At 37.7% G+C, this 60,948-nt stretch overlaps 2 protein-coding genes and 1 long non-coding RNA gene across 16 annotated transcripts in view; 2 read left to right on the plus strand and 1 right to left on the minus strand.

Moving 5' to 3' along the window:
* LOC113119909 (retinoic acid receptor RXR-beta-A-like) overlaps positions 1–12,094 on the plus strand; it is an 18,699-nt gene extending 6,605 nt beyond the window's left edge. For 4 of the 7 annotated variants that reach the window (XM_026289627.1, XM_026289626.1, XM_026289628.1 and 1 more), the window contains 7 exons: positions 2,322–2,482; positions 3,125–3,254; positions 3,366–3,498; positions 6,127–6,168; positions 6,566–6,657; positions 7,465–7,570; positions 7,719–12,094. In XM_026289627.1, coding sequence (XP_026145412.1) covers positions 2,322–2,482; positions 3,125–3,254; positions 3,366–3,498; positions 6,127–6,168; positions 6,566–6,657; positions 7,465–7,570; positions 7,719–7,866 — 812 coding nt within the window. In that variant the 3' untranslated portion in view covers positions 7,867–12,094. The remainder of the gene's footprint in view (positions 1–2,321; positions 2,483–3,124; positions 3,255–3,365; positions 3,499–6,126; positions 6,169–6,565; positions 6,658–7,464; positions 7,571–7,718) is intronic. The other 3 variants (XM_026289631.1, XM_026289629.1, XM_026289632.1) reach the window with 1 other exon arrangement.
* A 9,554-nt stretch (positions 12,095–21,648) lies between these two features.
* Positions 21,649–56,890, plus strand: LOC113119910 (collagen alpha-1(XI) chain-like). 8 transcript variants are annotated; one of them, XM_026289633.1, is made up of 66 exons: positions 21,649–22,094; positions 22,191–22,297; positions 28,714–28,875; positions 29,584–29,794; positions 30,070–30,232; positions 31,158–31,280; positions 34,923–35,696; positions 36,926–37,054; positions 38,448–38,669; positions 40,285–40,338; positions 40,520–40,561; positions 40,806–40,868; positions 41,511–41,585; positions 41,786–41,872; positions 41,970–42,026; positions 42,132–42,185; positions 42,352–42,405; positions 42,611–42,664; positions 42,839–42,892; positions 43,065–43,118; positions 43,276–43,320; positions 43,453–43,506; positions 43,680–43,724; positions 43,888–43,941; positions 44,029–44,073; positions 44,240–44,293; positions 44,481–44,525; positions 44,765–44,818; positions 45,368–45,412; positions 45,522–45,575; positions 45,732–45,839; positions 46,043–46,096; positions 46,201–46,254; positions 46,476–46,520; positions 46,710–46,763; positions 46,938–46,982; positions 47,083–47,136; positions 47,224–47,277; positions 47,369–47,422; positions 47,561–47,758; positions 47,883–47,936; positions 48,703–48,810; positions 48,895–49,002; positions 49,091–49,144; positions 49,336–49,389; positions 49,476–49,583; positions 49,676–49,729; positions 49,837–49,890; positions 50,067–50,120; positions 50,224–50,277; positions 50,404–50,511; positions 50,596–50,649; positions 50,798–50,851; positions 50,946–50,999; positions 51,176–51,229; positions 51,315–51,422; positions 51,513–51,566; positions 51,731–51,892; positions 52,095–52,148; positions 52,357–52,392; positions 52,547–52,600; positions 52,738–53,017; positions 53,109–53,221; positions 53,332–53,400; positions 53,878–54,114; positions 54,972–55,118. In XM_026289633.1, the coding sequence occupies exons 2-66, from the start codon at positions 22,216–22,218 to the stop codon at positions 55,116–55,118; spliced, it is 6,069 nt and encodes a 2,022-aa protein (XP_026145418.1). In that variant the 5' UTR covers positions 21,649–22,094; positions 22,191–22,215. The 8 variants fall into 8 exon arrangements, with proteins under 8 accessions (XP_026145418.1, XP_026145419.1, XP_026145421.1 ...); XM_026289634.1 differs by having other exon boundaries at positions 21,649–22,297; positions 54,972–56,890; XM_026289638.1 differs by lacking the exon at positions 34,923–35,696 and adding an exon at positions 32,723–32,821 and having other exon boundaries at positions 21,653–22,297.
* LOC113119911 (uncharacterized) lies at positions 53,997–57,803 on the minus strand. The gene is made up of 3 exons (XR_003294535.1): positions 57,600–57,803; positions 57,194–57,267; positions 53,997–54,127 (listed from the first exon to the last, which is right to left on the minus strand). It is a non-coding gene; the product is annotated as an uncharacterized LOC113119911 (long non-coding RNA).
* Between the last annotated feature and the right edge of the window lie 3,145 nt (positions 57,804–60,948).

Here is a 60,948-nt window from a genome sequence, read left to right on the forward strand (position 1 = left end):
ACACCACTTTTTGATTTTGAAACGTGCAGTTATTTAGGTTTATTCAGCGAAGTCAAAGCCTTTTGGAAAATCTGTTTGTGGTGGTCAGTTTTGATATTGTGGCGGTCGAATAAATTAATGTATGGGAAACACCGATGGTTCTTTGGAAATATATTTTTACAGTGATATGTTATCATTAGGGCTGTGAATCCTTGTGGAGACCGTTAATCGATTCAATTCACAATTCATAGTTTTCAATTCAGGAATGATTTTTGCAAAATCAGAACGATTTGATTCAAGACAATTCACAACTAAATTAGATTAACAATTTGATTGATGTGAGCTTTATCTTATTTTCATAAAATAAAATGTTACAACATTCAACTTTTCCTTCCTGCAGGGTTCCTATGGGGTTTGGTAAAGTATGGAGAAATATTTGCATTTCCAGACTCTTGCCCCTAGTTGGGTTTTTTTTGTAATAGAACTTTAAGAATTTAATGAAAATAAGTTTGTCACAAGAAGTGTCATCTGTTTAGTGATTGTCAAGCACGACTTGTGTGCTTGGTGCAAGGTGCACTTTTTTTTTTGCATTTTGGGTTTCTTCTCACAATACTCTTAGCACCATATTACATAGGCTCAAGGACCTTTGCAAAAAGAAAAGAATATACAGACTTTGTGCTCATGAGAAACCATTACACTTCTCATATAGGGTCATGCACACTGAGCCACCTATTGTGCCATCAGCCCATTTCACAGTGTGGTTTTTTGGGTGCCGTAGAATATGCATTAATGAAACCTAAGGCCTTGAAATGACATACTACCCTAAGCCACATTTCAACACTTTTTTTTTTTTTTTTTTTTTTTTTTTTTTTTTTTTTACAAAACCAGCCGTTTCTTTTTTTAATCAACACTTTAACTTGGTAAATAGGACAATGCACAGCGCCATGTTAAGCCATCAGACCATTATGTGTCATGGTTTTTCCTCCACTGCAGATGCTAAATTGGACATTAGGCCTTGATGTTACAGGCACTACTATAAGGAAAACCAAATTTTGAGCTAGTAGATCTATGTTAAATCATGCTCTTGCTTTATTCATAGCAAGATCTTTGAATGTTCACTTGTATGTTTCTATTACTTCAACAATAATGATGAAAATACAAAATGTATAGATGACTGTAATATATATCAAATATAAAGCTGAAAATAGTTCTATATGAACCATTTATGTTAAATATGGGCCAGAAATCTACTGAGAAAGAAAAAAGTCTGGAAAAGTATGGAGTTTTGAAATTGAAAATGTGTAGGAACCCTGTTCCTGTCACAAATTATGATTGGTTCTAAAAGAAAACATGCCCGATGTCTGTTTGCTATAGTAACAAATGCAACTTTAATGAATCTGATTGACAGATGAACCTCGCTCTCTTATAGCTTGTGTTGTTAATGCTGTGCTTATTTAAATCTTGTGCTTATTTTCGCTTTAATAACATTGTTAAAAGTAATTAATCATTCAATGGAATATGCTTTTAGACACTTACCTTATTGGCTGCTCAAAATATGTCCATGTGAGCTACGATCAGACTTGAAGCGTAATCCTGTGACAAACGGTAAAGTGGAGCACATGAAAGAAAGATGTGAGGGCACAAACAATGTTCCTCTGATTATCATTTTTTTCACACTCAAGCTTAAAGTCAGATTGAAATGTTCCTAAACATGTTGAGAAGGACATGCAGAATGTAGGTGCTACACTGCCAGGTGTTTTTTGTTGTGTGAAGTAATTGTATCCATCCAGCTTTTTCTTAAATACTTGATTATGACTGGGCCGACCAAGTTTCTATTAACCAATAGACATTGTGTAAACATGCATCTGATGTGGCATGCAGAAGTTCAACTCATTTTGCAGATTAGTTCAATAAGTATTTTTTATAACTATGAACTGAATTTACAGTGTTTTCAAACTGTGATCCGAGGTCAAGGAAGATTTGATTCTGCATGATATGACCCCTTTAAATGACATTGTGCAGCAAAAAATAGTAATCATGTGAGAATGTTGTTTTGAATGTGTAATAAGGGATCTTTGTAGCTTTTACTGGGTCATTGAAGAAGGAATGTCACTGGAGGACTTCAGGGTGTGAATGAATGTTGAAAACTAACCAGGAACTACATGTATCTGTACATCTCTGTGTCTCTCTACTCCTGCTTTCATCTTTACCACTTTCCCTGTTCACTACCCCTTCTCTCTGTTCATTTCCCTTTCCCGTCATGTGAATCTGTCCTCCGTCCTGTCCTTCATCTCTATTTCCCCGTCTTGTTCCTCTTCCTCATTTCCCTGTGTGCGATGCAGCCGTTCAAGAGGAGCGTCAGAGGAACAAGGAGCGAGAGGGAGAGGTGGAGTCCACCAGCGCAGCGAATGAAGAGATGCCCGTGGAGAAGATTCTGGAAGCAGAGATGGCTGTGGAGCAGAAGACTGAGCTGCATGCAGACGGCAGCTCAGGAGGAAGCTCAGTAAGTTACAGATACAGCACCATAAAGAGGATTTCTGATCTTCAGTGGCAGGATTATTTGTTACATGATGAAGAACTTCAAGGTGCTTCGGCTCTTAATAGTAGCAGCCCAGTGACAGTAAGCTGGTGGTCTGATTAAGGACAGGAAGCTGAATATTGGAGCTTTTAGCTTTGAAAATGCTTTTTGTCTTGTCTATCTAGCATCGTCTCCAGAGAAAGTTTAGCAGATATGGCCAAAAATATCATCCATGACAAACAATAACAATATTTTTTCCCCATTTATTACAATATTAATTTATTCACAATCATACTACACAGAGTAACTACTTTTTAATTAAGGGCCACATTATGTTCTGTGTTTTATAATTTCATACAAATTTATTATTTAAAAATATGTAATGAAATGAATCAAGAAAACTTAACATTTTCGTCAATCATTGAAAATGTAATCAACTGAAAATTAATAGCAATTGACCACAAAGCATTACATTTTTATTTTTGTCAAAAGATTATGCACAACAGAACTGTAAAAAAAAAACATGGATGAAAATTCAACAAAAAGACTTTGTTTTTGTTTTTAGTTTTGTTTCCCTCTTATTAACATTATTAACATAATACTGTTTTGTTTTTCCCCTCTCCTCAGCCAAATGACCCCGTCACAAATATCTGCCAGGCGGCTGACAAACAGCTGTTCACTTTGGTGGAGTGGGCAAAGCGGATCCCTCACTTCAGTGAGCTGTCTCTGGATGACCAGGTCATCCTGCTGCGAGCTGGTAAACCTGTTTGCCTCCGTCTTTCACACTCTGAATAACTTGATTGCATGTTTTTAAAATCATGTATAAAGCTGCAGTAATGATCTTTTGCTGCTTTCATCTGTCCATCAGGCTGGAATGAGCTGCTGATCGCGTCTTTCTCTCATCGCTCTATCGCGGTGAAGGATGGCATTCTGCTGGCCACCGGCCTCCACGTGCACAGGAACAGTGCTCACAGCGCTGGGGTGGGAGCCATCTTTGACAGGTAATAGTCACGTCACATGATTAGAGACATGATAGTCTTGTATTGAGTTCTATTTGATTCACTTGCTATAGGTTTCAAAAAGCAGTTCAAAGATTTGGGGTCAGTAATACGTGTTTTAAAGAAGTCTCTTGTGCTCACCAAAGCAGCATTTATTTGTTCCAGTGTTATTTTATCATCATTGGAATGTGGTTATAGTTTTTTATTAATGTTTTTATTTAATTATAGTATTTAGTTTTAGTTTTATCCTGTTTTTTTTTTTTTTTAGAGAGAGAATACATCAGTTTAAACTAAAAAATAGATATTGCCTTGACGGTTAGCTTAAAATTAGTTTTTTTTGTATCAAAATATAGTAAAAAGCATTAATATTGTGAAAAAGAAAAATATAAGTTTTCCATTTGAATATATTTTAAAATGTAATTTATTCCTGTGATGTCAAAGCTTCATTTTCAGTGGCCATTCAATCTCGCATGATTGTTTAGAAATCATTATGCAGATTTGATGCTCCTGATTTCTTGTTATAAATGTTGAAAATCATTGTTTTATATTGAAAACATGACAACTTTCTTTCTTCCACAATTCTTTGATAAATGCAAGTTCAAAAGAAAATAATTGATTTTAAATTGAAATATTTTATAACACAATAGATGTCTTTACTGTCACTTTTGATCAGTTTAACGCTCCCTTGCTCAGTAAGTATTATTTTTTTCAAACAAATCTTACTGACCCTGAACTTTTGAACAGCAGTGTATATTCACATTGATAGTTTAAGTTATGTGGCACTTACATTTTGTAGGGATCAGGCTTAAAGTTATTAAGACTTGACAGAAGTCTGCGTAATTACACATTTGTTTATATTACTCTCTTCAGTGTACTTAAAGTTATGCATTTGAACTGCTATGCTTTTGTGGAAAAAAAATTAGGCAAGAATTTTTTCACTGTATTATGATTTGTAGTGAACGTGTGCTCATGAAACTTAACCGCTTTGCTTCTTATGACATATGTACGGCTGCAAGGGTGGTTGGGTTTTCCTGTGTCATGACAAAGAAAACTAGCTCTTACCTTCTGACAGCCTGCCGCCTTGACGCTGCTGTATATAGTGTGCTTTTGTAGACTGACACTGCACGAACAGACAGGGCATACACAGACATGCAGACATCTATATGTGCACCAACGCTCTCCTCTGCTTATAGTCTCAACACACTCCCGTTTATATAAATAATACAGCGCACATGTATGAAGTGTGCCAATCTGCTGGCTATTACAGTAGTTATTACAATGAGCAAATTTAGCACATTTCTCCCTATAACTTCTCAAGACTCCATACTTTGTCTATCTAAATCCAGGAATAATGAGCTACAGGCTGTTGTTTTAACCAAGCTCATTCTAGATGTTCTGTGCCACAGTTTGTGAGGTTCATATGAAATTGTATTTGTTGCCATTCTTCTTGTCATAATGTCTCTGCTTCAGAAATGAGCCCCCTGTCCTTGTGCTTCACTGTCCATCTCGCCTGATTTTTGCAGCTCTTCATTGTGTCCTGTTGGTGCTGTGTGATGTGTGCACATGCTTCCCGCTTTGCTTGATTGGCTTATGCTTTAGATGCTATTTAACCCTCTGTGCAAAATCTGATGTGTGTTCATCATTTTATGTGCATTTTATGCAGTTAAGACTTGCTGAGTATTACATGATACCATAACTAAAAGAATAAGCAGTTGTATTCCACAGCAGTAAAAATAATATTTTTTTCTTCAGGGCTCAATAATAATGGGTTTGTTCAAAGTTGAGTTTTATATTTTCACTGGCTGCACTTGCAAAAATCTGAAATTAAAATGAATACAGCCAATATATTTGTTTATATTTTCATAGATTTAAGTGTAATAATTTTTTTTCACTAAACCGTTGCATAATGCATTGTAAAATACATTATCCACCTTATGTATCATATGCCCTCATGAATAATTGTAGCCATATTTATAATAAATTATAAAACTTATCTAGTCATTTTCACACTTTTAGAAAGTGTAATGCATCAAAACACTTGACACTCAAATATTATAATGCATTTTCAGTTTGATCAGGATCTATTTATTAAACGATATGAATGCAAATTATGCATATATTTGTAAAGCTTTATACAAATAGGCTTTAAATTCTTTTTTTTTTTTTTTAAATCTGCATTAGCTATAAATTTAGTGTGAATAGCACATTACCGGTAATTATATTTTATCCTATTTTAAGTGATGCCCACCAGTTTTGGAAGAACCTTCAACAGATTTGCAAACGGTGTGAAAATCAAAGTTTGCATGACTTAAATGTACATGTGCATAAATAAGTTAATGTATATGTTTATTGTTGAGCCCTGGGTTTATCCTGTGAAATTTTTCTTTGTTCATGTCATATTGTGTTTGTTGTATGCTGGGAATTGTCATTTCAAGCTTGCTGCCGCCAACTCATGATCCGCCGCCTTCCTTTCAACAAGAGCCTGTAGCTTGTTACTCTTTGAACTGGGCCTACCGCCATCATATGTGGAGTCTTAACGTCTCTGCCTGGGCCTTTCTGGAGCGGGGAGACATTATATAACAATGAAATGTGAAATGACATTTTAATAACACATTGTGATTGAACACACAGGGAGAGTGCGCACAATGCAGAGGTTGGGGCCATATTCGACAGGTAATGACACTCCGCCACACGCCATAAACACACAGCAGCAGTCAGGGAAGCCTGTAGCTTGAGACAGTTTATGTTGGATTAAATTATGTCTGGGGCTGTTTGGGGCAGGTAAAGACCAAACTGGTCTTGTGTATGTGTGTGTCTCTGTGATTGAATGTGTTGCTTGAACTCACAGGTTAACAAGAGTGACTGATGTTTTATGTAGCATGCTATGATTTTTAAATAATTTTGTTTTTGTGATGTGTTTTGAATATATTTTGAAGAGGCTATGAAAACAGCTCCATAGAGCTTTTTTTCTGTTGCCTCATTGTGATTTCTTGTATTTCGGATATTAACCTGAATCTTCATTTTCCTCCTCATCCCCCGCTCCTTCCTGCCCTCATTTTAATGGCATCAGGGTGCTGACGGAGCTGGTGAGCAAGATGAGGGACATGCAGATGGATAAAACCGAGTTGGGCTGCCTGAGAGCCATCATCCTCTTCAACCCAGGTCAGACCGCACACTCAGAACAACGTTCAGTTCACATTTGTTCATACTAGTGATGTTCTAAACATAGTTGTTTTTTCTCAGAATGAATACACTACAGGTACTATAATTGGAACTTGCAGATATTTATTTGATGAAACACATACAAAAGACCTAAACTGGAAGTGTTGCAACCTGTTTTTTAGAAAACAAAAAGAAATCAACTTCAGTTATACATTAATTTTAGTCATGTTCATGGTTAATTATGCCTTTTAAAATCTACAAATTTCTGTTGATTTCACTCTTCATTTTATCATTGTTATATTTTATCTTTCAATTAATGGCAGAGCAAATTTAGTGCTGCTCAGTGTAACATTTAGCATTTTTAATTATCTAAATAAATTGTATGTGCTGAGTAAACTTATCATTTGCATGCAACCGAGCTACTGTTTTTCTTTTTCCTACCATCAAGTAATGTATGTGAATTTTTTTCTGCTTTTTTTTTTTTTTTTGCCATTGAAACATCTGACTGAACAGTTTAACCACAAACTTCACAGCAGCATTTGTGCGATGCAGCAATACTGTTGCATTATCAGTTCATCCCTAGTCGTACACGGACTCTATTCAACCTTAGTCCAAACTCAGACTTAGCTAAGAATATAGTTGTGCAATGCATCAAATATAAATCTAAACAAAGGATGGAAATATTGCAATGTATCACTATTTTAAATAACTACACATCCCAGAAACCAATATATTGTTACCCTGAAAGTTCCTGACGATTTCCACTGTTGAGTCATAATGGCAGCCTTTGATTTTCTGTGTGTGCAGATGCGAAGGGATTGTCAAGCCCAAGTGAAGTGGAGTTACTGAGAGAGAAGGTCTATGCATCGCTGGAGGCTTATTGTAAACACAGATATCCTGACCAGCAGGGCAGGTAGAGAATGTGTTTTTTTCTCTTCTATCTTCTAATAGATTACAACAGTGTGGTTATTGCAGTAAAAATCGCCCTAGAGGGGAAAGACAAGCAACGGCAAGTGGGTTACAGTTGACTGCAGTTTCTCTACGTCTCACTTGGCTTTCAGATTCGCCAAACTCCTCCTCCGACTGCCAGCGCTGCGCTCCATTGGTTTAAAGTGCCTGGAGCACCTGTTCTTCTTCAAGCTGATTGGAGACACCCCAATCGACACCTTCTTAATGGAAATGCTTGAAGCACCACATCAGCTCACCTAACCTGGTCTGGATCCAGTTCAAGCCGGTTTGCACCAGGGTATCGCAGTCCCTCCGGACTTTACTGTGTCTCACTTCCCATTAACACGTGCCCCACAATTCTCTTCTACACGTTCTCCCTACCGCACCTTCAAACCAGTACAGCCCTGAAAAAAGACTAAGCTGTCTGAAAAAAAAAAAGTGTTTTACCATGTAATGTTTTACACAGTATGAGCTGTCCAGAGAGAGCTTATTTTTCAAATTCCCTGGAGGTTCTAAATCCTAAGCTTCAGCTTCCAGTTTTAGAACTCTCGTATTGATTCTAGAGATCTCTGTGTGTCGTTTTGGTTTGTATGTTACTCTGAATGCACGAACTGTACTTTTTTTTTTTCGTTAGTCACTGCAGCCCGTTGGCTGAATTTACAGTGCATGTGTGACCTTGGCGAGAGTCCGCCGAGCCCTTTGGCTGGTACGAATCAAGTCACGGCAGAGCTGCCCGTTCGTTTTTGACTGTGGAATACTGCTAACATGCTATCTTTGGGATTTTTACCTTGAAATCCTACTTTGTACTGTACTCATGAAATGAGTCCAATTTATAAACGGCATTGGAAATTCTAGGCCTGCTGCATCTGGCCCTTATCAAGTGCAGGCTAGGGTTTTACAATTGTGAATAAATGTATGCAGGATTTATTGGACATGAATTTTTGATCATGTTCCAAGGAGGGCCTAAAGGCACAGATTAAATCTTGCAGGAGAATCCTGCTTTTTTTTTTTTTAGGGGCAATAGGAGGGTCAACCTTGTTTTTTTTTTTTTTCTTGATTCGTGTTGTTTTTCTTGGTTTTGGTACCTTCTAGAGGACCTTGTTCCTTTGCCATTTCTTAATTCCCCCAAGTACCTTTGATCCATTTCATCACCAGTTTGTCAAATGGGAACCAAATCTACACCATGCTCCCAAAAGACAAATAATTCATATTGTCTGTGTGTGCTGTGAAGTATGTCCAACCACTCTTGTCCTTTCCATGTGAACGGTGTTGCAGGCCTTTTTCTTTAGTGTTGATGAAATCAGCTCATCATCATGCTCCTTTGGAATTAACTGGTACTAACTTTGGCATAGTAAAAAACAACTGTGATTCTGGGCTGTTTAAAGGCTGGAATGCACTACACGATTTTTATCCCAATTGACAGTCTGGAAGAGTTGATGCTAGTTGGCCAAAGTTGGAGCCAATCAGCAGATTTTGGACATTCAGGGATTGCTTGATTGAATGATTGATTGATTTCGCCAAAGATCACATTTTGGGTTCAGACTCCAATTTTGTTGAGCTCCAGACTATGACTCCATCCACACATTTGATATTTTAAACTGATTTTAGAAATCATTTTATTTTCATTTAGCATGTCTAGTCACAAGGTTTTAAAAAAAATGTATAATGCCCAGTTTAAGTATAATGATGTCTATTGTTTTTAAATCTGTTCAGATTTAGTGTATTCCAGCCTTCACGTGTGGTAGTAGAATCACTTTCTACATTCCATCCGTACCAGTTACTTCCCTCATTGCAACTCACTAAATCGTATTGTTGAACACATCCGTCTTATTCAACAGAGACTTAGGGTTATGTAAGAATTCTGCATTCAATCTGAAAGGTCGACGTGTCAAAACCAGCATCCATCATCATCTCTATGCATTTATAGGAGAGCGATTAGGGTAGTCTTGGAGAAAGACTGAACATGCCATCAGGGAAAGAATCCAGCAAATGCACCAGTATTAATGATGGGTACCTTCTTCTCTACCAAAACCTGTAGGTCTTTGTGGCTCAAAACAAGTAATTTTAGACAGAGGCTTGAGATCAAATACGGACAGTATTTGAGGTTTTTCTATTAAAGAACAGCTGGAGATTGCAAATGGTCCCACGTTTTGGTGCTAATAATGACAAAGGTTAGACATAAATGTTGACACCAAAATAGACGCACAACAGTGGTCAAAATATGCAAGTTCTCCAACAAACTTGAATTTGATATGCCAACTTCTTGTTTAAATGCACTATCTTCTGCATAACGATTATCCACCTACTTGCAGATTCCTGTTAAAATACGTTTTGTATACATCCATGAGGTGCTTAAATTTCTGTGTGTTTTGATCTGAAATCTGAATGAGCATCGGAAACAATATTTCACAAGAACTGATGGATTGGATTGAGATTCATAATACATTAGCCATAGACGTGTTACTGAAATCAGACTTCCAGTGATATCTTTGGATCTTCTAGTTCAACTTCCCCATGTGTTTGTTTTGTTGAGGCCAGTAATAGGAAGAATCCCGTTTCGAGTCTTTTCAATGTGATCAACAACTGACTTCTGGTCCTTAAATCTGGCTTCCCAGTAGTTTAGAGTTTTCTGTGTTTTCTTGCATGTTTTGTCTACCAAGTTTCCTTTTATCCAGGAATTGGAGCTAATTGGGTTGGTGTTGATAGTCTGCTTTATATCTGAACAGTGGGAGCGAGGCTTATTTGATTGTGCACTGTATGCTTGTGTTTCACATGGGTTGTCCGTCAGCCTATGGGGTGTGTGTCTGTGTGTGTGTGTGTGTGAGCACGCAGAAATGCAGAAGTAGTCCTATGTGAAAGAAGCATACAGGAGTCGTTGCTTGAAATGGATTGTGTCTCTCATTACTTGATTGCAGTTTGCCATTATCAACCTTGGCTTGAATCCATATTAATCCAGACATACTCTGTGAGCTTGTGTGTTCATGTGGCCGATCCTCCCTGTCTTTTGGGGTCAACTTTTATTTTCTCTCCCCAAAAAATATATATATTTTTTTCATGATTTCTTCTTTTAACCGCTCTATCTAGGGATGCAAAGCATTCATAAAAATGAATAAGGCTTGCACAGGTTTTGTACCATTTGTCTCATAACCCTTGAATTACCCATGATGCACCTGAACTGATTGAGCACTGCCAAACAGGTGTGAGGGGCGTGTTTTCTTGGGTGTCCCTCCTGACTAACCCCTACTGGTTGACTGTGTACTGTGATGATCACTAAACATAGCCGCTGTTGCAACTATTTATACAGAGTCAGAGATCTGGAGGGTTTTGTTGAGTGTGTTTTTCTAAGGCCTCATTGCTGCAATTTTTGTCAGATGTGGGGAAAGCCCTCCTGTTCGTGTGTCTGAAGACAAGCAGGGGTGCTCTGAAATATGCACAGTGCAAACTTGAATTAATCTCTGCCTGAGAATGAAGTGGTTATGCACGTTTTCTGCATCTAGTACAGGGATCTTCAAATCTGTCACAAGAGATGTGCTTTCCTGCATGGTTTAGCTCTAACCCTAATCAAACACCGCTGAGCATGCTAATCAATGTCTTCAGGATCATTAGAAAATCACAGGTAGGTGAGTTTGATCAGGGTTGGAGTTAAACTCTGCAGCAGATTGGCCCTCCAGGGCAAGATTTGAGGAACCCTGCTATAGTATCTGCGTTTGTGGTGTATCGCTGAATGTTTGCTTGTTAAGAAAGAGAAATGCATTAAGATAAAGACAAAGAGTGAAGGTGAAGTCAAGAATGTGTCTGGGTCATGCTTCACCACAAAACCGTAATGTTTAGTCTATTTTAGGACATTTTTAACGCACATTAATCTTTTTCTTCACTGTAAAGTGATATTTAAATTGTGAATTATGCTGATTTAAATCAAAATCATTGACATACAATAGTGAAAATCACCATTTAGAATAATTGGAATGGTGCTTTTTTTTTAAATGTTTTTCGCTATTGATTTTGAGGTGAAATGTGACCCGGGTCTGAGATTCAGTCATTCAGGATCATGTTTGACGGATGTACAGCTGAAGGAGGGCTATCTGATGATGATTTTGTATTTGTAAATGGATGGCCGATGAAAACAGTGATTGTTCAGTGGGGGGTTTTAAGAGATTACACTTGATATGAAAGAGCTTTCTTAATTTACTCCCACCAAAAAAAAAAAAAAAAATATTGCTTCTCACTATATGTTTTCTGACTGCTCTTTTCTTTTCTCTGTGTATCCTGACGTATTAGTGCAAAACTGTTCTGTTATTTGGGCTCTTTTCCCCTCACACCCTTCCCTCTTCATTTCTCTTGTCTAGTTTTAATCTGTCTCCAGCAGTTGTGGAAATGATTGACTGTACTGAGTGTGGAGAAAGAAAATGTCTTTCTTTTTGCTTTGTCATTCATTCAGAATCTGTTTTTGTTGGATGTATCATGTGTAAGTAAAGGTTTTAATACAGCAGCACAGTTGTCAACGTTTTATCTTCTCTTCACAATCTGCCTTCCTTCTCACAAACAAGTTGAAGTATTTTGCACATCACTTACCAGACCTATCGTGTTTAATTGCTTTAGTTTTAAATAAGATACAGTGCATAGTATTCTTCCAAGCGGTATCCTGTTAGTTCATATAGGTGACTAAATCTAAAACTTTTTTTTTTTTTTTTTTACTTAGTTCTCGAAGTACTATATATTTTAATGGGCATGTGAATTTAACTTCAATCACTGTTATTTTAAAAGGATTGAGATCCTACACTCAGGTTCCAGATTTTTAAATAATTGTATTTCAGCCAAATATTGGCCTATCCGAACAAACCATAACTCAAAGGAAAGATTATTTAGCCAGCTGCCAGATGATGCATGCATCACAATTTGAAGAAAAAAAAAAGTCTGGTTTTGTGTTCCAGGGTCACATATATTCTCCTTTCGTAATAATTTGAGCGTTTTAATAATTTTATTTTTGTCAATTGTTTGTGTTTTATATGGGTAGTCCTTATTTTAATTTTCAGTTATTTCAAAAACTTTTTTATGGGTTTAGATACCTTAAACACCCTGACTCAAATTCTTTTTAAATCATATTGTTAGTTTTTAAGTGTCTTCAGTAAAGTGTCTCTCGACTGCTGTGGTTGTCTGTGGTCCCTCGGGCGGGAGGTGAGGTGCTCCTCTCTTCAGTCCAGCAGGACCCCCGGGCCTCGAGCGCTGCTGGCGCTGCAGTGTCGCTCTGCGGCCGCTAGAGGGAGGACTTCTTCAGCGTCACTCCTGGAACAAACCAACCAAACTCCTCCTCCTGCCTTCTTTTCTAAATTCTGGGCCACGCACACAGGAAAAAAAAAGATAGATAAGAGAGTCCGAATGTCCAGATCGAGGTACTTCTAACGTTACATTTTACCAGTTGTAGTAGTCAGAGAAATCTGGATATTTTAACCCATGTAATCTCACTATAAAAATTATATTAATTTATAAAGCTCTAACTTTGGTGCATTTCCTGTAGATGTGGAAGAATAAAGGGTATCAATTAAATATGTTCAGTTTCACATTGTTAGTGCAAATTGTTACTTGACCAGAGCAGTTTATTCCCTGTTTGCACCATGATAAGATGATGACTGCATCAGAGCTCCGAAATAAAAGGCTAGTAAAGTATGTTGACATAAAGATATGACAAAGATTTTTGGTCCACGTTAGCTTCAAGGTGTATATTAATAATATATGAATTCACAATTATTACGTTTTATTGAGTGATTCCATAGATATAGAATGAGAGAATATATATATATATATATTTGGGACCGACCATGAAAACTTTTTTTCAATTTTTCACACACTTTTCAAAAATAAATATTTCAAAGCTTACTAATGACATATCTGTCTGGGAAAATGTTGGGTTAAACGGATTAAGTGATCAAACAGACAAATAGGTGCCTTAACTGGACTTAATTTCCGTTTTGATAGTGTAATGTATGTATTATATATTGAAGCATCGCTCAATGAAAAGCGTGCCGTGTGTGTGTGTGTGTGTGAGAGAGAGAGAGAGAGAGAGAGAGAGAGAGAGAGAGAGAGAGATGCGCCTGCAGTCCCTCTGTCCGCCGTCAGGTGGCGCGCTCACAATGACTCCTCTGTGCTGGAATGATGAGGGCAGCATGTTTTCGAAGTTATATTTGCGCAGTAAACGTTCTGCAGATCTAGGGCTGACGCCAAAACCTAATCCTTAACAATTTTGAATTTTGTTTGCAACAGCAGCTATTTCTGTGACATTTAACGAAAAATGAGGCACGGCAAGCCTTTTTACCCCTATACCTTTCCAAAGTCATTTAATTGAAAATATGGCTTATTGCTGGGATGGTGATTTTTTTTTTTTGTCATTACCTGTTCAGCAAAAAGGACCTTTCTTTTGTTATTGCAGTTTTAATTTATAGGTTCAGCTTTACATTAGTGATGTTACAGTAGGACGTTTACAGCTCCAGTAAACTTAAGACGTACACGTTAAGTTCACTGTGGACTCCGTTATCGCTCCACCTTTCAGCCGCACCAGCAGTGGTGTGAGGTGAATGCAGGACAGAAAGCTCACTGCTCTCTGTCAGGGACCATCACTGCTCCTTAACATGCTGTTCCCCAGCAATATAGACTCTGTGATAGCCATACATTCAACATAATTAGATCTGACCTTACTGGTGTTACTAACATTCCACTTGCCTAATTTGCCAGTGCATGCAGAAACATTTGTTATATATTTTACAATATTTAATCACACTTTAATTGTATTTTATTTTATTATGTTTTAAATGACTCTTCTTTTCCAAGGAATACTGCAGCTGTTAAATATTCTACTGGCTACAAGAAGTGGATAAAATTATGTGAGTGTTATATGATGGAGGAGCTTAACTAATGAGCATTTGCTAAATTAGAGCTGCAGAGATGAGGGTTCTTGCAAATGAGCAGTATGTATCAGCCATAAGAGGTTTGCAAATTAGCACTTTGGTTTGAGAGTTTAAACAGCAATGTGAGGCCAGTGCATTGGACACAAACACAACTGAAGTAAAATCCAAAAGCATGACTTTTTATTTCTTCTTGTTTGTCCTTTAAAACTAATTATTTTTCTTGAATAGTGGTGAAGTATATTAGAATGTGAATCTGTTATGGTGGCAAAAGTCTTTGTGGACATGTTTGTTTATGTGTATCATTTAAAAATATGTATGTTTTCCCCATTTGGATCTGTGCAGAAGTTGTTGATGCTTGTGATTGGTTTGTTTCTGGTTTGGATTGTGTAAATGTAAGGAATGCATATTTTAAATTATAGAATTATAGACTAAATTCTAGAAACGCTGCAGTCTGGGGATGCAGTGTGGATGACCCAAGGCTTGTGTTCTCTTAAAATCACCACTACTTATCGTTGGTTCTTTTTTTCCTCAAATGTAAATTTTCTTTTCATCTTGTGCAAGCACACTGGAGAGCAAACAAAAACAAGTGTATGACAATATAGAAACCAGCACTATAATTTGGTGTAAAATGAGTGATGATCAACAGGTTTATTATTTCATGTGTTTGTTTATTCATGAGGTCACTCACTAAATGCTGCTGGAATGACTGGAAAAGTGAACTAAATTAAAGCAACTGACCTTTTATGCCAATTAGGTTTTCTGCTGCTAAGTTTTTTTTTTTTTAATGATTTTGTCTTGACCTGGTTACCATGTAGTTACCTTGTGTTACCAGAACTTTCTTAGATTCTCTTACACTGTAAGTACACTATAAGTACATGTTAGTACACATACTGTAAAATAAAGTGCAACCCATTTTTTTTTATCATATGTATATATTAAAGTGTTATTGGACTCTAAAGATTTCTCAATCGATTATAATTTGTTCACTTTTTTTTTAATATAGAGTTAGTCAAATTTTTGATAAATGATAACTAGGGAAATAAGCCCGAATAATCAGCAACCTAACCTAACTATCAGCAGGTTAGCAGTTAGCTTTGCAAACCATTAATTAAAACTTTACAAAAATAAAGTACACTATGCTTTTTAGTTTGGGTTCAGTAAGGTTTATTGTCTTTTTTTTATTGCATTAAACTGATCAAAAGGGACAGTGAAGACATTTATAGTGTTAATATTTTTTTTTTAATGAATTCAGTTTTTCTTGCTTTCTAGTCAAGGAATTCTGAAAATATGCTTTTCTGAAAATATACACGGTTTTCACAAAAATATGAAGCATGCTAATAATAAGAAATGTTTCTTGAGCATCAAATCATCATATCAGAATGATTCCTGAAGATCATGTGACACTGGAGTACTTTGCTGAGAATGGAGTAATGATGCTGACAATTCAGCTTTGCATCACAGAAATAAATTACATTTCTACATTTTTAAATTACATAATTTTATTTCACAATATTCATGAAATAATCATCTAAACTATCTAAAGAACATGACAACATATGTATCATACTTATAACACATTTAGTTGTAACACAGCCAACCCTTTAGGTCAATTTTGTGAAAATTTGTGAGTTCAACGCAACAAACCATATTTGGTTTGTTTGGTATAACCTATATCGTAGGACCTAACTGTCCAGGTTTGGTTGTTTTGTGTGTGCCTCACTCCCTCCTCACATCTCTCTCTGCCTCTCAATCTGTGCTTCTGTCCTCTCCCATCAGACTTGTACTGTACCTACAGCTCTCTGTCTCTCTCTTCCTGCCTCACAAAAGACCCCTCTGTTCTCTGTGCTTTACCCCGGCCCCCCACCCCCTTCCTCAACACCCAAGTGGTACATTCCCTGTCCTCCTCATCCTCCCCCTGCAGCGCGTCTCATTGTGAGGCTCTTCTCCTCACCTTCAGCTGTAGTCCTGCCACAAAGCGGCATTATTACGGTACAGTGCCGCAGACACCTGAAGCTGATGTGTGAGATCAGGCTCCACAAACAGAACTGTTGTCTCACACATGCTCCAGAGCGCAGCGTAACGCTAAGACGCTTGTCTGCTCCAGCTCTGCAGATACAGAAACACTGAGAATCAGTCATTACTAACTTAGCTTGGTATGATATACACTGCTTTTAAAAAACGTTGGAGCTGGTATTCCTTTTTTTAAATGATTTTGAAAGGATATTTTATGCTTAATAATGCAGTTATTTATCAAAAATGAAATATAGGGAATTAAAATATATATTACTATATGAAATCATAAATCTTTTTTTTATATATTTTGAAATGTAGTTCTTTCCTGAAATGAAAAAGCTTGAATTTTTTTTCCTTCATTCCTTTTTTGTTTATATGTCGTGTTTTTGACATTTTTTATAGTTTTTAAAATATGTCTTTTATGTGTGTTTGTGTGTTTATACTCTACATATTTGTACATTATATATATGTTATATTTCTTTACTGCCACTTTTGATCAATTTACTTGATCCTTGCTGAATGACAATATTAATAAATAATAAAAATACCCCCCAACTTCCTGAAGGGGAAAAAGGTAGTAAATACACAAAACAGAGTTTGAAGTTTGATCATCACATTCATCATTGTGCTTGACTGACGCATGCAGCTCTAGGTTGATTCAGGAGGGCTTTTCCTGCAATTAGTGTTCTGGAAATTGCATGTTGTTTTTGTAGAACTTTCTGCTAAATGACATGTAAGCTCTGTTCCAAACTCCTGCCAGCTGCCTTGCTGTCTACTCCCTAAATCAGCCAACTTCTAAGGCGGCATCCCAACCACAATAAAACCCAATAAGAAGATCTGACCCAGACATATCTGACCCAACAAAACCATACTGATTTCTGGTTAATTAGAATATTAATCATTCACAAAAGTCCTAAATAAACAAATCCATCATTAAGACATTTTAACTTTGAACAGTCACTTCTAGCCAAAATATGAGTCCATAATAACGTTTCCTCCAGTGAAACAATCACATCAAAATCCACCCACATATTGGTTTACACTTGTTGAATTTGTGCTTGATCTGTGCATATTTCTCTCCTGATAAAGATAATTTGGAGAAAGCAATGTTTTATGAACTATCCCTTTAAAATTGTGTTTCTGTGGCTCAAGTGGTAAAGTATTGCATTAGCAACGCAATGTTGTGGGTTCGATTCCCAGGGAGCATGTTAGGTAAAAAATGTTAGCCTGAATGCACTGTAAATCGCTTTGGATAAAAGCATTGTCTAAATGCATGAATTTAATTTAATTTTTTAAAATGTAAAATTCATTTAATATTTTTAATATACAAAGGTGGCTATTTCTCTTTTACTACCATGTTTCAAATGAAATTTTGAAAGGGTACTGCATCCATTAAATTTTCATGATCTCTCTCTCTCTCTGTCCTCTCCATCAGCGTCTCCTCCTTTGACTCATCAGTATGTCCCCACATTTCCACTTCAGTCAGTGGGTCACATGAACCAACCTCCTCCCTTCTGCTCAGGACTCTCTCCCATACCACCCCTCTCTCTCTCTCTCTTTCTCTCTCTCTCTCCATCAATAGGCCTCATTCATTCCCTCTCTCCTGCTGCATGCCATTGGACCCCCCTTACCTTCCCTATATTCATTCCAGTGAATTTTTTCTCTCTGTGAAGTTCTCCGTGACTTCTTAAATAGCTCAGTACCTGTTCTCTCTCTTCTCATATCATCTCTTTCCATAATCATTTTCACTATTTCTCTTCTCTGTCATCCTCCCACATTTGTATGTTTCACCTGTTTTGAATAAATGTAAGTAGTTCTGTGACATTGGTCATTAAGCTATGATAAATACTTCTCTCTCTCCCTCTCTCAGAAAATACATACACACACACACACAAACACACACACACACAATTAATCAGAAATGTTAAATTAAAATATTAATTTCTTCAGAGAAATAAAAATAAATGGAAAGATGCTATGAATGCTAACAAAGAAAGACTTTACTGCTCTTAAATGAAACTTGGAAAAATGTGATGAGAAACGAATGAGTTTATAATGAGATCTCTGACTTTTGGTTGCAGACTAATTTGGCAACTCTGAGTAGAGTTTAAGATCTCTTCTCAAACTCCACACGAGACGTGGGTCTGGAGAGTGAAGTTAGGTCAACTCTCCTTTTGCACTCCATTTAATCTCATTGCTTTCTTGGTGAAACTGTAGCATATCTGTTCTCAAATGTCCATTACATGCGCTCTCAATGTAAGTTCCATTCCCTGCACGCTTCTATAAGTGGCCAATAAATAGTCACCATTACTGAGGCGACTGAACAAGCTGAAGTACATTTGCTTAATGATGCATAATTGTGCTAAATGATCTGAGGCGCATTCAGTGGCTACATTTAGAAAATCTGAAAAAATGAGTCAAACCGAGAGCTTATGTCAGTGTTCACACGCTCACACATGCTATAATGATCTGCACAGCAAACAAACAAACATTTATTCGTTGCTTTAAACTCTTACTAGTGTAACTGACGGTTTAATATGGCTCTTTATAAAAAGGCTGGCATTACACTTGCTTCCCAATTTAGGGTATATGAGTCCGGCATCCAAAATCACTGAGCCATTCTCTTTGACTCTTTTATTTTGCTCTCTTCTTCTGGGTCTCTACTTACTGGGAGCTCTGTGTAGCATAATACAGAGGTACATACATAGACATTTTTTCAGTGCTCCAGCTGTAACCCTGTACCAACCCAGTCCATTTCCTCAAAAACACGCACACACAAATATACACATGCCAATCTCATTCCTCCCCCCTTCTCCAATCTATTTTGGTGTGTTGTAGTGGGCTAGGGTGTGTGTGCGCGGTTTGCAGCCCTGCCCAGTAAAATACAGACTTTTTAAAGGAAGTCTGCAATATAATCTGGTCGCTTTATTGTAATTACAAGGTCCCCATTTTGGAAATAACCAGGCTGTCCGCAAGCACTTGCCATGTCTGACTCCAAGGAAAACTTGAGTTAGCTTTTGTGTGCCCCCCGTTGAACTGCTTTATGCCCAGCACATAGCCCTATCGGAAGAGAATTCATTTTCTCACACACACAGCGAATCTCAGATGATGTCATAAAATCTGTTAGCATGGGTGGCCTATCAAAACCTACACAACGGCATGGCTAGTGGCCTATCGTCAAAGCCTGAAATTACTGTGGACAAATTAGTAGGCTGTATTAATCCGAACAGCTGTATTCACTTAAGGTGGGAAACATCTGTCTTGAGGATTTCTCTGTCAGAGTCTGAGTGGCTTTTTACCTTTTTGATTTCTAAGTTTTATCGGTTGTATGGTTTGTACAAATGCCTAGACGTTATATCATTATGTTGTGTATCTGGTGGATTTTCTCAAGGTACTTTGCTGTGTTTGAGGTGAAGTTCTCTGGATGTAAACTGGTCTCAGGCCATTTCAACCCAGCTGTATTTTAATACTTTCTCAAGGTCTGTGCTCACCTGTATGCCATACTCTGATTGGTTTTATACATTCTTAATGTCTGTGTTCACGAGTGGTTTCGGAAAGACCAAGTGGTAGGCATTTTGATGCATTTAATTGTTTAATGTCAGTTTAGAGGTTTTCCCTTTTTCCCTAATGCTTTTCATGATTAAACTGTAATTATGAACAACACTGCTATTTTTATACTACTCGGCATAGCAGTTAGGTTTAGCATCAGAGCTAATTGGAAGAAGAAAAAAAACAACCTGCTTTCCCACACATCCAGAAGTGCTCTGATTTGCTATTCCAATCTTGCCACATGGCTGTGTGCTTATCTTTTTATTCATTTAATTTTTTAATTTAATATTTATTGATTTATTTTAAATTAATTTTATATATTTTTTTTATTTAATATTAATTGATTTAGTTGACATGTAAGCAAGAGCAATTTAAATAAACACACCTGATTCCCACTTTCCACCCACATCCCTCATTTTCCATGATCTTTTCTCACGTTTTTAAAAATACCTTTATTCTTTCTCACATTCTCCTCTGGACTCCCTGTGTCAATGGGAACACCACATATTTAAAGTGTATGATTATACTGTTTTATTATAGAAATGCTAGTGTGCACCAGAAGCCTTACAAAAACATATGCCATGATTGTTTATAGATTGTCTCCTTTAGACCATAATGGGCCACAAGACATAAGAAGCACTGATTTTCCTGCAAATCAGAATTTCCCTGCAGGGAAAAGCTCTCGTCAGCTCCTAATAGTGTAAGGAGTTTTAATAGAGCAGCTCATGTTGATTGGTGGCTGCTGACAGTATGGCATTTTATTACTATTCTCTTTCATTAATGTTTGTTTTATGCATTTGTTTTATGCAACGTTATTTTGAGTAAGCCAAGACTCATTATAATGGGTTGGTTCTTCAAAAGCACAGGTGCTTATAAAGATCTTTGGACAGAGAATAGGCGTAACCTAAATAAATGACTGGGCTTCTTTTTTTATCCCTTACTTCAAAGAACTGCAGTTTGCTGCATCTATAGGAGGCAACGAAAGAAAAAGAAAAAAAAAGAAGGAAAGGAAAGGAAAAACATGAATTGGTTTCTTTGGTGTATCAGAGATCAAATGTGAGCGAGCGCATTACTTTCTAAATTTTTGAAACTTCAAAGATCTGCTTGTGTGTAGGGCTATGACTTTTATTTATAAACTAGGCTATTGGAAGCAAATATCACGCTTTACTACAGCTAATATAAATTCTGGTAAATTTGCCATCTTTTGAAAATGTGAAATTTATTTATTAATTTTAATTTATATAATTAACAAAATTAACAGAAATAATGGACATACAAACATACAATAAACATTTCTTCAATAATGGTTGGTGTATGACTAACCGAAATGATGTTTTGCTGACAGGAATAAACGTTCATTTTGTTCCATACCTGCTGGCGTGGTCATTTAATTTAATTTTTAATTTGAGTAACCGAGATCGAGCCTTTTTTTTTTAGAACTTGACAGGGAGGGAAGATAGCATATGACGTCACGAGCGGATCAGAATCTGATTGGCGGCTGAAATCCTTCATGCCTACGGACCCATCGGTCCTACATGGTTCAGCTGTGAAACAGAAATAAATACAGAGGAATAAACAGTCAGATCTACATGCCAATCACTGACATGTTAACATCAAAAGCTCAATTGATGAATACAGATATTTTGGGTTATATAGATCCTTTCATAAGTTCTTGAAATGAACGTCTGTCGATACGTAACAAACGTGTAGAAAGCCGCAGAAGTCCGTATACATGCATTTCCCTCCCTCTTTTTAGCTCTCTACCCTCTCATTCACTCTCTCTCCACACACACACACACACACGCTCCCTCGCATTTTGTGGGAGAAAGTAAGAAGAGGGAGAGAGAAAGAGGGAGATTGAGAGAGAGTGATTGGAAGCCTCTCTGCTCTCTCCGCTTTTCTGTTCACTCAGACTCAATGGGGCTCTAGCATTAGGGGTTTCAAGCTGTAAAACTACATATTTATTACCCATTCCCTTCTTTTTATTTACGCTTTGTACATAACACAGATAACTTATTGAAGAACAAGGTGGGTGTGCGTGTCAAGGAGTCTCTTAAGACGCACCAAGTCGAAGTTGATGTCAAAAGAACGAAAAGGCTAATTTGAAACTGTCCTGCTTTGTAGTCCAACCGGTAAAAACTTGGGAACTATGGATATTCGGAAGAAGCGGAGGCCGTGGTGCATGGAGACCTCGTTCTTGCTCCTCCTGTGCCTAACTCTGTCACAAGCAGGTGAGTATTTTGTTTTTTCGGTTTGTGTTTGTGGGATTTGACAGAAGAAACAGTAGCGTGATCTATGTAGGCATTTTTTCCTCAATGCAACATTGGGTTTTGATGCGCTTTACGCACGCCAGGTATCCACGAGATTACGCAGGTGATTGTGTTTTAGTGTTTCCAAGACGATGCTTGAATCTTTTTATGCGAACGTGTGTTCAGTTAAAGTGATTTAAGTGCATGTTGGATCTAGCTGGTGAGCCCACATTAGCAGACTAATATTTGGTTGGAGTCCCTTAAGTTGATACCACTCTTTCAACTTTCACAATTTTTCAAGAACTAAAGTTTATGTACAAAACAAATATAGAGCCACGAGTTGAGCTCCAGGCCGCGTTGGCACACATTATGTGGCATCCCAGACGGTGGCATGGGACAGGACGGTGCTTCACTGACAGGGTTTCACATCCTGGTATGAGCTTCATTTCAGTGCACAGCATCTTGAGAGGATGCATTGTTAGTGCAAACCAAGAAACTATTAATCGTATCGTGAATGGAAAGTATATATAGTAGTTTATTTTTATTTATATTTATATTTTTATTTCACCAATTGTTATTATTGTTACTTTTTATTAATTATATGGCTCTCCGGAATGCTTGATTATGATTGGTCAGACTCCACATTTAGCGATCAAATATTTTTGATTAATTACTGACTGCGCCTCCAAAGCGTCGCCAGCTCATTTCTAAAAACAATATCTAATGCTGTTTTTTCATACGTTAATGTATCGCCTAAATAGAGTTTCCCAAACCTAAACTAAAAGGGGGGGTGATTGGACATTATTTCTTAAATTATTCACCTGCTCTGTACTGTTATTTGTATTAATACGAGCATTTTTCGTCTATGTGTATATAACGTTATGAACTTTTGTCCAATGCGCTTTTTGTTGCAGTAGTAGGTTTATACTTGTTTTAAGTATAAAACAAATCCATAGTTAATATAAGAAGCACCATATAAAGTTAGTATTTTATTTTATTTAGCCCAACCGATCAGACATTCATTTCTGCACATTAATTTATAAGTGAATCGTCAGCTGCGCATCTAGTGTTCACCACCAGTCGATGAGTGGCGCTCGATCCAGATCCTGCTGCTTCTCCATTAGCATTTCATTTACAGTAGAAGCATATAATCAGATACAGTACATTTCACACCAGATTTGGACAGACTTAATTGATATTTAAAGATTCTGGTTGAATTAAAAAGTAAACAACAGAACGATATTTTAGATAATGGTGTGCACCTAACGTACCTCTGGCTTGGATGTAATTCCAGATTTCTGATTTGATCGCTCATTTTTCTCTCCTTTCCCTCCCTTGTGTGTTTAGAGGAAGTCTGAATATTTGTGTCCCGCATGAGTAGGTCATTATTCTGCCCTGTGGTTCATAGAGATGCAGTGAATGAGTTAGTGTCTCTATGTGAGCTCAGTGATATTTGTGTAAACGCACACATCTATTACACCTGGAGAATTTTCCACAGTATGCCAGTTTTAGGCCAGTGAATGTTTCACTGTGAATATTTCACAGCAGCCTGTTGTTACTGGTTCAAATATCATCTATGATTTTTAACACCAGAACCAGATTATGTTTTTCGAAACTGAACTCCAAAAAGTTATTCAAACCAAGGCACTATTTAGGAATCTCTTTTTATGTTCAAGTCCATTTTTATATCTGCTAGTTACCTTTAAGTGTCATCGTTGATCCATATTGTTAATTTTGGGACAGCAGACAGACTTTTGAGAGCGCAGTGTTTTTTAGGTGGGGAATATTTATTTAACATGGATGTTCCTTCAACCTCATTTCAAAGGCAGGAGACTCAAAGAAATGTCTGTCTCACTTCTGTTAACCAAAACACCCTTAACCCAATGCAGCGAATGAGGACTGAATGGAGTCACTGTGTGTGAAGGAAATGCCTGGAATATTCGTGTGTATATTCACTGCACGTGAGAAAAGACTGTCCTCATGGGTGTGTCCATCATTCCTGACAGTTTATGAATGTCATTGTGTGTTACTTACATTGCTAATCTTCCCCATCACCACCTTACTCTTGTCCTGAAGTGCACTGGAAATATGAGGGCTGGCGCTCCTCAGATCCCTTATTCGATTTGTTGAATTTATGCATGCATGCATGGAAAGAGCAGAGCATCACTATTATAATTGTGCATGCTTGGTATTAAACTGGTAACTATCACATGGATGATACCTCAAGTTAGTTGTTGTAGTGAGCTGTGCTATAGTTTTCTAAGTGATCAGCTTTATGCTTTTCACTCTGAGCAACCATTTCTTTATTATTAATCTCCCTTAACTAACAAGCAAAACTAACCCTAGTGACTCAACTCTAGCTGTAGGAACCTTTTCACACCCTGACCTCAACAGTCCTCCAGAAGCCTCACACCTCCACAAATGACTCTGTTGACAACAATACAGTTCCTCTGGTTGAAGAAGCACAGTTTTGCGGTATGTCTAAGAAAGATAGCTATTCATCATGTCTTCAAGGCTCAGTCCACACAATCTTTTTGGAAAGGGTTGTTTTTGAACCTAAAAAACAGAAAGTTGGCTTACACTGTAAAAAAAAAGGTTCCAGGGCCATAGAAGATCCATTGTAGTTTCCCAAAGAACCTTTCAGTGAAAGAACATTTAAATAATCTAAAGAACCTTTTCCACTTTACAGAACCTTTTGTGGAATGGAACATTTCCATTGAAAACCACTTTGCTAATATAGAACTCATATTTTTAAGAGTGCAATGTCTGAGCCATTAATATCTTAAATAGATCTCTGTATCTCTCTTCCAGACATGCTTCAACTTTCATTGCATTGTGTGGGTAATTATTCTGGAAAAAAATCTTAAAAACAGAAACATGCAATGAAAATGTCTTTACCAGGATTGTTGCAGCAGGTTTTATATATCACAAGTTTCAAGGATAGTTTAAAATAGTTTTTTGGGAATGCAGACATCTCACCACAAGAGGGCCCAACTCATGCTCAAGCTTTTCAGCTCAATAGCACCACATCTGAAGGATTCACTGAGCACATAATAAGCACCCTCTTCCTTTAGTCTGGTTTATTATTTTTTTATTAACATGTCTCAGGGAACTTAAACTTCTGTGAATGCCTTATGATTGTACGGAAGTATCTTTACAGTTATAAGCTGATGAAAGCCATCTGTTTTCACACTTCTGTGCTTAAGATCACAACTGATTCAGTGAACCATATTATCTTGAATTGCTATTAATATACATTTAGTTTGAGTGATACTTAGTAAAGTATTTTAGCCTTTCTGTGAGTAGTGTATACTCTTGTTTACAGTGATGAGTGTATACAGTAGCTGTGGGGAGTCTGTATAAACGCTCAATCTTTTTTAGTTTGCATGATGTTTAATATAGCGGCTGTGTGGTCAGTTTATCCATCCTGGCAGAGGCAAGAAGAGACGCTCTGTACACCACACACACACTGACTCATACTGAGCAACCTAGATCCAGAATATATGCTAGCACATAATATATATATATATATATATATTTGTGCACATAATATTAGTATAGCATTATAATGTATAATAATAAATTCACAACCTTTGTTTAAGGCAATACATGTTCTAAAGCAGTTCTTCGCTGACTTTCAACAGACCAGGCACGCCATCTCTTGGGCATGAGGATAATATTAAGCAGGAAATAATTATTTGAAAATATTGCTGAATGCTTTTTATTTTCATGTTGACTTAAATATCTTTTAATAGTCTTTTAATGCACTTGAACTGAATGGACACATTATTTTGACAGCACATATGAACTGACCTATTTTTTAGAGGTGCTGAACGCAAGATCCCATGTTTTCCCATCCCAAAAATTTCTACATTTGTTGAGATGAACATTAATTCACTTCCTGGAAGGCATCACTAGTCAGGCTAACGTGCTTGTGTCAGCCTTTAGCTTTTTTATTTCCTTTCATCAAGATTAAAAAAAACATCAACCACACTAACACACTTGGTAATCTGTGAACATTAAATAGTCGTTTGATATATATGTCTCTGTAACCCCATATTATGCCAGGAGTTGGAGGCATAGCTGTCTGCGTATTATAAATAAATCATAAATATAGAGAGCCATGATTTAAATTATAACCTTCACACAGGCCTGTACATGCACGCCTAACTACTGCGGTCGGCGGGAAGAGAGAATGAGACAGGGGAGACAGATCTAGACAGCTCGGTGGATTTATCTTCCTGTCTTTTGCATCTTTTGAAGTTGCATCTGTTGTCGCATTTGTTTGATACCTCTGCATGTGTTTTCTACTCATTTGTTCAGAAAATATTGAACCTCTCCTCCATCAACTTCTTCATCCTCAAATCTGTCTGTCTTGCTCAAAACAAGGGCATCTTTGTGAGAAGTATAGGTGAGAGTTGAAAAGGTCAAGGTGTCAGGTGGTATGTCCTGCTGGTATTTAACACAGTTATTTGAAGCTCGCAAGAAGACACTAGAACACCAAAGCTCAAAGAAAGAGGAGATGGAGAAACCAATCTCCTGGAATGTCCTGGGACAGAGTTCTGGTGATGGAGGTTTGTTTAGGGGTCACCTTGACTGCTAATGACTTGCTGTTGGGAATGTTGGCTCTTTGAGAGCTATTCTCTGTTCCTGTGTTTGCAGACTGTGTGAGCACACAGTGTTTGTTTGTGTGAATGCATTGTGAGAGCATCCAGGGACATGTTGCCATTTACAAAACATTTACTTAGCTCTGTTGAATCTTGGTGTTTGGTAGATGAAGTAGAAGCAGCAATGTCTTCTGTAATGAAACATGGCTCAGCAGGAGTGATTCATTTATTTAGCTACATTGCTCTATTTTGAGATTATTTTTCTGATCATTTCACCTAGTGTCCACTGATAGATTTATAGTTAGAAAGTGTCTTTTTTATGATTGGGAGCAATTTTTAGGTAAATGCTCAGAATCAGAATCAGAATCAGAATGAGCTTTATTGCCAGGTATGTTTACACATACGAGGAATTTGTTTTCGTGACAGAAGCTCCGCAGTACAACAGAATGACAGCGACAGAACATAAAACACATAATAAAAGAATAAAAAAAAAAAAAAAAAATTCTGTTAAACTTAAAATAATAAATTTCCATTTTAAGGCGATATTTCAAAATTATATTATTAAAATAGTTTTTTTATCTAATTAAATGATATATAGTGTTTTCATTCACATTTTTTTCTCTCTCTCTTTTCACTTTGCAAGTGTGCTATTCTATTTGTGCACAACGTGCCCTTATTCCCAATTCTGCTCTATTTGAGAAATGCTTTTTGGGCCTTTCCTTCCTTATTTTATTTAATTTAGCTGAGAAAGCCCAATGGACAAACAGTAAATAGGGCTGTGGTGGAGGTCTCAAACAGTGTCATACATTGTGCACCTTGTCTCTTCTGAAACCGATATAGTGACCAGAGACTTTCTTTTTCTTTTTCATCTCTTGCTCACAGAGTGTTTGAATAAGTTCACCTTTTGAGAATCAAGGAAGCATTGTATTTTAGCTATAGAAGTGCCATTTTAGAGTATTTCTGCATTCTTGACTCTGTTTCCTTATAGTATTTTATTGAATACTGTACACTAGCTTCTCCTCTCTATTATCCTCTTGCAAACATCTGTCTCTATATTTTTTGTATTTCTAACTGTGTACTTGTGTTCTAACTAGAGTTCCTCGTTTTTGGTCTGAAATATGAATATGTTAGTTGCTGAATGCAAAGTGACTTAACTACCCATTGTGGTAACTACACAGACCACATTTTGGTCAATGTGGTTATAGGGAGCAAAAATACTGCCAGAGCCTCAGAGGAAATTACTAGCACTAAAATGAAAGGAAATCGAAGATTTGTCAAGCCCTAGAAAGAGTGTATGGAGACAGAGCCAAACATGCTTAACCTCAAATAGGTATTGCAAATACATTAAGACTTGTTAGAGTGTTTAACACAGTTTTAGACAGTTAATAATATAGTACACATTGTGGGTTGAGCAGATGGCATCAGGATTCATATGAATACCATAAAGAGTAACAGAGCTGCCAAGAGCAATAGGAAGATGGAAATAGACATAAAATTGTAAAACCTGTCGGTGTGGGGTCTGTTGAACAATTCAACATCTGTTTGAACTCACATTTGAACTGTGTAAAACAGAAACAAGTGGATTTATCTTGTCTGAAAATTGTTATTTAATTTTTGAAGGCTCATACCAACAGAAATATGTGCTATGGACTCTCTTTGGATCTAAATGAACAGAAACTGTTAATATGAATGCATAATCATGTTTTATAAATTTAATGAAAGATGTAATAATGTTGAAAAGCGTGTTACACTTTTCTATTCTAACAGTAATGTACACTTTTACTTCTACAGATCCGATAGATGTTTTGCGGGTGCTGCAGTTGCCTTCGCTCCCTGAAGGTGTGCAGAAGGTCCCAGGTTTCTGCGCCTCTCGCCGGTCCAGCACTCCTGATCATGCCTACCGCATCACTAAGAAAGCCCAGATCACTGCCCCCACCAAACAACTGTTCTCTGGTACGTTCTTTTAACATCTAATAATTTTAATAACATTACTCACATAAACCAGATGTGAAGACATGCTGTTCATAGACACACATTTATAGAACTTAATGTTTATCTGTAAAATCAGCAATAGGATCTTAGTTATACTGTATGTATCTGAAAGCCACTTATGAAATGTCAGGATGTGTCTGGAATTTGGAGCAATTCAAAAAGGACAAGGGTATGATTTGTGTAAAAGATAGGTTCATAATTGAAAGGCTTGAAATGAAATGCGCTGAGATGGGTAAAAACTGAAAGCAGCATACTTTTGTAGATGTTTGTATATATAATTAGGAATTGTACATTTTGGTTACAGAGAAAGTGCATTATATATATATATTCTCTTACTGGTTTCAAGAGTTTTTTTTTTTTGTTTTGTTTTTTTGGATGCTGTTTTAATATGCTTAGAAAGATTACTAGGTCTAGGTGAAAATTGTTTGGGTCTCTAACATTCAATTACTCTTCAAAAGTAGAATGAGTTCTTTTCAGTAGCTAATGAGATGGTTGCATAGTTAAAACAAAATCTGAATGTTAGCGTCACTATCAATTGTGTGCAATTTCTGCAAGTTGAGTCATGAATCATAGGCCTGTCCCAGACTGCAAATGTGTCTGTGCTTAAAGTAACCTACATCTTTTGTCTTAAATCTTCATATTTCAATTTTTTATTTCGAATTCTTGTAGGACGTTTTCCGGAGAACTTCTCCATCATGACTCTGGTAAAAGCCAAGGCTGGTCTTCAGGCCTTCCTGCTGTCCATCTATAATGAGCAGGGTGTCCAGCAGCTCGGTCTAGAGTTGGGACGCTCGCCCATCTTCCTGTATGAAGACCAGAATCGTAAACCTGCCCCAGAGGACTACCCACTGTTCAAAGGGGTCAACCTGGCTGACGGCAAGTCAGTAACCAATGCCTGCTGAGCCCCATCCAGTTTCAAATATATTATAATCATTTGTGTTGTGCAACCCTGATGCTGTTAGTTTCCAAGCAATGTGATGTTTTAATAGTAAACAGCACTTTTAGACTAAGACATTTTGTAGGGGCTGAAAGGTTCCTTACAGTCTATAATATATTAATGGCTCTTGGCAAACACAAATTATATACAGGAACTCTTTGTATATATCTGCCCAGTTCACGCAAGTTAAACCTTCAATATCTCCTGTCGTCCTATAGGTGGCACCGAATTGCCATTTCTGTGCAGAAGAAGAACATCACTCTGATCCTTGACTGCAAGAATCGTATTACAAAAACTCTGGCACGTAGCAACAAACCAGTCTTGGACACCAAGGGCATCACTGTGTTTGGAGCCCGTCTCCTGGATGAAGAGGTCTTCCAGGTCTGGTATACATTGTGCAAGAGATATTTTAAGGAATTCTGTGATAGACACTTTGTAATTGATAGATGATAATTAAAGGGAGTGTTCACCCAACCCCCCAGAGGATGAGTAAATGATAACTGAATTACAATTTTTGGGTGAACTACCCCTTTAAGGAGGTTTTTTTTAATTGTCTGCATCATATTAACTTCAGTTTATGATTAGGCTATAGGCAATTCAAATAACAAGATTTGTCAACATGAATTCAAACTGATCTTATTTCCTGGGTTAATAGACACTCCTGGACTTTTAGGTAAACCAATATCTAATTATTTACCAAATTTGATGGTGAATGATGAACATTTTCAAATGTTTTCTTTTTGCATCTTCATGCATCTATCTTCACAAAGCTAAATTGATTTTTCACTAACAGGCCAAATGCTTTTGTTAAGTCAACTTACAAACTAGTTGAGAATCCGAAAACCTAACATGTTAAGTTGAATAAAAAATCATAAACTGCAAGTCACCAACTTTGAAACAGCTAAACTATGAATTCATTTTTACAGCGTACTCATGTTGCATGCTCACTTGGCATTATGAGGTCAATTACTGATGGATTAAATCAAGTCCTGTCTTACATTTTCTTATTGAATCTTATGGAGTCTAAAAAGTCAAAAATATGTCACATAACAGGTTTGAAAATGTCATTTTATTTTGACTTTAAATTCCTCCTATATGGTATATTTAGAAAATCACATGTGAGACAGTTTTGTTGCACTTCACTTATTGCTAATGCTATTCAAATACAATTTTTAAAAATCTTGCACACATACTTAATGCCTTAGTATCCCACATTACCTGAGTTTGACCTCTGGTAATAAACTTGATACTTTCTTTACATCTGGTTGTTAAAGTGACATCTCTTCTTTTCTTTGCTTCTCTCCAGGGTGAGATCCAGCAGCTGCTGATCGCATCCAATCCTCAGGCCGCTTTTGACTTCTGTGAGCACTACAGCCCCGACTGTGACTCCCCTCTGCCCAAAGTCCAGTCCCAGGACCCAAACAGCTATGTGAGTACCACGGCACATTTTTACAGTGGGCAAAGTGTCCTGGTATGAGATATCAAAATCACTTCTCAGTGCATCAGTGTATGCTAAATGTTTTAGCTTATCCAAAAACAGCGACTCATCCAAATATTTGCTGTAGATTCGTCCTTGAATCATTAATCATGCCATTCAATAGCTGCATCTGTATTTGACTTGGATTGGATTTGCATTAAATGCTTGGATAAATATGGGCAGTATTTCTATGTTTCAAAGCACATAAGTATCATGTTTCACCTACAGTATAATAGAGCCCCTCATGTGAGTCAGACTCCCCTACAACACTTTTCATACATCCTCAGCTCCTTCACCTCATCAAAGGTGCTCTGTCCTAATGCAGTCTCTGTTTCTCATCAGTGCATGTGGCTTTCTTGAGATTTATCTCTTACAAAGTACAAGAGGAATCTCACTGCAATCTTTAGATCAAACTGGAAACGTAGAAACCTAGAAGAGTTTCATATGCACCGTGGTAAAAGATACAAATTTAATATGTAGTTTTTATTATTATTTTGAGTTTCCTTTTTAAAGTTTGTTGTTTTGTTATTGTACTAGTCATTTTCTATATCTATATCTGTCTATCTAGTTTTTTTTATTTGTTTATTTAAAATGAAATATTGCCTAGCAAAAAAAAAAAAAAAAAGTTATGTAATTAATGTTTTCTCTCTCTCTCTCTCTCTCTATATATATATGTATATATATATATATATATATATATATATATATATATATATATATATATATATATATATATATATATATATATATATATATGTATTATACTATTCAAGTTAATAGTTATTTTATTTAAATTTTTTGTATGGTTTAATTTTAATTTTAGTTTTACTTTCAATTTTAGTTACATATAATAACCCAGAGACGGAAATATGATAAATTACTCCAATGTTCAATAAATAGATATATTTAATACAATGGCTTTTACCTTTTATAAGGACTTCAAGCACAGCTCCTTCAATCTGAATTTAGGGTGAAAACTATTTTATAACATCCGATTAAATCTGAAACTGGATACAATAGCTTTATTTTGCTTACTACTTACATTATACCCTTGTGTCATCTTTTCAGATGAATGCATTTGTTTTCTTGTTCATGAAGTTCTCGGTGTGTTTTGCAGTAACGCAGTAACATCTCACTGTTACTCAAAGCCATGAGTCTGATGAACAAATGATAAAACCACTGTGCTTTCATCTTCCCTCATTTATAGTTTCTACATCTCACTTTACTCATCCTGCACTTTTCTCTCGTCTCTCCCTATTCTCTCAATCCTTTTCTCTTTCCAAAGTCTCTTGTCATTTGCTCTTTTCCTTTTCTGTCACTCACATGACCTCTCTCTCTCCTTCCCTGCATTCCTCTGGCTTCACTGCTCCTCTCTCTCCCCTTATGTCTCTCAGTTCTTTGATGAAGAGCGGGATGATTATGAATACCCCTATTATTATGAAGGAACTACGAGTGTCCCTCCCTCCGTCCCAGCTGGGGACCGCACCAAAGAGGTAAAGAGGGATCGCAAATGGAATCACAAAGTGAATCAGAAAAGAGAGGATGAGAAAGAGACAGCATGATACCTGATTTAGAACTTGATAAGTGCCTACAAGGCAGAAAAGAATATTGTTAACGTTTTAAATAAATGTAATAGTTTTTAAATCTACACAATTTGATTAGGTTTAGCTAGAAAGAAGACAGCAGGGTAAAAAAAAAGTCTTCAAGTAAATGTATTCATTTTAAGGATGTTTACTAGAAAACAAGATTAAATATTTATTACTTTAAAAAAATGCAGTGTATACTGTGACTGTAGGCTTTGGTTTTGGGTAGTGCATTTATAGCAGAAGAATTGACAGAAGATAAAAAAATGGAAAAAAGACACAATATAGCAAATAAAATAAATAGCATGCAAATATTTCTATGATTTTGTTTTGCATTCAAATGTAAAAAAAAAAAGTAAAATATTGGATGTAGAGTTTAATATGAAACTCTGCTGTCTCTTTCAATTGAATACATTCATCCTCTCTTTTCTGTTCACTGCTGTCTCATATTGTCATGTGATGTCCCACCTCTTTCCGTTCGTCACCTTGTTTCACGTCGCCCCTCACCTGTCACACTATAATACTGATGTTGCTTGTGTCATTTACATGTTGTCTTTTGTCATATATTTGTACCAGTATAGAGTCAGAATGTTTGTGTCGGTCAGTACATGATTGTGTGTATGTGGATTTTTAAGGGGCACTGGAGGTTCAACACACACACACACACACATACAGACAGTGCATCACAGATCATGGCCCCACTGTGTTAAACCAACAGCTCTAGAGAAAGAGACAGAAATATTCATTTACTAACAGAGAAGGTAGTGTCTATATATTCTGATTAATTGCTGCAATTCAGTAATTTAACCAAAAACATTTTGACCTTTCAGAATTTTAATGTGCATGTAAGCAGGGTCACTGTAAATTATTGATTTGATGCTGACATAATAGCTCTGGTATTTTAAGTTACCTGAGTTTTTTAAGAAAACCACTTTTCATTCTTCCCAGTTGCTTGGCATTATTCTTCTTAAACCTGGTTTCAGTCTTGTGTATCTGCATGTTTTCATGTTTCACCTGTTGTGTGAGTAACAAAACTTGTGAGTTCGCTTGTGTCTTGTGTCACTCTGATCTGTTATCATGTACAACGAGCGTCTGTGTCTATGTGTTTATTCAGATCCATCTCTTCACTTTATAGGTTTACTTTCACTTTGGCCAAGATTGTACTCTCATTTATTTGTAGTGCTGTTTTCTTGCCCCGTGGACAGTCATGTCTTTATCTTGCGTGTTCACTGAGTTCTTTAAAAAGCTCTTTTGTGTTTTACTGTGAGTATAGTTAACCTATACTAGTTTAATTTAGCTCAGTGTGTGTCAACTTGAGGATTAGTCTTGTTAATTAATATGCCTGTTTTATTTTCTGCAGCTTTTGCTTTTGCTTTTGCTTATCTGAATCTGGGTAGTCTACGCCATTCATTCCTTTCATATTGTTTGGTGTCTAATATCTGAATCAATTATCAGATTTTTAGGTTATTTACTTAAACAGTTTTCTTTAATAATTTGCTTGCAATGTCATTTTTATGGGATTATGAATGGTGCATTATGACTATCTCCCTTCTTTTCCTTGAATATCCCTCTCTTCCTGTGCAGTTGGAAGCACAGTGTACCAGCCATGCATCTGTTTTATCAACAGATGCTATTTAAGCAAACTTTCCCCCAGTGCCTCACAGCGTTACATCCCCATGCGCACAACATGCTGCTTTTTTACTGTGGAGATTGGCATTATTGGAGAAAACAGTATAAATTATTGACATTTCTTTAGGTACGATTGAAGTTCACAAAGTCTAAACTTATTAAATGACTAAATCTGACTTAGCTTCATACTGTATCCAGTAATGCCAGTGAAATCTCAGTCAGTCATTCAAGCAATCTTAAATTCATTGTGTTGTCTCTCTCTTTTTCTGTCCATCCCCACTGCTTTCAATCCCCCATCCCTATCTCTCTCTCATTCACTCCCTTCTCATCAACGCTGACCTGACACTTACGCTTTTAAATAAAAATGATATTAATCAAATAGGAGGGAAAGGCGAAAAATGGCAAAGGCGATAAGACAAAAACTGCCCCAGCCAAAGCTGCTACAACTAAACCAGCTAAAACCAAGCCAACTCCAAAGCCGAAGTCCAAACCTACTGCTGCGCAAATCTTGATCTCAAAGATAAAACCTACTTTAGCTTCTAAAATAGCATCCAAACCAAAAGCAGCACCAGCCTCAAAGACTGAAAACAAAAAGAAGGCAAACGACAATGGAAAAAATAACGGTCAAGCTAAAGAAAATGGTAATGGCAATGGTAAAAGCAATGGGAATGGGAAAGATGCTAATGGTAAGGCTAAGGCTGGCAGCAATGGCAAAGCCAATAACAATGGCAACGGAAAGGCAGCTGTGGAGAAAAAAACTAATGGAGAAGCTAAAGCTAATGGCAATGGTGCAAAAACAGTGAAGACTGAGAAGGCAGCAGTGACCAAAATAACAGTAGCAAAGAAGTCAGAGACAACTGCGAAGAAAGCCGAGACCAAACCACAACTAGCCAAAGACAAAACAAAATCAAATGCACCACCCACAAAGCCAAAAGCAACCAAACCTGTGCTAGGAAAGGTTCAGACCAAAGTCACTAAAACTCAGAAACCCACCCATGCTCCTTTGCCTCTCCCTCCAAAGCGTAAGGTTTTGGATGTCAATAACGTCAAATCAACGTCCAAAAATGTCCCACCCTTCGACAAGGCTGCTGTGAGTGGCACGACCATGTCTTCTCCAGAAATACCCAAGAAGAGACCCACCATTGGTTATCAACAGGTACAAAATCAAGAGCCCGCGTTGGCTTTCCAGAGCTGTATTTCCAACCTCGCCATCCTGGCAGTCCAGGACCGTGTTCATAAAGTATCTCAAAGAAATTGTTGATCTGGGATATGTCTTCATTGAAAATGTTGAAAGATCTCAGATGTAACTCGTACTCTGGTGTGCTTTGTGAATAAGGTCCAACATCTTGCCTTTCAGGTTTTACATACTGCACATTTTCAGTACTAATGTCATTCAAAGCAGGATTAGGAAGGTGCAGAAAAAAAAGTACATTACAGTACATTCTTTGTACTTTTTTACTTTTCAAACAGTGTGTAAAACCATAAAGGTATCATGAGATTGACCAGCTGTGAGGTTGGAGATATACAGACCCACTGGATCTCCTCCACCCTTTCATACATCAAATGATCTGAGAGATCATTAGAAGGATATGATAAGCGGTATAGACTGAGTCATCATTGCATGGCTATTTGTACAGTCTTTTGTCTGTCTTCTTTTCACTTCAAAACTACACTGTCTAGTCGGTTAGTTTTTAGAAAGTAGATCAGCAGGTAATACCGATTAGAGCATGTGATCAGTTAAGAAACATAAGTCAGAGTCATTGCTAGAGCTCAATGTTACACATGACACAACGAGTCTCTTTCTTCGTCTCACTTCATGACTGTTTCTCTTTTATGTGTTGTTTGTTAAATGCTGTCCTGTCAGTAGTATGTGAATGAAGCAGTTTCACAAAACTCTGTGACACTGCACTCCATGATTATCAACTCTTTCTGTCTTTGTTGAAGATCTGAAATTGTGTACAAATGTTCGAAAAGTTGTTTACTAATGCTGTCAAACTGCTGCTTCAATGGTTTATTGACATCAACATCAACAACTTTAAAGTCAAGTTTTGACCCAACTTGACTATATTTTATCCTTGACATGGCAAAGTGGCTAATTAAATAAAATCAGGATCAAAGGAAAATCTGGGAAAGCAAATCTTACAAGTCTTTCACAATGTAAAGGCTTTTTACAAGATTTCTGATTCCAGCTGCAGTTTCCTGTTCTGATTTTACTATGACATGAGATCAATGGTGTTTTTGTGTGTCTATTGGCAAAAACACATTGATTTTTTCTTTCTACAAGTTCATCAGACCTGAGCTTGTTTTATACTAATCAATCTCTCCCCTTCAAATCTGCTTACCTCCTCCCCCAACCCCTCCCACCTCTCGGCCTCCTCCAATCAGGACGTAGATCCTGCTTACTCAGAGGCTGACCACACCCCCACAGAGACTGATTATTATTACGCAGTAGAAGAAGAGGCGAGCCCACAGCCAGAGAGTGATCTGACTGGATATGAAGAAACCATTAACAAGGTAACCTACACCCAGATATCTGAGAGACATGGAGTCACAGTCTCTCAATTACTCTAACCCATTACAACGGAGGTGAGACAGCCTGTATATCATTTACCTTAGACATTAACCCTCCTGCAGCCACCTTTGCCATGAAGTGCTGTATTTAAATGAAAAATGAATGCATAGCATCCATTTTATCAGATATTCTTTTGTGATTCTAAAAACTGCCTCAAGATTTTCTTCTTGTTTTTATGTCAAAACTGGACATGACACCATCCTAATTAACATAAGAACAGAAATCTTGAGAAACAAAAGAAATTGTATAATTATGGAATGAATACCATGCATTCATTTCTGGACAGCTTCTTTTGAGATATGTTCTGGGGTTGCAGACACTGCCAATAAGATTTAAGAAACTGGTAAACTTTTACTTTGAGCAGCTTAGATAGACCTAACTAAAACATTTATCGTCTAGAGTGGCACTTCTTGGTCAGGTTTGAATTTAAGAATAAACAAGATGTTTAGGAATAGTTTGGAAATGGACATGGCCAGAAAATGTAAATGAAAGAGTCAACAACACAATGGTAAGAGACTATAGGAAGTAGTGCTTTAGTTTTTGCCTCAGAGTAAGTGTGTTGCCATAGACCTGAGTGATTCTGTGGTCTCATTTTGAAATGAATGAATTGATTTATTAACAATATTTGAAAAAATGCATAAGAAAAAGGATTTCAGTTTAATCTTGAGACACAACACTCATAATTATGGTCACTCATATTGCTAAGACAATGCCTTGATGATGGAGAAGAAATGGACAAATGCTTTCACATCAAAGATGATAACTGTAACTATACATTTTGAATAATCAGTCTTATTCTACATTACAACACAACTATAATAGTAACATCACAGTGGAATGACATCATTAGAATCACTTTTAGAACTTTAGAACACTTTTTTTTTTTCAAATGATATGATAAAGAGCAGGAATCCATCCTGCTTTATAGAGCTTGGATGTAAAGTGGCTGTGCGCAGTTATAATAAACAGGATGCTAATATGATTAATGTTACAGTTATCGTTATAGTTATTGTTCTTGGTGTGAATGGGCCTTCTGAATCAACAATAAAGTGGTAAATAAGACTATTATTTCACTGGGTAAAATTAGACATGAAGAAGACTGTGTACTGTGTGTATGTGTCCGTAAACCTGTGGATGTTTGTCCTTCTCCTCATATCTCTTTTACAGCAGGTAAGATTTATTATTCTGATTATTCTTTCTCATTGCCTTCTAATTTCCGCCTTCCCCTCTATTTTCCTATTTTCTATTCATTTCTTCCCCCATCACACCATATAATCTTCCATCCTCCAAACCATCCACTCCACCCCTACCTCTGCTCCCAATGGTACGGCCCAGGTGGACGAGACTGTTGGCGCTGAGGAAGTAGATGCAACCAAGACAGGTGGTGAAGGGGTGTCTCAAACACCAGACGAACCCTTCACTGAGGAGTACATTACAAGCGACTTTGGAACAAAGGAGTATGACTATTCCTACAGAGACTACAATGAGCCCATCATCGAAAGCAAGACGGAAGACACCTTTGGCCCTGCTCTGTCTGCTGTGACAGATGAGGGAGGTGTAAGTTACCTTGTGCTTTCCAGCAAATTCACTTTAAAGCTTTGAGAAAAGCTTAAATGGAATCTGCAATGGCTTTAAATCTTGCAGAGGAATCAAGGAGTAGTTAAGATCAGCTAAGCGCTGGTGCTGGTCTAAATACTGGTCCAAGACTTGAGCTCTGTTTCAAAACCTAGTTAATTGCCTAGACAGAAATTTAAGGTAGAATGTGAATACCTTATTTGAAGACAACATTCCATGTGTCTTTATGTTGAAGGCAAATTTAGAATTAATTTAATATGGCAAAAATTAATATTAATTATAAATGTTTATATTTAATGAAATTGACAATGTTGATCAAATGTATTGAAATGAATATCAAAGTATCACATGGTTTGCTTAGCAACATGTTAAAATCAAACTCTTGTTATAGTCATAGATTTACTATAATAGTATTTTGAATTGGCTTTTATTATTATATTTTCAGTTTTCATTCATTTCAAGTTGCAGTAATTATATGTACTTTGTCATTTTATTATAAATGTATAAAAAAAAATCTTTATACAATTTCCATGATTTAATTTATTTGTATTTATTTTAGTACTTGAAGGAAACATTTCAAATTTTAATAACTTTATTTATTTATTTTAAATTTTCATCTATGTATATTTGTATTTCAGCTTTATGTCAAATTTTGAGCCTTACTCATGACGTGAAAAAAAATGTAGCCACAAATTAGAATTCATTCTAATGTTTTAATAATTTAGACAGGATTAAACTAAATAAAGAATTGGGTACAAAGTAATACAAAGTGGCCATGATATATCTAAAACAAGAGAATGAACTGATTCATCATGAGATTGAATTCTTAATCTGTGGCCACAATATCTTTGATTTTGTTTCCACGTGTGATGTCCATGGTTTTTGACATTTTTTTTTCTTTTTCATTTTAGTTGACACTGGTAGGCAGTTGACAGCAAGGCTGCTCACTAGTTTTTGGAAGAGAAGTTCAGTTTCAACAAATTAGCATTCAGTGTTTACTTAAGAATAAATTAAGTTTGCTAAGAGTAATTATTTATAAAGTTATGCCAGCAAATCTTGTTTATCGCAAGACTTACACACTATACTTCTCCTGCACAAGATTCCTCTGCAAGACTGCATATAGTGCTTAGTTCAGTAGAGCTCCATCAGTGTTGGTTGACTCCTCTGCTCTTATGCTGATCTGAGAGCAGCTCTAATCTCAATCAGCATAGAACCGCAGTCTCTTCTTGGAAGGGAACCACAGTGTTTCTGCTTGACGTCAGCTCCAGAGCTGAACAGTATGTATTAACATGCTGTAGACCTGCATATAAAACAAATAAAAATAAATAGCGGTCACTTGGATTTAGATTGATGGCCTCACAACAGCAGATAAGTAAAGTTTAAGTCAGCTAAGTATGTACTTAACTCTCTTAAAAAAAAAAAAAAAAATGTCAGTCAAGGTAAATCTTAAGTTTCAGTGGTTTGTGTATCATGTCCAAAACCACAAAAAGGTTCTAATGTATAATGTAGGCGGGTACCTGAACATCTGGGACTGATGGTTTCTTCTCTTTGTATATTGACTGGGCTCTGTTTTGGGTTACATATCTGTTTTCCTCAGGCCTCCGTGCGAGCCCAGAAGGGAGAGAAGGGAGAGCCTGCTGTCCTTGAACCTGTAAGAGTCATACTTAAATAATCAAAACATTACTCCATTATGACTGGAAATAATCAAGGCAACTGTTTTATCTGTTAAGACATGTAATTCACCCAGGCCAGCAGAGGGTGCTACACAATAGTATTGTAGAGTATTTCATGTATTAGTGTTTTCTGAATGTATTATTTTTGTGTTTTCACAGGGCATGATGATTGAAGGACCACCTGGACCAGAAGGACCAGCAGTATGTCCATTTTATTAGTTTTTGATTAGTTAGCATTCTCTGTCCTCCCCAAAATTAAGCTAGTGACGTTTGACTCCTCTAATTGAAAAGCAGAATATATTTTCATACAGCTGCCATATTGAGCATTGCAAGTTATCCAGTTTGTTTTTTCACCACATAGTGTATGTTATGATCAAATTTCAGTTACACAGTTTTGATTTGGGTAGATTATACACTCTTAATTATGCAAACTTTCTCTGTATAGGGTCTCCCTGGCTCCGCTGGCCCCCAGGGACCCCCTGGTTCTGTTGGTGATCCTGGTGAGAGGGTGAGTGCACAGTTTTTTGTGTGATTACGGCTGTTGTTTCTCTGTTTCTGTCTCATAATGGAGTTTGGGTTCCTTGCCGCTGCTTAGTTGGAGGCTAAAAGACATTTAATATGAATTCACTGATTTGATGGCACTGATGCTATCGGATGAGAAGAAAAAACTGAATCGACCTGAATAGCTCTTGTCTTTTGAATTATAGCTCACTCTAATTCATTCATGAATAAATTTAGCAAGATCGACACTTATTGAACTTATTGAAAACATTGAACTGACTTGAGCTGAAAAATGACATTGCTGTCTTGAGTAGAGATGATTTTGTATTTGATATGTAGCAACAATATGTCAGAAATATATATTTGATTTGTATATGTTATTTATATAACTGTTAAAACAATGTATATGCAAACATTTGCTTGTTTCTAATAATTTTTTAATACATGTCTGTCTTTTTTTTTACTTGCATAATATTAAGTGTTGATGGATTTTAGGATGGAAATACATGTACATGACATGTGTCCAAAAACGTATTGCACGTACATAATCGTGCATATTTGTGCAGGCTAGAAGAAAAAATATTAATATACAACAATTTCTAAAAGGTTTCACATGTGTGTGAATTAATCCTGTTGGTTGTTTCTGTAGGGTCCTTCAGGTAAAGCTGGTCTACCTGGAGCGGACGGGCTCCCAGGACCTCCTGGAACTTCTGTCATGCTTCCTGTAAGTCTTTCTTTCTTTCTTTCTTTCTTTCTTTCTTTCTTTCTTTAAGTCATCTCACCACTAGATGTCACCATTATTCCACTACGGTCAAAGTTATATTTGACTTTATTCCTAACAGTCTCCCCCATGAGTTCCTACATCCACTTAAAAGAAATAATTTCAAATCATTAATTTGCAAAACTCTTTTCTGATTCCTGCAGTTCCGTTTCGGACAGAGTGCTGGTGAAAAAGGGCCCATTGCCTCGGCACAGGAGGCCCAAGCTCAAGCCATCCTGTCTCAGGCTCGGGTTAGTAGCAGCTGTCATATAGCAATAATTGAATTTTGATTTATTCGTTTTCCACATTGAGGTCTAACTTTATGCATCTTAATTTTCTTCTGTCTAGTTGGCTATGAAAGGCCCACCGGGGCCAATGGGTTATACCGGCCGTCCCGGACCTACGGTAAAATAACTAAACACAGATAGATAAATAACACAGGCATGCCTGTTACAGTATTACAGTGTTGTTTGTCAATCACTTACATTTTGATGTTGTGATCCTGTATAGGGAACACCTGGAAGTCCTGGTTTAAGGGGAGAAAGCGGGGACCCTGGTCCTCAGGTAAAGTCCTTGTGGTTTCCTACATTATAATTTTTAGCCATGCTTAAAGAGCACTAGCAGGACACTGAGCCATTCTGAGAGGCTCTGACATTCAGAATGTGTAAATATCTTGGAGTTAAAGAGACAGCCTTCTAATGTGTCGTGCATCCTGATTGTGTTCTTGCAGGGCCCCAGAGGTCCTCAAGGATTGTCTGGTCCTCCTGGTAAATCTGGTCGGAGGGTGAGTCTACTACAGTGTTCATGTACATGCAGCTTAACTTTGACACAGGCCTAGAATATCATAGTAACTTCAAAGCCGTAACAAAAACTGCCTAGCAACAACCCAGAACACCCTAGCAACCGCATCTTAGCATCTTGGTGGTACCACTTTCGTTGCCCTAAAGATATCTAATAATCTAGTTGCTTTTATTTGATGTTTCCTGCAGGGTCGGGCAGGTGCTGATGGAGCCAGAGGGATGCCAGGAGAGCCTGGAATTAAGGTCCGTCATCTTAACCATTTTTGGTTAAAATTGTCTTTCTATGTGTGATTCATTTGTGTATTTTTGTGTTATTCCAGCTCTGAAACTTCTTCATAGAAATAACTTTAACCTTGAGTGTTCTGAGCAGCGTCTGTGGCTTGTAAAGTCATGTATGTGCATGTTTTTCTGTATTAGGGCGACCGTGGCTTTGATGGCCTTCCTGGTTTGCCTGGTGACAAGGGTTATCGTGTAAGTGTCGTGGTTAATGTTCACAAGCCCTGTTCCAAAACATAGTGATCTTTTTAAGGCAATGTAATTACAGATACTTTTTTTTGGCCAAAATCGAATGCAGCTTCCAGTGCATACACAGTAGACAGCAGGGGTTTTGCTGGATTTTTATGTATTTATTTTATTTTTTAAGGGTCAAACTGGTGGCATGGGACCCATAGGACCCCCTGGAGAGGACGGAGAAAGGGTACTTGTCAAGGATTTTGTACTTTTGTTACAGTAAATTAACATGAATGCATATGATGTGTTCCTGAACATCCTTTTGATCTTTGTTGATCGTTTTTTCCTTGAATATCTATCATCATCTTTTTGTAATTGTCCTCTTCCTCCTTGATAATTGTCAGGGAGACGATGGAGACATTGGACCTAGAGGTCTTCCCGGCGAACCGGTGGGTGTTTCTGTTTCTTACACCTAGGACAGTGTATATGATAGTACTGACCTGTGTAGTTCAATTTTAAAATTGTAAGGCTACTTAGATTTCTTTGTACCCTCTTTGATGAACCTCTTGCTTGTTCTATAGGGGCCCCGTGGGTTGCTGGGGCCTAAAGGGCCTTCTGGTCTTCCTGGACCTCCTGTGAGTATTCATTGAACGCTCAACCATGAAAACTGCATTATAAAATGTACATTTTTAAAAATGGCAATGGCTGCAAAGCAACTTCCATAAAACCTTAACATTTAAAAAAGAAATATTTATAAAGGGATGTCCAGATCTTTCTTTAATTTCTCTGTATGATCTGCCTCTGCCAGGGTGTTCGTGGAAATGATGGTCCACATGGTCCAAAAGGAAACTTGGTCAGTAAATTCTTTGAGTTCTTTAACATTACCCTAATGCACTCTGATTACTCTGTGTTACTAATTAACATATATGTGTAAAAGGTTAAATAAATGTAATGTAACAGAAAATTTAACAGAAAAAAAAACAGTATATGTCCTCATTCTCCTTGTTGTTTTTAAGGGGCCTCAAGGAGAGCCTGGTCCTCCAGGACAGCAGGGGGCTCCAGGAACACAGGTGAACAATGAGTCTATTACAAATGAATGAGAAATGTCCAAAATCATAGTGAAGTATATTAAATATGATTGTTTTTCTGTGTCATAGGGAATGGCGGGTCCACAGGGTGCTCTTGGACCACCAGGAGAAAAAGTGAGTGTTTTTATAATTGTGGAACACAGAGATATAATTATCAATAATCAATTAAAAAGTGCTTTACAGAACTACCACTATGAAAACTGCATACATGTCCTGTCTTATTCTGAGATCAAGCATTCAAGTATGCAATTATAATGACATTCTGTATTTCTTCTTAAAGGGGCCCACAGGAAAACCAGGTCTGCCAGGAATGCCCGGAGCTGACGGTCCTCCAGTGAGTGCTAGTTGGGAAGCCTGTTGGTTTTTATGTGTTTTAACAATCTTTTAGTTTATTTGAATTAATAATTTTAGACCAATTGCCAGTTAATTTAATAAGGCAAAACAAAATGAATACAGAAGACATGCATGTGGTTATTTACCTGTGGTGAAGAGTAAAGAATATGCTGTTTGTGCCTTAACAGGGTCATCCCGGAAAGGAAGGCCCCGCTGGGACCAAAGGAAATCAGGTGAGGCCATATGATAATGCTGCTAAGTAGAATTCTCTTCTAAACTTCATAAATTGAATGCAATTTGTGTCAAAACTATTTGTATGCTTTCTGCATTTGTGCATTTTCGTCAGCAATTGAACAAATATATATGTATACATATCTTTGTTAGATATATAGACAGACATTTTCAGGGCAGACATGTTCATAAGTCCTAGCGTGTTCATATGTTAACATTTATTAATCTTGTTCATATTTAGGGTCCTAATGGTCCTCAGGGGTCTATTGGCTATCCTGGCCCTCGGGGAATTAAGGTAAGATATATATCTTCTTTAATCAGTTTGGATGCATATAGCTTTTGTTTTGATTATTGCAATTGTTATTAAAATCCTTTTATCACCCTGTGTCAACTTTTTTCTTTTTTTAAATATTTTTATTAAACAGATTGTAAAACACAAATGTAATTTTCTTTTCTTAACAGGCATAATAAACCAATTTTTTTTTTTAATTATACAATAAACCAAAACAACACTCTTAACCCTACCTAATCCCAGATTAACCCACAGGAACTAAAAAAGTTAAAATAAAATTCTCTAATGATGATGCAGTTTCAACAAAATAAAGAACAGGGTTCCACATGTTTTAAAATGAGTCTCTAATTGTGAGCTGAATTTTTTTCTGGGTGTAGGAAGGACATTAAGTCCTTCAGCCAGGAATAGTAACAGGGGGTACATGAGGCCCTGTCTGTGCCGTTTTTATATGCAGTTCTGTCTGTGGAGATTTTTATGTATTGGTAATGCCTTGATATCTGCTTTCATGTGTAAGGCTCAGATTAAGATATCAGACTAAATGTTTTATGACAGGGAGCTCAAGGTATCCGTGGACTGAAGGGCCATAAGGGAGAGAAGGTGAGTGCTTTTGGTCCTAAACATCAACATAATCCAAAACCATTTTGTGCTACAGTTTACATGAATCAATCAGTGCTAAATAACTTTTTTTTCTTTACTTTACTTTCAGGGAGAGGACGGATTCCCTGGAATCAAAGGAGACTTTGGTGTAAAGGGAGAGAGGGTATGTCTTACATATTAAAAATCATCAGTGTATAGAAGCTCATCCATTAACGTGATTTAGCACAAATGTAAAATGATACAGTAGGAAATGGTAATGAAGCGCTTGACTTTACTGACCCATTTCAAATGCCCATTGAGATTTGTTGTGCTCCATCAGGGAGAGGTGGGAGTGCCTGGCCCAAGAGGAGAGGACGGTCCCGAGGGGCCGAAGGGTCGTGTCGGTCCCCCTGGTGAACTTGGTCCTATTGGCCTGCTGGGAGAGAAGGTTAGTTTGATGATACAGAATGAGTCGTGATTTCTAATATGTTGCATTTTATACATACTTTATAAGCTAAGTTTTGCATTGCCATTAATATTGACAGTAAGCTGTAATGAATGTAAAGTTTGTTATTTAATAACAGGTAATACATAATATATTTTAGTTGCTAGTCTAAAGATTATTAAATCGTACAAATGATGCCAATCCAGGGTAAACTTGGTGTGCCTGGGCTGCCTGGATATCCCGGAAGGCAAGGAATTAAGGTGAACAAAAATAATACTGTTTATGATGCATCATAAGATATACGGTATAGCCAAGTGTTTAATCAAATTGAATGCATAAATCAATGTAATGATTGTATTTTTAGGGCTCCCTGGGTTTCCCAGGATTCCCTGGTGCTAATGGCGAGAAAGGCGCGAGGGTAAGGATTTTTAGACTAAATCCGACTATAGTTCAACAGTTCCAGTTGAAGCATTTATAGCTCACAGGGATGTCAATGCAAGGTCTGCATTAAAGGTCAAAGTTGAGCAAAGTGCTTCATTCACCTTTAAAATGTAAATATTCCCACATAGACTATATTCCTTTATTTTGGAAAAGAATTGATGATGCTGAAATATTCTGAATTGATCTTTCTCTTTCCAGGGTTTGACTGGAAAACTTGGACCAAGAGGACAGAGAGGGCCGACAGTAAGGGCCTGTTTCAATTCTTCACTTTTTAAACAAACACTTTTTGCTTTCGTTTGATTTGAAAGGGTCTGATTTGTTTTGTAGATTAAAGTTGCGAGTTTTGATTCAAGCAGATAATTTCAAATCAGTTGACTTGTAAAGTAATACACAATGATTTTTCTTTCTTTTTTCCTTTTTTAATCTTTTTAGGGTCCCAGAGGCCAGAGAGGACCCCGTGGGTCAACAGGAAAAACAGGTGCTAAGGTATGAGATTCATTTCAAATAATTTTCGGTTCTATTGCTATTTTGAATTTTTATTGTTGTCAAATTAGTGGACATTGTTTGAGGAGCTGCTCAAATAATTTGAATAGTTTTTCAACAATTAAAATAAAGATCAATTGATTTCAATCAATCAATGTCTTCGTTCTGGTGTTTTAGGGCGGATCTGGCAGTGACGGGCCTTCTGGACCCCCTGGAGAGAGAGTATGTTTATTTCAGAACTTTATTTTATTTATTTAAAATCTTTCAGTCTAGGTTTTTGCTTCAGATTTAATTAATTTATATTGTTTCTGCACATTTTCAGGGACTAACTGGACCTCAAGGTCCAAATGGATTCCCTGGGCCGAAGGGACCTCCTGTAAGGAACAGTTGATTAGTTTGATCTGATGCTTAAAAGCTTTCATTTTTCTCTGTTGCTTATAAATATGTCGACTGATTTTTGAAGGGACCTCCAGGGAAAGATGGACTGCCTGGACACCCTGGACAAAGAGGCGAAGTTGTATGTATCTTTCATTTCTATCATCTAAAGCACACAATTCACTCTGTTCAAAGTTAAACAGCAACAAATATTTTTCACATTGCATCCTTAGGGTTTCCAAGGCAAAACTGGACCACCTGGGCCACCAGGAGTTGTTGGACCACAGGTGATTTTTTGTGCTTTTATCAAGCAAAATGGGTTTCTTTCTCGAGATATTGTTAATAAAATTCCTCAGAAATCTTTAAAATCAATAAAAAAATGTATGGGCCTGTACAAGCTTTACTCAAGTCTAGTTCTTGTTTAGGGTCCCTCTGGTGAGACTGGACCGATGGGAGAGCGTGGTCACTCGGGACCCCCAGGACCACCCGGGGAGCAAGGTCTTTCTGGGCCTTCTGGTAAAGAGGGAACCAAAGGAGATCCCGGTCCCCCTGGCGGCCCCGGTAAAGACGGACCCCCTGGACTGAGAGGATTCCCAGGAGAGAGAGGACTTCCAGGAACCCCGGTAAATAAGTCTTACCCATTCTAGTGAATTTTATATTATAAAACCTTTTCTAATTGTGTTTTGTCAACCAACTGCACATGAATGTTTCTATACCTAACTGAGCTTTACTTTTGTGTTTTCACAGGGCACTGGAGGACTGAAAGGAAATGAAGGCCCTGCTGGACCACCCGGACCTGCTGTATGTTCCTCATAAAAACCAGAATCTGAAATATCAAGTAGATACACTCTTACAAATAAAGGATCTTTATTGTTATTTACAGTTCCATTAGAACCTTTAACATCCATAAATCATTTTTATCACACAAAAGGTTTTTGTACTGCAAAAAGGTTCTCTAGATTATAAAATGTTCTTCACACTATAAGAAAAAATGCCTCTGTTAAGAACTGAAACGTTCTTAGGGGAACAATAGGTTTTCTATAGCATCACTGCAACAACATCCTTTATTTTTAAGAGTTTATAAATATTAAGTAGTGATAAGTGCCCCACTGACGTATGAATTCATATTAATATAGCTCGTATGTCACACCAAAATCAAAAGGAAATATAATAAATTATATTTTTAATGACAATCTTTATCTCTATATATTACTAATTTAATTGTTTTATTTTAAATTAGCATAAATGAAAGGTAGTATAATAAATACAATACTGCAATGTATACTGTTCTTGTTTGCAATTCCAATGCGTATTTGATTTAAATGTTTAAAATGTTATTTATTTTTTACAAAATTGATTTTTGTCTTTATGAGAACTCATGAACTCATTACATTGGGCTAGAGAGAATCAATTGTGTACTTAGTTATGAATTTTTTTTTTTTTATTATTATTATTTAGGATTAAATAATAAATAATAATTCCCAGAGGTTTATGATCTTATTTTTGAGGAATCAATCAATTAAATCACGGTCTTTCAGTGTGTTCCCCTAACTGAATTTCTATGCAGGGATCACCTGGAGAGAGAGGAGCAGCTGGCACCGCAGGTACTGTCGGCCCCCCTGGACGTCCTGGACCTCAGGGGCCCCCTGGAGCTTCAGGAGAGAAGGGCGTGCCAGTAAGTGTCTGCTCTAGGTTCGCACCTTATCTTTAATACGGATTTATATATAGGCTTGTCAAACAATATAACTCTGTTTTACAGGGAGAGAAAGGTCCTATTGGTCCAGCTGGCCGCGACGGCATCCAAGGCCCAGTCGGTCTCCCAGGCCCTGCTGGACCTCCAGGTACTGCTGGAGAGGATGGAGACAAGGTCAGCGAACTCTTCATATCTCACTCTCACATCAGCGCAGTTATGTGGTGGTCTTGACAAGTGTACATATGAATTGTTATTTCTATAGGGTGAGGTTGGAGAACCAGGACAAAAGGGCGGTAAAGGATCCAAGGGAGAACATGTGAGTAAATGAGCTTTCAGCTCATGAAATCATAATGTTCAAGAAAGAAACGTGAGCTTCCTGTTTCAATAGAATGCGTAAAGCAATTTCAGTTGGTCTTAAAATGTGAAATTCTTGCATTATTAGATTTAGTTTGACTTATTTTGGTGGACAAAATATAATTCTATAATCAATTATTTGTATGTTTGCAGGGTCCTCCTGGTCCTCCTGGGCCAATGGGTCCCGTTGGACAGCCTGGTGCAGCTGTGAGTGTGGTGCAATGCTAACAAATTCATGCTACTATTCACAGCTAGTCAAAAGGTTATATTGGCTTGTGTGAATCTCTTCTTAGGGTGCTGATGGGGAGACAGGTGCGAGGGGTCAACAGGGACCATTTGGTGCTAAGGGAGATGAAGGGACAAGAGGGTTCCCAGGTCCTCCAGGCCCCATCGGACTGCAGGTACTGCATTCACATTGTGTTTTATTCACTCTTACCAATGTAATTCTGCAAACTGGATGTTTTAGCTATTTGTACTTCCTTCACATCTTTAGGGTTTGCCAGGCCCAGCTGGAGAAAAAGGAGAGACGGGAGATGTTGGTCCATTGGTGAGTCAATAAACAACATCTGATGTTTCAGCATTTTGAATCACCCTAAGAATTAATATATATGATGCCTGTATGTCCTAATGTTTTCTGGTTATATATTTCTACAGGGTCCTCCTGGTCCTCCAGGTCCACGTGGTCCAGCTGGTCCTAATGGTGCTGATGTAAGTACCTTCATTTGCACAATGAATAATAATTTACAAATGATGAGTTCATTATTACATGTTTTATAAACACTAAGCAATGACTCTTTTGGATAATTTATTCATATTGGTCAATCATGGCATTCTGTTATCAGTCAATTTTTGTGCTAATTTAATGCACATCCTTCATTTTTCAGGGTCCTCAAGGTCCTCCAGGAGGTTTGGGTAATCCAGGTCCCATCGGAGAGAAGGCAAGAATAAAAGAGTTCACCTTTCTGCATGGATGACACTTTTATTGACAAGATCAGTAAATCTGATTGATGGGAATTGACATCTTTTTATTTGTATTGACAGGGTGAGCCTGGTGAATCCGGACCACCTGGAGTCGGCGGAGAGCCAGGAAAAATGGTGAGAATTTTAGTCAAAACATTTTTAGTTGACCTCTGAACCTGTGCAAAATGCTTACATTTCTATGTATTTATTTAATAGATGTAAAATAGCTAACAGTTTATTGGTTTTGTCATCTGATGGCAGGGTCCGAGAGGAGAGCGTGGAGAGAAGGGAGAGGCTGGGCAGCCGGGCACTTCTGGTCCTCCTGGTGGAAAAGGACCCCATGGAGATGACGGACCCAAAGGAAACCCTGTATGTATTAAACATGACAGCTTTTAAATGAGAACAGGTTCATGTGCGACTCTTCACTCAGCAGCTGATTTTTGTGTTTTCAAGGGTCCTGTTGGTTTCCCTGGTGATCCCGGACCCCCTGGTGAAGTCGGACCACGAGTGAGTAGAGCTGACATTTATAACATGATTTGCGTAGTCAACATGAAATTGAATTTGACCCATTCTTCATAAATGTTCCCAGTCTTATTGTATATGGTTCATCAGTGCAAGAAAAATTGTTTGACTGTCTTTCTGATCTTCTTTACAGGGCCAAGATGGTGCAAAGGGAGACAGAGGAGAGGATGGAGAACAAGGGGAAGCTGTGAGTGATCTTCCTCCTATAGAGCACTTCTTCTTATGCGTATTTATAAGGTGTTTTTAAGGATACACTGAGCACTATTTTTGCATGGTTTTAGGGTTCACCTGGACCAACTGGTGAGAACGGACCACCCGGACCTCCAGGAAAGAGAGTAAGATCAACTTATTTTACAACAGCCCAACATTACCACATCATCTGTAAACTCTGAATTGTTGTATAATGATCACTGATGGTGTATTTCACTGTAACAGAGAGTAAGTTAAAAAATAAGAAATAAAAAAGTACTAGGTCTATTGTAAAAATGCATATTTAATGTTCATATTTCAGGGTCCTCCAGGAACAAGGGGACCGGAGGGTCGTCAGGGAGAGAAGGGAAGCAAGGTAGGATTATGGAAATTAAAGGACAGATGCAACAAATAAGCATGCTTTCTGTAGTTTGTTTGTCCTCATGTAACATGTTTTTTAGGGGGATTCAGGTGCCCTTGGCCCTCCAGGAAAGACCGGCCCCGTGGGGCCACAGGGTCAACCAGGAAAACCAGGAACTGAGGGTCTAAGAGGGTTGCCTGGAACAGTGGTAAGATACTGGAAATGTGTTTTTAATCTGTTTATTTAACAATAGCTAATGTGGTGTTCATCAAAATGATCTTCTGATCATTTTATTTAGGGTGAGCAAGGTGCTCCAGGTGCTGCTGGCCAGAAGGGTCCTCCTGGACCAATGGTAAGAGCCTCTGTGTTAGAGCATCACAGCAAACACACACCTCAGGGAAAAAGACTGTACTGTCTGTGTATTCACTATACAAGTATTGATTCCTGAAACACTTACACTAAGAAGTGAACTATTATTCCAGTTTCATGAGATATATGTATGTATATTGAATCCAGGGTCCTCCAGGTTTGGCAGGTCTTCGTGGTGACTCTGGTGCTAAAGGTGAGAAGGGACATCCAGGTATGCTTGGTCTGATCGGGCCTCCGGGAGAACAAGGAGAGAAGGGAGACCGAGGCATGCCGGGTCCTCAGGGATCTTCAGGATCCAAGGGAGAAACGGTATGTGATGTCTGGTCACGTCCTGTGCACATCAAAATCAGACCACAATACACACTACTGTTTAAAAGTTTGGGGTCAGTAAGATTTTTTTATTACAAGAAATTACTTTGATTCATCAAGGATGCATTAAATTGATCAAAAGTGACATTGAAGACGTATAATGTTGCAAAAGATTCTATTTCATATAAATGCTTTATTGTAGGGTATGCCTGGAGGAACGGGTCCTCTTGGTCCTGCAGGTCCTGCTGGTATGCCTGTGAGTAAACCTTCACTGCCGTTTAGTAGAGCTGTTCATCATACCGTATTTTATCTTATGTACTTGACGGCACTGATTCTTCATGCTCAATCTTTTTAAATAATCTTGAAACTATGAGTATTCATCTTGAGTACTGATGCACCCAAATCTATCATCTCAAACACTGGTGCCTTGGATTAAAGCTGAATGGATGTGATGTTTCTCACAGGGTCCGAGGGGTGTCAAAGGAGCTAAAGGTGCCACTGTGAGTATTCCTTCTTTTAATATTTGTAACTGTGTGAAAAGTATATCATGAGGCAAATTATGTGAGGTAGTGTTTTAATAAAGTATTAGACATAGGTCACATGATTTTACACTAAAATGACACTGGTTTTATATGCCTTCTCTCTGTGGTGCAGGGCGGAGGTGGTCCTAAAGGAGAAAAGGGTGTACAAGGACCACCAGGACCACCTGTGAGTTATATCTGTTATCTATCAAACAAAATGCACAATCAATATTTGGCAGTAAAATAATTGTGTTGATATGAAAAAGTTATAGATCAGTGAATCCCAGAGTTCCTTGAAATGCAACTATCTTCTCCTTTTTTTAGGGACCCCCTGGCGATGTCATCCAGCCGCTGCCCATTCAGATCCCTAAGAAGTCCAAGCGCTCCGTCGATGGCAGTAAGATGCTCTCTGACAGTGACGCTGAGGCTGCCGACGCCACGGGCGCAGAGTTCCTGACCCGTAACGAAGGCATGGAGGAGGTCTTCGGCTCACTCAACTCCCTGCGGCAGGAGATCGAGAGCATGCGCTTCCCGCTGGGGACACAGGAAAGCCCCGCCCGCACCTGCCAGGACCTCCACCTCAGCCAACCAGATCTGAAAGATGGTACGATCGTCATGGTTACTATGTGATCGACACGTTCTTTGACCAATGGTGAGCCATTTCCCATTTAAATCATTCTTACTCTTTCATTCAGGCGAGTTCTGGATTGATCCGAATCAAGGCTGTGCTCGGGACTCGTTCAAGGTTTACTGTAACTTCACCGCTGGAGGAGAGACATGCCTGTATCCCAGCAAAGCTGTGGAAAATGTAAGAACTTGCTGTCATTCCATTTTATATGTTTATGTTTTAATGCAACATCCTTAGGACTTCTGAAATCTGGATCGGTCTGAATTTATGAGTCCTAAATTCTGCCACAGGTGAAGATGAACACTTGGTCAAAGGAGAAGCCTGGGTCCTGGTTTAGTCAGTTTGCACAGGGCAGCAAGGTGAGGTTACCCCTCTAAACTCATCTCTTCAGTCCATATGTTTCATTTAGACAAGTAGTAAACATAAATAAACCAAGAGCTCTTAATTGGATTGATATTTCACCCAAAATTCTGTCATCATTAACAAAAAATAAGATATTTTGAGGAATGTGTTTCTTGTCCCCCATTGACTTCCATAATATAGAAAAAATACAACGGAAGTCAACGGGGACCAGCAAGTGTCTAATTACCCAAATTCTTCAAAATATCTCAGCTTATAGCTCATACAGGTTTGTATCGACTTGATTTTTGGGTGAACTATCTATTTAAACCATGTTAACATTGAGAGTGATTTGACTGAGAGTGACAGAGCTTCCAGAAGTAATTCATTTTTAGTTCATTCAGTGTGAATGTTATTTAGATAAAATCTGAGAAATATTACAGTGTCAAATGCATGATATTGTGAATCATGAGTTAATATTGTCCTTCCTGCTGTAGTTTTCATATGTTGACTGGAGTGGAGAGCCCGTGGGTGTTGTCCAGCTGGGATTCCTGCGGTTGCTCAGTGTTCAAGCTCGTCAGAACCTGACCTTCCACTGCCAGCGGTCAGTGGCCTGGGCCGACCTCACAGCTGACGGCGGATACGAGAGGGCACTACACTTCCAGGGTGCTAACGATGAAGAGCTCAGCTACGAGACCAGCCCCTACATTAAAGCCCTCGTCGACGGCTGCTCTGTAAGTTAAAAAACTGACAAACAGACGGAGACTGCAGGATGATTGTTTGCTAGATAGACGCAAGCATAATTTCACTGTATAATAAGCATTTTAAGTCATGAAGATAGTATATGTTTTTACATTAGATTCATATTAAAAGCACATTAAATCACAGTTATTTAATGTAACTTTTTTAACCTTTGTGGTCGGAAACAGTTATGTTTTTAAGAAGCTCTTCTGCTCAGTAAAAACAGTAATATTGTGAAATAGCGTTACAATCTAAAAGAACTGTTTTCTATTTTAATATATAGTAGAATGTAATTTATTCCTGTGATGTGCAGCTGAGTTTTCAGCATCATTACTCCAGTCTTCAGTGTCACATGATCTTCAGAAATCAGTATAATATACTGATTTACTGCTCAAGAAACATTTCTGATCATTATCAGTGTTGAAAACAGTTGTGCTTGTTTTTGTAACATTATAGTCTTTACTGACTCTTTTCTGAATAAAAGTATTAATTTCTTTTAAAAAAAATCTTACGCCAAACATGTTATATTAGTGTATATTATTAGTGTTCCAAGAATTATACAAGCATGCATTTTTTCAGAAAGTTTTTTAAATAAATAGACATAAAGTAAATAAAATAAAAACTTCTACATTATTCTATGTTATTATGCATATATAAATACACACATGTGCATGATATATTTAGTAAAAATAAGTTATATTTATATATTATATAATTTTATAAATTTATGTATGTATATCAATTATAAGAATATAGATATGTACATATTGTTATTATTAAAAACCTTACCCCCCTTAATAATCTTGAGGTGTTCTGTGCCTAAATGTGTTCTGGCCTCTTCCCCCTGCAGTATCGTAAAGGCTTGGACAGGACAGTGCTGGAGGTGAACACACCTCAGGTGGAGCAGCTCCCCCTGCTGGACATCAGGATCTCAGACTTTGGGGAGGACAATCAGAAATTTGGTTTTGAAGTGGGACCTGTCTGTTTCCTGGGATAAACACACACATGCAGAGGGCGAGGGGAATACAGTCACCAATACAATCAAGAACACACACACACACAAACACACACACACACACACACACAAACACCCATTAATCATGCACTTAAAACCTAGACATAAGCATCACCACATAGAGATGTGCCAACACTAAAGAAGACATTTGAAATCACATGTAAACAAGTGGGTACACACATAGATTCACACACATATACACATGCACACACACACACATTGTTGTGAAACAAAGTTGCACACAGAGTACACGCCCCGGGGAAAAACACTCCCAGCAACAGAGGAGAAGAGAGCCATTCTCGCAGGAGACTAGAGAAGATGTTCTGTGATGGAGCAGATACTGCTGGCCCTGTTTCAGCCCCCTCTCTCTCCTACAGATCCCCTCCCCACTGTTCCTCTTCTGAGACGTCCCACTCCTCCTACCTCCACGCCTGAGCGCTCCCAAACAGTCCTGTGTGAAGCTTCCTTCCTTCCTTTTTTTAATTTTAATTTAATTCCATACATAAACAAAATAGAATGATCTGCAGGTGAAACATTTCAACTGAGGAACGGAATCTGAGCGTGAAAGTTCCATTAGAAGCATTTGAAATGCCACCAGCAACTGTCATCAACATACACAATCAAAAGCCATTTACAGTGTGAAATTGTATTGAATTTGATATTGTTGTACATTTATTATAGAACGATAAAATCTGTACTAATTTTCGATATTTTTGTTCATGCCATGAACATGCTGCCAATTTACCAGTCCAGTATTTTTTACTAATCGTATGTAAGCTGGTTATTGTTTCATTACTTTCAACATTGTGCTATTTTGACCCACAGCAAACCCATGGGTTTGTGACCTTTGACCTTTCGTGTGGACAGTGTTCAGGCTGGAATTGTGCATGCGAGCCATTTGTACAGAAATATTTTATAGTATTTATTTTGTGAAACAAACAGGTGCTCAATGAAAATGACCAACACTTGCAGTCCAAAATAATGTGGTATTCATCTGTAGTTTTTTCATCTATTAAATATGTAAATGAAACCCCAGAAAGCAAATCTGCCTTCTCTGTATGATATATATATATATGTGTGTGTGTACACTTGGTGAGCTCAGCTCTTGCTGCATTATTTCGAAGCGTTTACGTCACAGCTTGAGGTTTAGGAGACAGAAATGTCTGGAGACTCAGACAGCAGTGGAGAAGGGACAGGAAGAGGAAGGAGAGGGAACGAAACTGATGCTGGTTTGTTTTTTATGTATATTTTTTGTTTCTTTTTCAAAACGTGGCGAGGGGAATGAAAAGCTATAAAAAGTATTTGTGAATGAAAAGTTGTTTGTGTGGTTTTCTCACAAGGACAATACTGCGAGGATTCTGTCTTTATAAAATATGGTGCTAAAACCTGTTCTATGTAAGTACTTCAGAATCTGTTTGTGTAATATATAATCTATTTAAAGAGCTGTTGGACTCCTTCGTTGTTCTTTTCCTCGTTTGTTTCCTGTTGTCATGGTACTTTTGCTCATATTTCATCTGCCTCTTCACTCCTCTGAGCCAAACTCCTTTTCACTTTTCAACAAATTAACAGCAAGTCTCTCGTGTCTCTTACACAATATGTAACCTGGCCCTTTTCCTTCAAAGGACTCTTAAACCCCTTTTAAAAGATGAATTTTGCTTCACTTTATTAGTCTGAGTTTTGAAATGTTAACTGTTTTAATCCTTTGACCTGATGTTGTTTTGGTCCATATGTTCCCATTAAACCACACATCAACACATTTCCTCCTGTGTCAAATCAATTGTTTTAGAAAAGAGGGTTTAAGTATAAAATATTTAGACTTTAATAGTATAAATATGTAATTTTAATTTCCATTTGGTATATTGTAAAGAATATTTACTTTAAGTAAACACAATTTACACAAGGACACTTTGACGAAGATGAAGGCACAGATCTGCTGATCAGTTTAGTGTTGTTCAACAGTTTTCAGCCGATGAAGAGCACCTGTACTGCACATCAGCTCAAAACACTGAGAATCAAATTACACTTTTTGCTGTTCAGCAAGAGATCAAGCGTCTTACCTGCAACTTGAACGCTGACTCCAGAATATATCCACTGTCATCAGAAGCCAGCAACGCACATGCATCAGCTACTTCTGCACAGACAAGCAAGGGTGAGAATAGATATTTATATAGAATTATTGTGTATTTTCTCGATGGCTTTCTCAGGTACTTTATCTGTTAAGGGTGTAGTGGTGAACCCGGCAGGACAAAGTTGCAGCGAATGCCAAATTTACAAGAAACAAAATAATTTTTGTCATATAAATGTATAATAATATAGAACTATAAAACTGTTTTCAGTTTAAGAGCTCAGCCAGCTTATAATATAGACATAAGCAGACCACAAACCCTAAAGCAAAACATAAAATAGATGTAATGCAGCTGTGTAAATGTTACTGTTTGATGTTATAGTGAAATGCTCACACACTTGCTCAGCTCTTCGTCAGCGGTTCAAGACCCTCCACTCCAGCTTTAGAAGCAGATCAATTCAACTGCCCCATATTTCCAACCAAAGAAAAAGACACTTAAAGGAACACTCCACCGTTTTTTGAAATAGGGCTTATTCAAATTATTTCCTGCATTTAGATAGGTGGGCAAATGCATTTTTGTGTCAGTGCATGCATTGTTTTAGTTTGACTGGGTCGGCGTTAGCTTAGCTTAGCACAATGAATGGAATCCTTTGTTGCCAGCTAGCATGGCCTGAGTAAACGTGATCAAAAAATTTTTAAAAACCCACCTAATTACTTCTTGTGGCCTGCGTATTCACAACGAGTACAAATAGCGATCCAGATTAACACCAGGCGATTTCCTAGGCAGATATTGACTTGGGACTATATTATGGGGAAGCACGGGCGAAGCACTGCTGCTTAGGTGAAGCACTGCTACTTCAGCGCAGAGATATCACGCAACACATGAAAACATCAACTCTATGTGAATACAGGTATAATATGGGTCGATCTATACATGCGTCATGATTAAAATAATCACTTACTCTGTGGACAGCTGTCCATTTGGTCCATTCGGCGTGGGGCGTTTTTTCCAGTTCACTTTGTCACACCGGAAAAAAAAATTGAGTACTGCAGAATGGATCAGCGCCGTGAAATCCTCTGTAGATGTGACACAACTTCGGGCACGCTCATCTTGATCTGACGTGTTGAGCCTGGTCATCAATGGCAAAAACATGTCCCACTCTCTACAGCACAAACACTCTATTTCCGTCGGCATAGATTGGCATATTCCCCCACATTCACACCACCAGTTCATGTTGGCTCTCATCCTCACGTCCTCAGGCTGTTGAGCGATCGCAACCTCCTCCTCCTGTCGTTCTATTTCCAAAGTACGCAGCTCGTCTTCTGTAAACTCTGGTTCAAATAGGTATGGTTCTGGTTCTTGACTGTCTGAGAAGTCACCCTCTTCGTCTCTCTCAAAATCAGCCATGTTCATCGCCATTCGTGTACTGTAAGGAAAATAGCCAGGCAGCTACTATTCACGCCGGTATGTTGACGGAAGTCGTGGGATTTCATGTGTTACGTGATATCTCTGCGCTGAAGTAGCAGTGCTTCGCCTAAGCAGCAGTGCTTCGCCTGTGCTTCCCCATAATATAGTCCCAAGTCAATATCTGCCTAGGAAATCGCCTAGTGTTAATCTGGATCGCTATTTTGTACTCGTTGTGAATACGCAGGCCACAAGAAGTAATTAGGTGGGTTTTTTTTTTTTTTATCACTTTTACTCAGGCCATGCTAGCTGGCAACAAAGGATTCCATTCATTGTGCTAAGCTAAGCTAACGCCGACCCAGTCAAACTAAAACAATGCATGCACTGACACAAAAATGCATTTGCCCACCTATCTAAATGTAGGAAATAATGTGAATAAGCCCTATTTCAAAAAACGGTGGAGTGTTCCTTAGGGATGCACCGAAATGAAAATTCTTGGCCGAAACCGAAAACCGAAAAAGACAAAACCAAGGCCGAAAACCGAAAAAGACAAAACCAAGGCCGAAAACCGAAACACCGAAATAAATTATGCCAATTATTAGTACCATTGCATTTATTGCTATGACCGTGTACTAACTTTACTAAAATTAAGATATTGCAATTGCATAAATTAATATTAAAGTTTCAAAGATAATTACAATTACATAACTTATAAAAAAAAAACATAAAAAAACATAATTACAAATGATGTAAATATTTATTAAGCACATTGCAACAATGCACAGTATAAAACAAAATTCAAACTAAAAATGTATCCCACTCATGTGTATATTTAATAATAATGTACAGGCCTACTGGCTGCAGAAAGGTTTTAAAATGAACAGTTCTCTCATAAAAACAAAGTCCATTTAGGTGAAGTGCATTTGAAATTTTTCTATGTAGGACTAGAAAGTGCATTACTTCTCCATTTGGCAAGACTGTTATCACTTCTGGGGATGGGGACTTCAGACAGATAACCATCTAGCTGTTGAGCAGTTGAGCTTGTCATGTGCCTGACATTTGAGAAATATGTGAGAGAGCGTATTTAAATAGGGCCAGGGCATAAATATAAATTTATCAAATTAAAGCAGAAATCTAGCAGAAAATCTAGCATAAATATGGCTACAATCTGATATTATGTATGTATATATGTTTGTGTGTGTGTATAAGAACAAAATAGCCAACGTATTATTATTATTTGAGGCACTTTCTTGCAGAATTCCACTGAACATATCAGACAACGATGGTGCATGCCACTCATCTGGAGCAGAGACCAGTCTTTTTTTTTCTGCGCTCTGATCTGTCTCCAGCGCTTGGCGCTTCTCCGCATCCAGCGCGGCCTGGATCATTTCTCGTGCGCGCTGCCTTATTTCCGCATCCAAGTAATGGTCTTTATAACGCGGATCAAGCACATTCGCGATGAAGTGCAGAGGATCCGAAAAGATCTCAGTGAGACGTGTGCTAAGAGACTCTACAAGACTGTACTTTTCTTTATTTTTACTTCGTGGTCCGTCTTAATCTCTTTGTTAGGAGACGCTTTAGTTCTGCGAATAAAGGAATAAGAAGAGAGAGAATGTTCTCACTGGTGTTAAGTGAATGTCGCGGGGAGCTCGTGGTCTTTGCTATGCAGGTGCACGCATAGACAGTAAAAGAAATGGACACAGCGACCCCATTGGAACTCAATTGAGACAAGTGAAGCCCATTTTTAACGTTTTTTAGCACTTCCGTTTCTGACGCGCAGACTCAAACGAAGCTTGACGACATCAGCAACCTGTCTGACAGATGTAAATCTTCTAGTAGCTGTGTGTGCGTTAATCTTGCAGAGACGGCGAGCTTGAGCAGGGAGTTCTTTGGCGTGAGTGAGCAGGAGTAAGTTTTCTGATTAATTATTTTGTATAGTATTTTAAAATGTAACGCCAGTACGCCATATTAAGTTAATTGCCTGCGAGCTTCTCCTCCTGTCTGTACGGTAATGGGACAGAGAGACGAGTGGTTATGACGCAATCGTTAGCCTATTTTTTACAAAAACTGTTTATACGGGGCCATAATGTAACATAGAATGTAATGGAGCCCTTTATACATTGTCGTGTATCTTTAGAAATAAATAATGGACAAACGTAGTCTTTAAACGCCTCAGATGTAAAGTTATTCGCTGTCAAAGTGACGCCAAAATTAATGGGAGTCAATGGGAATGCTAACGCAAGTGAAGTTCTGCTAAAAGATGGCAGCCCCCACCCGACTTCAACTTCCGGTCGAGTTCCTTGCCCCCTGGGTGCACGTGCAGGTCGCGGTTTCTGTTTGCG

The sequence above is a fragment of the Carassius auratus genome, chromosome 19, assembly GCF_003368295.1.
Source record: "Carassius auratus strain Wakin chromosome 19, ASM336829v1, whole genome shotgun sequence".
Classification (NCBI taxonomy): Eukaryota; Metazoa; Chordata; class Actinopteri; order Cypriniformes; family Cyprinidae; genus Carassius; species Carassius auratus.

What these genes read in the sequence shown, in the direction of transcription:
- LOC113119910 (XM_026289634.1), top strand. Translation starts at nt 22,216, where the DNA reads ATGGATATTCGGAAGAAGCGGAGGCCGTGGTGCATGGAGACCTCGTTC. An exon ending in CAGGAGTTGTTGGACCACAG is followed by an intron (nt 47,423 to 47,560) that starts GTGATTTTTTGT and finishes GTTCTTGTTTAG; the next exon opens with GGTCCCTCTGGTGAGACTGG. An exon ending in GAGGGTTGCCTGGAACAGTG is followed by an intron (nt 51,423 to 51,512) that starts GTAAGATACTGG and finishes CATTTTATTTAG; the next exon opens with GGTGAGCAAGGTGCTCCAGG.